At 40.6% G+C, this 72,089-nt stretch overlaps 1 protein-coding gene and 1 non-coding gene across 2 annotated transcripts; one reads left to right on the top strand and one right to left on the bottom strand.

Annotated features, from left to right (window-relative positions):
• Positions 1–13,030: 13,030 nt before the first annotated feature.
• Positions 13,031–13,107, top strand: trnag-ucc. The gene has a single exon. It is a non-coding gene; the product is annotated as a tRNA-Gly (tRNA).
• Positions 13,108–32,628: 19,521 nt separating this feature from the next.
• On the bottom strand, positions 32,629–68,816 carry LOC120030476 (asialoglycoprotein receptor 1-like). Its single transcript, XM_038975889.1, has 9 exons — positions 68,723–68,816; positions 65,160–65,246; positions 53,201–53,347; positions 52,570–52,638; positions 52,228–52,290; positions 38,498–38,581; positions 34,182–34,351; positions 33,760–33,887; positions 32,629–33,567 (listed from the first exon to the last, which is right to left on the bottom strand). Exons 1-9 carry the CDS (start codon positions 68,805–68,807, stop codon positions 33,375–33,377), a joined length of 1,026 nt encoding a protein of 341 aa, XP_038831817.1. The 5' UTR covers positions 68,808–68,816; the 3' UTR covers positions 32,629–33,374.
• Between the last annotated feature and the right edge of the window lie 3,273 nt (positions 68,817–72,089).

Below are 72,089 nucleotides of genomic sequence, written 5' to 3'. Positions count from 1 at the left end.
TCCTACTCTCACAGGAGGATATGTGTGTAGAGCTGGGAGAGGAGACCCAGTCTATGATACACTCTACAGTGAACCTCAGTTTCTCTGGTCAGGAGGTAACTAACTGCGTTGAAACTGTATTGAATCATATTTAAGTCACCCGCATGTGTCTATATAACTATAGTTTGACTCTGTCTCTCTTTGTTTCAGATCTGCAGCCTTCAGTGTCTCTTACAGTAAATCCCAACACAACTCAACACTTTAGATCGAAGTCTCTCTCACTGAGCTGTGAGCTGAAGGGGAACTCTACTGGATGGAGACTGATGAGATACACAGAGAGAGCATGGACATCAGAGTGTCCATCTACCTGGAGATCAATAACAGAATCCACCTGCACCATCAGATCATTGGACACATGGTACAGTGGAGTGTTCTAGTGTGAGTCTGGATCAGGAGAGTACAGTAATGCTGTCAACATCACAGTGAACGGTACGTCTATTGTACAACCTTCACTAACATTTTTATATTTCAATGCACAATGTTATAATTCATTCTGTAACTGAATGATTGCATGTCATAAAATAAAATACAAGCTCAAGATGTTGAAGTATTGTGAGTGATGATTCCAGAATTACAGTATTATTTATATTATGTTACACAGATGGTGATGTGATCCTGGAGGGTCCTGTCCATCCTGTGACTGAAGGAGACTCTGTGACTTTGACATGTACATTTAGATATCAGGAAACAAATCTTAAACCCAAGAGTGATTTCTACAAAGATGGAGTACTCATCAAGAATGAGACCACAGGAGAGATGACCATCCCTACAGTATCCAAGTCAGATGAAGGATTCTATAAGTGTAAATCTGGTCAAGGAGAATCACCAGAGAGCTGGGTGACAGTGAGAGGTGACAAAACATTGATCATCACAAGTTAGTTAACTTTTATTATCTGTGTGAAAAACATGTGATTTAAGTGTTGATGTTAATGTAGTTTGGGATTTCCACTCTCCTAGAAAATATGATCTCTCAACTAAATTGTCAAAAGACGGGCCAGCCTGCTTTCTTTTCATGCTCTATAATCTAAACCTATATAACCTCTCTATCTGTCCTGTTGTCTCTCCAGTCTCTCCAGTCGTAGCTCCTGGATCCTCTACATCAGTCCTAGTAGGAGTGGTTGTGGGTCTGGTTGTTGCTGGTGTTCTACTGGTCATTCTCCTGGTCCTGCTTGTTCGATATAAAAACAGCAAAGGTGAGACTTTTGTCATTTCTCATTTAATGGAAAATGTATCATTACGTTTGGAACAAGAATGTCTAAATAGAAATAGGTGAAGAAAGTTCAGTACATAACACAATGTGTTTGTCATTACAGGTTCCTGTTTCAACAGAACATTCTGGTGAGTACACCTGTCTCTCACCCATATTGATACGTACAGTACAAAATCTTCTCTGTGCTTCTCTCCCTGTAGACCCCTGTCACGTTCTGACCATAGTTCTTGTGTGTTTTTCTTGTTTTAGTGTTGGTCAGGACGTGAGCTGGGTGGGCATTCTATGTTGTGTCTAGTTTGTCCATTTCTATGTAATTCCTGATATGGTTCTTAATCAGAGGCAGGTGTTTGTCATTGTCTCTGATTGGGAACCATATTTAGGTGGCTTGTTTTGTGTTGGGGTTTGTGGGTGGTTGTTTCCTGTCTTTGTGTTCTGCACCAGATAGGACTGTTTTCGGTTTTCACATTTATTGTTTTGTAGTTTGTAGTGTTCACGTTATTCTCTTTATTAAACATGTTGAACACTAGCCGCGCTGCGTTTTGGTCCTCTCCTTCATCCCAGGAAGAAAACCGTTACAGCCCCCTCAGCCCCAGAGAACCAACCAGGACCCCCAACAGGAGCAAGGATCTACCCAGTGCCAGGCTCCTGATACTGGGTATGCATATCAGCAGCATGGTCAGTCTATCAGCCCAGACCTCTACCAGTCTCGACTCTGTACCCACATACACTGACTCATCAACATGCACTTTTTATAACAACCAAAATCATTTAAATTCCGGTCAATTCAGAAAGTAAACCAAATTCATTATACTTCCTGAATTGACTGGAATTTAAATTGAACTGACCCCAACCCTGATAACAACATGTTACCATATTCTCTGTTCGTAGACAAGCTGATGGATAACCAACCTAACTAACCTGTCTCTCTCTTCTTTGACCAACAGGTGATGCTAACATCTACGATACGCTCAATCCCTCAGACCACAAGATGAGATGTGACATACAGGGAGGAGGAGACACTGACTGGAACTACAGATGGTATAATAATAGTCAGTTATTCAGCCCCTTTAACACAAAACCTGAGTACAGAATCAGTCCTGTCTACACATCTAACAGTGGTTCATATACCTGTGTGGGTGTAAAGGGAAACATGCTCTCCAAGACCAGTGAGGCTGTAAAACTGACCGTGTCTGGTAAGTGGATCTAATCATGTATAAAATAAATTGGGTTCACTAGAATACTTTCTAAGACTGAAAGGTTGAAACCTGTCCTCTATCAAATCACAGATCAACCTCAACCTGTCCTGAGTATCTCTCCTCAGTGGCTGAACCCTGGAGACTCAGTGACTCTGAGCTGTGAAGTTGACAAGACGTCTACAGGCTGGAGGTTCTCCTGGTACAGGACTGTTCCCTACAGAGCTGGGTTACCCTCCCTATCAGACAAGTCTTACTCTCTACAGCCCCTATCTGACAATGGGACTAGTGAAGACTCCTACACTCTGATCCCTGCTGGTCCTACTCTCACAGGAGGATATGTGTGTAGAGCTGGGAGAGGAGACCCAGTCTATGATACACTCTACAGTAAACCTCAGTTTCTCTGGTCAGCAGGTAACTAACTGCATTGAAACGGTATTGAATCATATTTAAGTCACCCTCATGTGTCTATATAACTATAGGTTTTTCTCTGTTAAGTTAATGTTTTAAGTATCCCAATATTTATGTTATTACGGGGCTATCAATGAGTCAAGAGTGCGCATGCGCAGGAAGTCTTGTCGTTGATGGACCTAGCTTTGAGTGTAATGGCTACCTTTGAGGGTGTTCATACGTTATAGTAAACTTTGTTAACTTCTTCTTAATAGGGGGGCGCTGTTTTCACTTGGGAAAAAATCGTGCCCAAATTAAACGGCCTCGTACTCTGTTCTAGATCATACAATATGCATATTATTATTACTATTGGATAGAAAACACTCTGAAGTTTCTAAAACTGTTCGAATTATATCTGTGAGTAAAACAGAACTCATTTGGCAGCAAACTTCCATATAGGAAGTGAAAATTCTGAAAATGAGGCTCTGTGTCAGGGCCTGCCTATTCAACTGGCTTTTATTTATGGATCTGTATGCACTTCATACGCCTTCCACTAGATGTCAACAGGCAGTAGAAGGTTGAATGGGGTGTCTAGCTTGATGTGAGGCCGAATAAGAGCTTTTGGAGTGACAGGTCTGCTCTTTTGTCAGTTTTCATCTGCGCGCCGGGGAACCTCACATTGTCTTCTGAAAAGCGTTCGGTATACACGACGAATTGCTCCGGCTCTGATTTTATTTGATACATATGAGAAAAACATCATAAAGTAGGATTTTTCAACCGAGTTTGACCAGTTTATTCAACGTTTATTGGGACTTTTGGAATTTTTCATTCATGCGCAAACATTTCTTGGACACGTGAGCTCCGCATGGCTAGCCAAAGTTGCTAATTCGACAGAAGAAATTGACATTCTAAAACCAAACAACGATTTATTCTGGACCTGGGACTCCTTGCACAACATTCTGAGGGAAGATCAGCAAAAGTAAGAGAATATTTATGATGTTATTTCGTATTTCTGTGGAATATGTTGGCTCCAACACGGCGGAGAATAGGTGAGCGCTGTCTCACAATAATGCATGCTGTATGTTGTAGTAAAGTTATTTTTAAAAATCTAACACAGCGGTTGCATTAAGAACCAGTGTATCTTTCATTTGACATACAACAAGTATTTTTATGTAAAGTTTATGATGAGTTCTTTGGTTAGATTAGGTGACTGTCCAAAATATCTCCGAACATTTTGGTGAATTGTTGCTACGTATTCACAATGTATAACCACGATTTGCAGCTCTAAATATGCACATTTTCGAACAAAACATAAATGTATTGTATAACATGATGTTATAAGACTGTCATCTGATGAAGTTGTCCAAAGGTTAGTGATACATTTTATATATATTGTGAGTGATGACTCCAGATTTACAGTATTATTTATATTATGTTACACAGATGGTGATGTGATCCTGGAGAGTCCTGTCCATCCCGTGACTGAAGGAGACTCTGTGACTCTCAGCTGTAAATACCGGACAATCAGCTCAAACTTCAAAGCGGAAATCTACAAAGATGGAGTACTCATCAAGAATGAGACAACAGGAGAGATGACCATCCCTACAGTATCCAAGTCAGATGAAGGATTCTATAAGTGTAAATCTGGTCAAGGAGAATCACCAGAGAGCTGGGTGACAGTGAGAGGTGACAAAACATTTATGATCACAACTTAGTTAACTTTTATTATCTGTGTGAAAAACATGTGATTTAAGTGTTGATGTTGATGTTAATGTAGTTTGGGATTTCCACTCCCCTAGAAAATACACTGCTCAAAAAAAGAAAGGGAACACTTAAACAACACAATGTAACTCCAAGTCAATCACACTTCTGTGAAATCAAACTGTCCACTTAGGAAGCAACACTGATTGACAATAAATTTCACATGCTGTTGTGCAAATGGAATAGACAACAGGTGGAAATTATAGGCAATTAGCAAGACACCCCCAATAAAGGAGTGGTTCTGCAGGTGGTGACCACAGACCACTTGAGAACACCAAGAGTGGCAAATTCGCCACTGGCGCCCTGTGCTCTTCACAGATGAAAGCAGGTTCACACTGAGCACGTGACAGACGTGACAGAGTCTGGAGACGCCGTGGAGAACGTTCTGCTGCCTGCAACATCCTCCAGCATGACCGGTTTGGTGGTGGGTCAGTCATGGTGTGGGGTGGCATTTCTTTGGGGGGCCGCACAGCCCTCCATGTGCTCGCCAGAGGTAGCCTGACTGCCATTAGTTACCGAGATGAGATCCTCAGACCCCTTGTGAGACCATATGCTGGTGCGGTTGGCCCTGGGTTCCTCCTAATGCAAGACAATGCTAGACCTCATGTGGCTGGAGTGTGTCAGCAGTTCCTGCAAGAGGAAGGCTATGCTATGGACTGGCCCGCCCGTTCCCCAGACCTGAATCCAATTGAGCACATCTGGGACATCATGTCTCGCTCCATCCACCAACGCCACGTTGCACCACAGACTGTCCAGGAGTTGGCGGATGCTTTAGTCCAGGTCTGGGAGGAGATGCCTCAGGAGACCATCCGCCACCTTATCAGGAGCATGCCCAGGCGTTGTAGGGAGGTCATACAGGCACGTGGAGGCCACACACACTACTGAGCCTCATTTTGACTTGTTTTAAGGACATTACAGCAAAGTTGGATCAGCCTGTAGTGTGGTTTTCCACTTTAATTTTGAGTGTGACTCCAAATCCAGACCTCCATGGGTTGATAACTTTGATTTCCATTGATCATTTTTGTGTGATTTTGTTGTCAGCACATTCAACTATGTAAAGAAAAAAGTATTTAATAAGAATATTTCATTCATTCAGATCTAGTATGTGTTATTTTAGTGTTCCCTTAATTTTTTTGAGCAGTGTATATATATTTACAAATTCTCTACTGCTCTTCTTCCTCCTCAGAAAAGCTAAATTATCCAAAAGAAAATCCAGTCTACTCTGAGGTGAAGACAGGGAAAGCCACAGGTAAGACCCATTCTACAGGCAGTCATTAAAACCGTAATTGTCTCTGAGTTTGATTTTGTGGCAGAATAAAATATGCAATTAGCTAATTCCTTCATTTGTTTATTGGAAATGTCCATTGTCAGCAGCAGCTGGACCTGTTGATGTGACCTATGCTGATGTTGTCCTCCAAAAGAAGGTCAAAGCCAAGAAGAAGAGAGGTAAGATTGGAAATCACTCCCTCTATATTCACCCTATCAGAACCTCACTCCTCTTTGACCCATATTAAAAGCTGTATACTGTATGTAAGGGATCATCAGAACCTCACATCTCTTTGATCCATATTAAAAGCTGTATACAGTATGTAAAGGGATCATCAGAACCTCACATCTCTTTGATCCATATTAAAAACTGTATACAGTATGTAAAGGGATCATCAGAACCTCACTCCTCTTTGATCCATATTAAAAGCTGTATACAGTATGTAAGGGATCATCAGAACCTCACTCCTCTTTGATCCATATTAAAAGCTGTATACAGTATGTAAAGGGATCATCAGAACCTCACATCTCTTTGACCCATATTAAAAGCTGTATACTGTATGTAAGGGATCATCAGAACCTCACAACTCTAACTGTGTATTGTATAACTGTATATTATTCTGTATATCTGTAAAATGATGCTGATGTTTTGGCCTCACCCCCTATAGAAACAGCAACCCCATCTGAGACAGAATCTGTCTATTCTCTAGTGAAGCCATACACAGTCCCCGGTAAGACTACATCAACAATCTATAGAAAGGGTATGAAACTATATTTAAGTATGTCTTAACAAACAAACTGGTGAGAAAACGTTTCTGATCACGTTACCTTTTTATGATCCAAGTGATGAATTTGGGATTATAGTGTTGATGTTAACATACTTTTGGATTTGCAATCCCATAGCAAATTACAGTGCATTCGGAAAGTATTCAGACCCCTTGACCTTTTCCACATTTTGTTACATTACAGCCTTATTCTAAAATGTATTAAATATATTTTTCCCCCAGCAATCTACACACAAAACCACATAATGGCAAAGCAAAAACTGTTTTGTCAATTATTATTTTATTTTTTACAAATGTATAAAAAATACTTTATTTACATAAATATTCAGACCCTTTGTTATGAGACTCAAAATTGAGCTCAGGTGCATCCTGTTCCCATTGATCATCCATGACATGTTTCTACAACTTGATTGGAGTCCACCTGTAGTAAATTCAATTGATTGGACATGATTTGGAAAGGCACACACCTGTGTATATATATGGTCCCACATTTGACAGTGCGTGTCCGAACCAAAACCAAGCCATGAGGTCGAAGGAATTGTCTATAGAGCTCCAAGACAGGATTGTATTGAGGCACAGATCTGGGTAAGGGTACCAAAAAATGTCTGCAGCATTGAAGGCTTGAACTTTGTAGTTCTCCCTATAGATTTTGCGATGACGTAGTGTCCCCATGAGTGACAGAACACTGAGCCAATCACGGTGCAACTAGAGAAGATTACAAACCCCTATTCTCTGTATTTTTCCGCTGGCTGTCCCTCCACCACAGAAAGCACTGAGCTAGAATGAAACACCTGCATTTTTGAGCTGCCTTACTCAAGAAAGCAAAAAAGAGACCGTGTTTGTAGCCGGCTTTATTAACTCAACATTTGAGTACATTTTTTTTGTGCTGTTACATTGTTTGCAAACTGACATGTGACACGTATTAATGCCAAAATAACATGCAAAACATGTAACAGGTGGTGCTCTGTTTGTATTATCATTTATGGAGTTAGGGAAATCAAGTCTGAAAATATGAATTGGAAATTACAAACTTTAGAAGTCTTTTTTTAAACCTTTAAATGTCCTGCTCCAACAAGGTGATCAACGTAAGATGTTACATCTGCATGATGCTAATATGTAATTACATGTAAAGCTCATATATCAAAGTATACTGTATCTATTCAAAGTATATCTCTAAAAAGATCCTCTAGGGTGATGGAGGGATAAATACCTTTGTGTGGTGATATGTTACAGGTCCTTGAGGGAGATGGAGGGATAAATAACTTTGTGGTGATATGTTACAGGTCCTTGAGGGAGATGGAGGGATAAATAACTTTGTGTGGTGATATGTTACAGGTCCTTGAGGGAGTAGGAGGGATACACCATCAGAAGAGCAGGAGCAACCTGGGAACATGGATAATATGTACATGCTTGATGCATCATTCAAACAATTTTATAAACTCAGTTTTCTATCCAATAGTAATAATACTATGCATATATTAGTATCTGGGACAGAGTAGGAGGCAGTTCACTATGGGCACGCAATTCATCCAAAAGTGAAAATGCTGCCCCCTATATCAAAGAAGTTAATGATTAACATGTTTAAAAAGTCGTAAATCTATGCTTAATTTAACTTTTGGTATATTTGGCATTTTTATACATATTCTGCATGAAGAAAGCAATAATTAATCAACATACTGCTGTAAATAAATAGACACTACCTGATATAAAATTGGAAATGCAGAGTCTGTAGCCATTCTGCTATGGGTTTCACAGCCCTATAATAATGATACAAGTATTATCAGCTTACCAAACCAAACAGATTTGCAGGTCTTCTGTTTCTCACATTTATTGATGAATTAATTTCCCATCATGAAAATGTATCCCCATTCCCCAATCCAATACCTTCTTCAATACCACAAAAACAACGGACAAATACAGCTTTTTACGCCAATCTGGCACCCCTCATAAAATCTGACATAGCACCAGTATCCCAAAATATTAAGCGAAACCAAGCATAGAAAACAGCATTGCCATTAATAAAAAAAAAAAAAACATAAAGCTACTGTTATATTATACGTATTTCAGTGACAACCTAGTTGATTAACAATATTGGGTTGTAAATTAACACGTTTTTTTTTTTCTAAGTAAATGTGGGACACAAAAAAAGTCAAATGTATCGCTCCAATAACTTTCAAAAGATTGTTCTGAAGTTCGCCCCCCAACAATGTATTGTCCTATGAATGAAGTCGCACAAAAATGTGTGTCTTTTCCTACGAATCGAGTTGCACAAAAATGTGTCTTTCCTACGAATTAAGTCTCACAAACTTACGAAATCTGCTGAAATACTTGTTTTGTCAGACAGACAGACAGTAGTGAGGTCATTGTGTCACGTCTCCTAAGAAACAGAAGCAGGTTGCCACAGAGACCAATAGACACAGGAAGAGACATCACCACAAGATGTTACCTGAAACATAGAAGGGGGCCGTTGTCAGTAAGTTAGGACCCACTTCCTCCTGAAAACACACAAGTGGGAGGGTGTTTCATGTACCTCAGCCACACTGAGCAATGGGCATGGAAGATAACTCATGCAAACCCTTCTGCAGGCATGCAACACCTACATGAAAATACACACACACTGTTCTGATACCATCAGACTGATCAGCTCAGTAACAGACCCCAAACACACCCACGCCTGATGGTCTAACTCTCAAGCTGAGTGAAGGGGGATTTCAGAGAACGATTATAGATTGTGACTTCCTTTTCAACTAACATACAGGGATTCTATTCTAGAACAGCAGCCCTCATCAAAGGACGTCTCTTTCTCTCTTCTCTACTCTTCTCTGTGTGTCTTGGTGAGTCTAGCTAGCTACCAGTCAGTCACAGAGAGATAGGGAGGACCTACAGACAGAGGAAACAGACAACATACAACGCCTAACAGAGATGTCTGGTGGTCCCCTCTCCTCCTTCTCCAAACAGGGAATACTCCTACTCTCTATCCTCCACCATGGTTAGTATTGTATGGAATCTTTACTTTCTGCTGCTCATGTTTTGTATCTATTAAATGTGCTTGCTTGTATGTTAAATTTAATAATACAGTTAGCTTTCGCTAACTTCCTTGTTAGTGTTTTGTAGTTTCTCCTAAGGTACTATATTGATACAATTATTTTTTAATGAAACACATTCACATATATTTGATGCGAGTGTCATTGGTGTAGTTGGGTCAGCAGCTTTTTGTAATGCTTCCAGAAGCAAGATATCTTATGATCCTGTGCTAGACGCAGGTGATTAATTTAATTTAAGGTGATATCAGATTGTATCCAATTACTGTTTATAAGTCGTCCCTTAAAAAAGCCTCAACGCTAAACAATAAGACAAGGACAAGTATAGATATGTCCTCAATTGTAGTTATCTTTGTATTTTTTTCTTACTTCATGACAGAGTTATTTCTTTCGAAAGTTTAATAATATATGATTGTAAACTTCCCCCTGCAAGCCAATCAAAACTTCTGCATCTTATTGATAACCTATAATACAGTATATGGTTGTAGACTGCCATGTAACAATCACCGTTTCCCATGTGTGTATATACAGTGCATTCGGTATTCAGACCCCTTGACTTTTCCACATTTTGTTACATTACAGCCTTGTTACCTTGTTGAACTGAAAGAAAATGTGAAACAGTTGGGAAATGTTGTAGTAAACTTATGGATCTGCTGTTTAGGGAGCGTGTATGTAAAAAAGTAATTTCAGGGGTAGGTATGCCTGAGTATAAGTAAGAGCTGTGAACACTACGAGCGACAAGACACCTCAAGAAAGATACACCACAGAACACTCTAAAGAAGAAAGAAATAAAACATGGATTTGTTAACCTCTCTAGGGTATGTGGGACGTTAGCGTATTTTACACCATTTTAAAGCTACACTTGTTGTAAATCCAGCCAAAGTGTCCGATTTCAAAAAGGTTTTACGACGAAAGCACACCAACTGATTATGTAAGGTATGAGCCAAGTCACAGAAACAGACAGTCATTTTTCCAGCTAAAGAGAGCATTAACAAAAAGCAGAAATAGAGATAAAATTAATCACTAACCTTTGATAATCTTCATCAGATGACACTCATAGGAATTCATGTTACACAATACATGTATTTTATGTTTCGTAAAGTTCATATTTATATCCAAAAATCTGAGTTTAGGCAAGACGCTACTGTATCACTTGGCAAAAAGCCTGAGAAAATGTATAGCGCCACATTCAAATGAATGACTATGAAAATTACTATAAAATCAAACTTTCATTAAATCACACATGAAGATATCAAATTAAAGCTACACTGGTTGTGAATGCAGCCAACATGTCAGAATTCAAATAGGCTTTTCAGCGAAAGCATACGATGCTATTATCTGAGCATAGCACCATTGTAAACAAAAGAGAGAAAACATTTCGACCCTGCAGGAGCGACACAAAACGCAAAATAAAAATATAATTCATGCCTTACCTCTGACGAGCTTCTGTTGTTGGCACTCCAATATGCCCCATAAACATCACAAATGGTCCTTTTGTTCGATTAATTTTGTCTATATATGTCCAAAATGTCCATTTATTTGGCGCGTTTGATCCAGAAAAACACTGGTTCCAACTTGCTCAAACATGACGACAAAATATATCAAATGTTACCTGTAAACTTTGCCAAAAAATGTCAAACTACTTATGTAATACAACTTTAGGTATTTTTTAACGTTAATAATCGATATAATTGAAGACGGGATGATATGTGTTCAATACAGGATTAAAACGATATGTAGCATGCCTTCTGTTTGATTGAAACGCATGTCTAGGACACCAGGAGTGCCTCGACTTCAAGATGGCTGTATTTCTTCATTACACAAAGGAATAACCTCAACCTATTTCTCACGATTGTTGACATCCAGTGGAAGCCGTAGGAACTGCAAGCAAGTTTCTTAGAAATCTGGTTTCCCAATGAAAAATCATTGAAAAGACAGTGACCTAAAAAAAAAAAATCTGAATGGTTTGTCCTCGGGGTTTCGCCTGCTAAATAAGTTATGTTATACTAACAGACATGATTCAAACAGTTTTAGAAACTTCAGAGTGTTTTCTATCCAAATCTACTAATAATATGCATATCTTATCTCCTGGCGAGGAGTAACTGGCAGTTGAATTTGGGTATGTTTTTCATCCAAACGTGAAAATGCTGCCCCCTACCCTAGAGAAGTTAAGTACTGACACCCCCGTGACGACCTTAACATCGGAAGTAGGACCACGGCTAAACATAGAGAAAGGGATGAGTATAAATCAGCAATATATGATGCGCCAAAAAAATTGTATAGAACCCAAATTCCTCCCGTAACTGTACTGACAGATCAAGTGTTGATGTCTAATGGACAACTATGGGGGTATATGTTTGATTACCCTGCCTGTAGAGTGAAACTCTATACCTTAGCCAGAGAAGAAGAATATACAGAACAGACCTTAGGAGTGGACTACAGGATTGAAGACTGGCATGTGTTTCGCATGGTGGTGTGTCCTGAACTGAGAGCTAGCTCAAAGGGTTATAGCTTGTTCATGGGCTACGAGGCCCGTTGGGAAGGTGCCCCTGACTCCTCAGGAAGAATATTTCATAGGGTGAAAATACAAAGAATGAATGGACTTCCTTGTGGATGTGTGGAGCTCTATATCAGCAATGAGAAAATCTGCAACGGGAACCTCCGTGATGGTGGACTGACAGGGGATTTTAGGTTATGTATGCATATTCCTTTTAAAGGTTGGGATATAATGTAATTGAAATTGTTTGAGTTAGTGGATGCTCTCTTTGTATAGAGCCAACGCAGGCAGAGTATTGTTAAACTATGGAAGTGCATTATAAACTCAGCAAAAAAAGAAATGTTCTCTCACTGTCAACTGCGTTTATTTTCAGCAAACTTAACATGTGTAAATATTTGTATGAACATAACAAGATTCAACAACTGAGACATAAACTGAACAAGTTCCACAGACATGTGACTAACAGAAATGGAACAATGTGTTCCTGAACAAAGGGGGGGTAAAAATCTAAAGTTACAGTCAGTATCTGGTGTGTCCAACAGCTGCATTAAGTACTGCAGTGCATCTCCTCCTGATGGACTGCACCAGATTTGCCAGTTCTTGCTCTGAGATGTTACTTCACTCTTCCACCAAGGCACCTACAAGTTCCTGGACATTTCTGGGGAGAATGGCCCACCCTCCAATCCAACAGGTCCCAGACGTGCTCAATGGGATTGAGATCCGGGCTCTTCGCTGGCCATGGCAGAACACTGACATTCCTGTCCTGCAGGAAATCACGCACAGAATGAGCAGTATGGTTGGTGATACTGTCATGCTGGAGGATCATGTCAGGATGAGCCTGCAGGAAGGGTCCCGTGTGGCTCAGTTGGTAGAGCATGGCGCTTCCAATGCCAGGGTTGTGGGTTCATTCCCCACGGGGGGACCAGGATGAATATGTATGAACTTTCCAATTTGTAAGTCTCTCTGGATAAGAGCGTCTGCTAAATGACTTAAATGTAAATGTACCACATGAGGGAGAAGGATGTCTTCCCTGTAACGCACAGCATTGAGATTGCCTGCAAGCTCAGCCCGATGATGCTGTGACACACCGCCCCAGACCATGACACACCCTCTACCTCCAAATCAATCCCGCACCAGAGTACAGGCCTCGGTGTAACGCTCATTCCTTTGACGATAAACACGATTCTGACCATCACCCCTGGTGAGACAAACCTGTGAATTGTCAGAGAAGAGCACTTTTTCCAGTCCTGTCTGGTCTAGCGATGGTGGGTTTGTGCCCATAGGCGACGTTGTTGCCGGTCTGGTGAGGACCTGCCTTCCACAGGCCTACAAGCCCTCAGTCCAGCTTCTCTCAGCCTATTGCTGACAGTCTGAGCACTGATGCATTCCTGGTGTAACAAGGGCAGTTGTTGTTGCCATCCTGTACCTGTCCCGCAGGTGTGATGTTCGGATATACCGATCCTGTGCAGGTGTTGTTACACGTCGTCTGCCACTGCGAGGACGATCAGCAGTCCGTCCTGTCTCCCTGCAGCGCTGTCTTAGGCGTCTCAGAGTACAGATATTGCAATTTATTACCCTGGCCACATTTGCAGTCCTCATAGCTCCTTGCAGCATGCCTAAGGCACGTTCACGCAGATGAGCAGGGACCCTGAGCATCTTTCTTTTGGTGTTTTTCAGAGTCAGGCCTCATTTGTGTCCCAAGTTTTCATTACTGTGACCTTAACTGCCTACCGTCTGTAAGCTGTTAGTGTCTTAACAACCGGTCCACAGGTGCATGATCATTATTAATTGTTTATGGTTCATTGAACAAGCATGGGAAACAATGTTTAAACCCTTTACAATGAAGATCTGTGAAGTTATATGGATTTTTACGATATGTGGATATATTTCAAGATTTAGTAAATGGTTACAACTACAGCTACCACGAGTATCTGTATGAAACCACCTGAGGTCTCTTCTGAAAACTATTTTCAAACTCTTTCTTTTCTTTAAAAATCTGTATGGTTTGTTTCCCCATCGCCGTAAGCAAAAAATTGATTTTAAATTCATAGTGGGTGACTTGGTACATATATCTAAGTTGAGGGGTGTTTTCGACAAAAAATATGAGCAAGGTGACAGCGATGAGCTGTTCACCATTACTGAATGTTTACCACGTACACCTCCTGTCTATAAGTTAAAATATTACGATGGGGAGCTTATAGAGGGTTCCTTTTATGAGAAGGAACTCCAGATGGTAAAGATGGGTAAAGACAAAGTCTTTCACGTGGAGGAGATTCTGGATCAAAAGAGAGAAAAGGGTGTAACATGGGTGTTGGTCCGTTGGAAAAACTGGCCACAAAAGTTCAACAGTTGGGTATTAGAGGAGAGGTGGTGGAGGCCGTCGTTGTGAACTTAAACCCTCATGCATGATAAAAACACCTCCATTCGAGTGTACACTGTAGTGCATCATGGAGCGCAGTGGATTTTACCTGACTCTCCCCAGTAATGCGTCTGCAGATTTATACAGTGGGGCAAAAAAGTATTTAGTCAGCCACCAATTGTGCAAGTTCTCCCACTTAAAAAGATGAGAGAGGCCTGTAATTTTCATCATAGGTACACTTCAACTATGACAGACAAAATGAGAAAAAAAATTCCAGAAAATCACATTGTAGGATTTTTTATTAATTTATTTGCAAATTATGGTGGAAAATAAGTATTTGGTCACCTACAAACAAGCAAGATTTCTGGCTCTCACAGACCTCTTTAAGAGGCTCCTCTGTCCTCCACTCCTTACCTGTATTAATGGCACCTGTTTGAACTTGTTATCAGTATAAAAGACACCTGTGCACAACCTCAAACAGTCACACTCCAAACTCCACTATGGCCAAGACCAAAGAGCTGTCAAAGGACACCAGAAACAAAATTGTAGACCTGCACCAGGCTGGGAAGACTGAATCTGCAATAGGTAAGCAGCTTGGTTTGAAGAAATCAACTGTGGGAGCAATTATTAGGAAATGGAAGACATACAAGACCACTGATAATCTCCCTCGATCTGGGGCTCCACGCAAGATCTCACCCCGTGGGGTCAAAATGATCACAAGAACGGTGAGCAAAAATCCCAGAACCACACGGGGGGACCTAGTGAATGACCTGCAGAAAGCTGGGACCAAAGTAACAAAGCCTACCATCAGTAACACACTACGCCGCCAGGGACTCAAATCCTGCAGTGCCAGACGTGTCCCCCTGCTTAAGCCAGTACATGTCCAGGCCCGTCTGAAGTTTGCTAGAGAGCATTTGGATGATCCAGAAGAAGATTGGGAGAATGTCATATGGTCAGATGAAACCAAAATAGAACTTTTTGGTAAAAACTCAACTCGTCGTGTTTGGAGGACAAAGAATGCTGAGTTGCATCCAAAGAACACCATACCTACTGTGAAGCATGGGGGTGGAAACATCATGCTTTGGGGCTGTTTTTCTGCAAAGGGACCAGGACGACTGATCCGTGTAAAGGAAAGAATGAATGGGGCCATGTATCGTGAGATTTTGAGTGAAAACCTCCTTCCATCAGCAAGATGAAACGTGACTGGGTCTTTCAGCATGACAATGATCCCAAACACACCACCCGGGCAACGTAGGAGTGGCTTCGTAAGAAGCATTTCAAGGTCCTGGAGTGGCCTAGCCAGTCTCCAGATCTCAACCCCATAGAAAATCTTTGGAGGGAGTTGAAAGTCCGTGTTGCCCAGCAACAGCCCCAAAACATCACTGCTCTAGAGGAGATCTGCATGGAGGAATGGGCCAAAATACCAGCAACAGTGTGTGAAAACCTTGTGAAGACTTACAGGAAACGTTTGACCTCTGTCATTGCCAACAAAGGGTATATAACAAAGTATTGAGATAAACTTTTGTTATTGACCAAATACTTATTTTCCACCATAATTTGCAAATAAATTCATAAAAAATCCTACAATGTGATTTTCTGGATTTTTTTTTCTCATTTTGTCTGTCATAGTTGAAGTGTATCTATGATGAAAATTACAGGCCTCATCTTTTTTAAGTGAGAGAACTTGCACATTTGGTGGCTGACTAAATACTTTTTTGCCCCACTGTATAGGAATAACAAAAGTTTTAATTATGTAACCAATTTTCCAAAACCTATACAGTTATCAGAGGCCTGGGAAGTAGGTCTCAGAGAGATTACATACCCACAGAGTTGGTATAAAATCAAGGATAAGGATTGTGATTTTTATTTGAAAAGGATAACCCCCAAAACATATTAAGCTTAAAAAAGGATTCTATAGAACTGTAGAGAGGATCATCTTTGAGTTGAACGGCCTCCTAACCCTGAACCAACTGAAAATACTATTGAACTACAACCCTATTCAGAAACGTGTACAAATCACAGGGGATGATGAGGTAGCTATACAAACCAGTGGTAATTTAGCCTACATGTTGGGGATGAAGCCCAATAAATGGGTGTATGTGAAAGATAAATTATTCCCACTCCCTGCGGATATACATGCAGAGTTTTACAACATGTTTGTGTATACCAACATCATATCCTATCAAAGGGTAGGAGACAGTTATGTACCCCTCCTGAGAACAGTTCATATAGATGGAAAGGATGGTGATGTAGTCACTGTTAAATATGACAAGCCACACTATGTACCTGTAAGCAAGAAATATATTGAAAACATTCAGGTTGAGCTTCAAACGGATCAGCACGAAAATATAGATTTTACGGTAAAGTGATTGTAAAACTCAACTTTAGACCTGTCAAATCTTCTCTACATATCTAAAATATTATTATAATTATATATATTACATATATTTTTTATATAAACATATAAAAAATAAAAATACATTCAAATGGTTATGGTACACAACCACCATCTTGATCCTAAACGATATGTATCATACTATGTTGATCAAGTGGGTAATGGATTACCAAGTTATCATGGAACCCTTACCATGTATGGTTCGGGGATAGGTGGTATATTTGGTAAACTCTTTAGGATGGTTATACCATTTATGAAGAGAGGCATTAGCATAGCCAAACCTCATTTAAAATCAGTAGCCAAAAATATAGTAAGTGAGGTGGTGGCTAATGCTATGACCAGACGGGCGTCATCAGATCCTGAGCATCAAGAAGGCTCAGGTCTTATGCTGTTGTCACAGAGACCAAAAAAGAGATCTCCGGGTATAAGGCGTAGGCCGGCCCTTCAAAAGAGACCTTTGGGTATAAGGCGTAGGCCGGCCCTTCAAAAGAGACCTCTGGGTATAAGGAGTAGGCCGGCCCTTCAAAAGAGACCTCTGGGTATAAGGCGTAGGCCGGCCCTTCAAAAGAGACCTCTGGGTATAAGGCGTAGGGCGGCCCTTCAAAAGAGACCTCTGGGTATAAGGCGTAGGCCGGCCCTTCAAAAGAGACCTCTGGGTATAAGGCGTAGGCCGGCCCTTCAAAAGAGACCTCTGGGTATAAGGCGTAGGCCGGCCCTTCAAAAGAGACCTCTGGGTATAAGGCGTAGGGCGGCCCTTCAAAAGAGACCTCTGGGTATAAGGCGTAGGGCAGCCCTTCAAAAGAGACCTCTGGGTATAAGGCGTAGGGCGGCCCTTAAAAAGCGAAGGTTAAACGTTAGAAGAAAGTCAGTAAATCAAAGACGACATAAAGTGAGGAGGTCTGGATCAGAAACTACAAAAAGAATAGTCAGAAGCATTTTCTAAAAGAACAAGCAACATGTCTCTTTTACACCGCATGTCCTCTGAAGCTACAAAGACAGAACTCGATCTTTTCATGGTCACATTTTCAATAGATAGGTCCTGTTATGTGGAGATAGCCCCACTCTCTGCCATTACAGACAATGGACCTATAGAGTTTTTCATCCCAGGCCATGGCTACCTGGACCTCAACAACACCTTATTACGTTACGTCTCAAAGTGACCAGAAGAGATGGGACCAATATATCAAACGATGCCAAAGTGAGTCTCATTAATTACCCCTTGGTGACCATCTTCTCCCAAGTGGATGTGACTTTGGGTGAATGCCTTATCAGTCAAAGCAGTGCCACCTATCCTTATCGAGCTATCCTGGAATGTTTACTAAACTACTCTGAAGACACTCTGAAGACAGAATTCAGCGCTGGGCTGTTTAGCAGGAGCTTCTATGGAAGACATAGACCCCACAACTGGTGAAAACCAAGGACTGGAGGCTCATGCTTGCTACTGTGCAGCCTCTCTCGAGTTTCATCTGCTAGGTCCTTTACACTCTGACATTTTCCTTCAAGAACGTTTACTCTTAAATTCGGTTGATTTAACAATAAAATGAACAAGGGCCAAGGATGAGTTTTGTCTGATGTCTGCCCAAGACGGTGACTTTAGTTTAAAAGTGTTGGTGGCTACGCTTTTTATTTAAGTGTCTGTATCTCCAGCAGATCGTCTTGGTCATTCACAGGCTTTGATGAAAAGAAATGCCCTTTACCCTCTCCAAAGAATTACCATGAAAACATTCAGCATACCTGTGGGGAGTAGAATCTGCAGTCAAGAAAACCTGTTTTAGGCCCGTTACACCGCTACATCGTTATACGATTGGTTGATCACTCCTCTAATACAGGCAGCTTACATAAAAAACTTAAATTTTCAACACTTCAATGCAGAGTATGTAGCTCTCTGTCAGGACGGACGTCAGGTCCCTGCTAAGGCTTTCCAACCGCAATTTAATAACCAGATATCTGTGCGAGAATTTTATAGTCTATTCATGGCTACAGGGAGGCATCTAAAAGATCTCTCTTTACCTATTGACAGAAATGATTTTGCAGAGGGTTACACATTGTATGCTTTCAATTTATCACCTGATGATGACACCTCAGGAAATCTTTCTGTGTTGTCCCAAGGTAACCTCAGGCTGGAAATGCGTTTCCATACACCTTTAGATTGTTAGTATGATTATTTATGCATGCTCTGATTCAATCTTGGAAGTGAATGCCCGAAGACAGGTCTTCGTGGAGTATTATTAATTAACATATTAAGGATCATTGAGCAAAACATGAATACCTAAGATCTACATGGTCTCATGAGCCGCTTGATAGAAAAACAATTTTGCGGAGTATGGGCTTGTGATGAACTACCTATTGAGAAATGGAAGGATCGACCGGCCATGTTAATTGTCAATACCCATCCTAAACACATGCCTGGTTGTTAGTGGAATTAAATAATTCCTACAATATACTCATTAATTAAATTCAATCTGTCTATTTATAAGAATTTGTAAGATACTTATTAACATACAATAGACAGGATACAGTCTTATCAAAATTAGATAATAGAGTTTATTCTCGCAGCAAGCACCCATTTGATCATAAACACAGGTTTATATACAAGATATGACGTCATAGATTACAGAATTAAGTCTCATTGTCCTGACAAATAGAAAACAGGTTCAAAAGTTCATTCTAACCTCACAGGGCACTCACATGAAACACCATATAATCATTTATCCTGAAGGCTCACTATAATTGATTACCACTTTAGCAGACAACTCAAGATAATGGAAAACCTAAAAAGTTATCTAAACACCTCAGGGCTAAGTTGGGTCAGTTCAACCATAGTTTAACGACCCTTTCTGCTTGTTTTATGACCCACAACACAAATCTCTTTTCCCCAGGCATGCAGAGTTCAATTAGTTATAGTTTTATCTAAAGCTAGAATTTGTTTTAACTATTTATTAACAAAATTCCTAACAATCCACCCTAAATAACAAAACAATTCATAGCTACATATCAAAAATCATATAGAAACATAAATGTATATACAAGAATAAAACCAAATCAATATATGTATTTACACTCCATCAACATCAATGACTGTTCTAACTTATCTCAGAATTATAACACTTCTATTAGGATTTTCGTTACAATCTTCATTAAAGAAACAGTCTATACATTGAAACATGTAACCGTCTAAATTCTCTAAACATCAAATACAGTCTCGTCCAATCTCGGTTCCTCATAATTAAAAGATCCGGAGTCGTTTTCCACTAGATCCGGGCCCATACATTCATCATTCCACTGGTCAGAGCTTAGAATTGGTCCGTACTTTATCATCTGTTGTGTAATCGATTTCTCCAGAATCCTGGAAATGAGAACTTTCACACACGGAATCAAACCACATCCACACAAAACTAACACAGTCACACAGGTGAAGGTAGCCCATAACACAGTAATCATGACATTTTTCCATTTCCCAAACATACTGTCAAACCAATTAGTCAGAAAAGTATCCACCCCTGAGGTCACTGCCAACTCGTGAGCTAGGGTGGTTAAACCTCCAAGGCCTTAGTCACAGATCCATCTGGAGCTGTGTTACTTGGGATAAACGTACAGCACATCGACCCGAATAACACACAAACCCCACCCTTTTCTGCCAATAACATATCTATCTCGATTCTATTTTATTCTGCCAAGCCATTCATTACATCTCTGGTATAATTGATCTAGTCCACATTCTTATTGAGAGTGGACCACTAGAAAATACTTGACTCTAATCCTGCTAAGATCTAATTCCTCGCTTTGAATTGGATCTGAGTAAGGGTAAAGAGCATGCCTAACTGCACTAGTGCATAACTACCATTCCAATTGGTAGGCAGGTTAGGTCACAGCTTCATACCTCCACACTCTAAACCTTTTCATCTGCCAGTCAGGTCCCTCATTGTCTTCTCGGTTGTAACATACTCAGTCCTATTGCATGTACTGACTCCCCCTACTTCCCATCCGTGTGTTATGTAGCGATCCATAAAATCCTGTCACTGTGAAAGAGAAAATCTGGATGTAATCGGCACCTGGGGACACATATCACAGATCAATGCAACTGTCATAGTTCAGCTTCCTGCCCTCTTGAACCGCTTTATCATACAGGCCATTTCATGGGTGTAGCAATTCCATCAAATGGAAAGGAAATGGTTATGAACTGAGGTTTTGCTGAGGCATGCCTAACCATAGGTTAGAATCCCATAACAGTTTCCACCTCAATCACTTCCTTAAAATCTTTCATCTGAACCATCCACATCGGCCTTGGCTCTGGACAACTCTACGGTCAGTATCTGCTTTGTCTGGGGCTCTGCTTGTATTCTGGCTGACTATCATCTGCTCTAACTTCTTGTACTCGGAATGGTACTAGGTTGTCAACTGAAACCCTTACTTTCACTACTCTCCATCTTCCATACTGGGTATGTAGATTTATGTAGCCCTCTCTCATGATGTGAGCTATAACCTGTTTCCATGAGCTACACAGGGACTTGCATAAATGTCTTCCACAATGGCTGCTCTTAGTCCTAAACTGCCAAGGAGTCAGAGGCCCCATTTGGTCTACATAGAACTCCACTGAGACTTCCTTCCCAATCCCACTCTCACTTCCTGTTTATCCAGATCAAGTGATCTCTTATGCTTGGTTAATACAAAATCCTCTCTAACTATGGGTCAATATTACCCTCTGGCCTTCTTGGGGTTCATGGTGTATCAGGAATATGGCTCCCACAACCAGACAGCTCAGGATGGACCGCCCACCTATAAAGCCCCACCCTCTCCCAGAGAAAACATCATCAGCAAGAAGCCAGACACACCTTCACTTCTATGAACAAACACAGGAATGGAATGACGGGAAAAGGAAATCTTCATCCGAGAGATGGCCCCCGGAATTCTGTTAATTCCAGTTCTCCTCTCGGACACTGTGCTTGTTCGACAGTGTCAATGTGTCTTACCCTCCCGCAGTGTGATATGAATCCGGGTAGCTCTTTCAGCTAGCTGTTACCAGGAGTCTTGGTATGGTCCCCCCAACAGGCCTCAGGGACTGGATTGAGTGACTTCACCTGTAATTCACCTGTAGTGCATAAAATCTTGGACATACAGGGTTGGTTAAACAAACAACCTTTTCATGTAATTAACAATACTTCTTTCTATTTCTATATCTGCTTATTTAGCTAGATTTTTTTTAAATTAGTTTATCATCCAATAGGCCACATCCTATCCTAGACCACAACTTACCCATCCCCCCTTTGTTACCTGGCTCTGCCAGGTAACAACCTTGCCTAACCTAACCAATGACTTAGGTAAAATTAGTGTAAATTATCCTTATGTCTGACATTATCATGTAGGAACGCCCCTTTCATTCGCCGCATGTCCAATTCTCCCTTGGGCGTCCATTCATATCTATCCTTTTCCAATTCTCTGTCAAGTGACTTATCTACTTTAAAAAGTATCTGTGCTGCTTATATATGTTCTTAAAATATATATATATTTATTGATTTAAACCGTATCCCTCTTCTCACCTATCTTATTTCACAGCCTACCTTGCTCATGTCCTGGTCCCCCCTCTCCACTCTGCTCTCAAACCTTCAAGATCTCAACAGTGCGTGGCGGACCCCTCTGTATGCCTTTTTCTCATAATAGTCAATAACAACTATGTGTTCCATCCAAATATTAACTAAGTGTCTCACTGTTTTGGCTTTATCTAAAATCATGGATTTAAAAAAACAACATGTCTTATAGTGTCAATCTCTAAAATCCTTACATAACTTTAATCAACCTATCAATAATCCCAAATCATCACACATGTCATATACCCCTGTCAATTTTAATACTATTTAAATAAAAATCTTCTAATGGCCAAAACAAATGGTAACCATATCAAATCCTTTCTTTACTAATAAGCTCTCTCCCCCAGGAGTCCACTGTTTTTTATTAAATAATAATATTGGTTAAACTTAAACTCAGTCTCATAAATAATTAATATATGTTTTACAGTGTGGATACCTTATCCACAGTAAATTACCACTCCTAAGAACTAAAACTTATTTCTTCTCATAAATAATTTTAATGCTTATGTATTTTCCTGCCCTATTGGCTTAAAATATCTCCTGTCCCAACCTCAATGTATCATATCTTCCCTCATTTATTATTGATGACAAAGGGGATTTTTCCAGTTGTAATACCAAATCAATAATAGTCAATTAATTTACCTCAAAACTAGTATCCCAAATGACCACAAATGCATTATCTGCATGGCCCTCCCCCGAAGCTGATCAGACTTCAAGAGACAGCCATGATAAAAGTCAAAGGTTATACCACCCCTGTATAGTCATGTTCCTAGACATTTTAAAGAACCCTTTATCCTTAAAATCAAAAAATTCACTTGTGTAATTAAAACTCAGAAGATAAAAACTCATAAAACTCCATATGTGAGCATGCCCCTTTAAAATACCTTTGCACTAAAACGAATAGTCCTAACAAATGTTTTATGTGTGTATATTTGCAAACCTTAATGAAAAAACAAAAACCTTTCAGGCCCTTTCCAATTTGGTCGTTTATGGCCTCAATCTCACTCCTCAATCTCAAACTCAATTTCTCCCCAAGATAATAGTCCCTTTAAACATTCAAGAAGACAATAAAACTCGCACTCTCCCAGGAAAAACACAAAGCGCCTAACTAGCATTCACTGTGCTACATCGATTCAGAAACTCAAAAGTGAACCATTAACCAAACCTAATGATAATTTCCAATTTACCTCAAATCATTAATCATAAGTTTTAAACAACGTCCATGTATATGTCTACTTAAGTGAACATGCTAGCCTTAGATGCAATTAACCTGATATTTATCATCTAACCTTATTACTTTTTTCCTCTGTCGCAAATGTCGTACATTTCTCAGTGTAAGAAATCAGTAATTTAATCCCAGGTATTTAATAAAAATGTAAACGTATTTTCCCATGGCTCCTTCAACTTACATATTTTAGATAACTTCCATCCGTCCCGGAAGAAGGAATCCTACTTAAACATACCAGAATACAATGTTTATTATCAATAACCATCAGAATCCATTATTACTATGTTTTACGATTCAGACATTCAGATCTCCCTTCACACAGGTGAATATAGTCCAATAAACACCATATATCAATGATGCCCACCTAGCGAATCTGTTGCTAGTTTGTAGCATCTTTCCTAACTACCCTGACGATTTACAGCTACTTTTAAAAATGTATCTGGAAATGTTTATCAACTTCTGAAAAGTGACTCAAAACCATAATGGACGCATTTTCCTTCTAAATGACACAAACACTTTTCTCTGCCATACCCCAGTCACAACATCATTGCCGTGGCGACAAAAGTGCCTTGTGAGTGATGTCATCAACAGGCGCTCAACCCAGACCCAAGCAGCAACGACTTTCAATGAATTGTAAATAATTGTTGGCTGTCTGCAGCAACAGTAGTACGGGTTCGATAAACCAAACCTAATTTATCACATCTGTTGAATCAGAACTTACAACATCTCTCAATCAAAATTGTACTGCCAGAAGTACAGAAAAGAGTGTACCTGAACAACGGTCAAACCAATTTAAATAACGGTATTATTTATCAAACGTAATGATGCAGTTTTACGTTATTCCATAACGAACCTCTAACAACTTACTCTGAAAATTAGTAGCCTACACAGCAACTAACTCTTCCTTACTCACACCTAAATCACTGTCAACTTTACATATTCTATTCCTTTTTCCCAATGGGCAAAAATATATATAACCCCTCTCATTTCCACTTTTTTCCTTACCCCTATCGTAAGCTTAAAAACCAAACTTTATAACTTCCTCTTCTCTTTGCTCTTCACACTTATGAAATGTATCCTATTTCTTTAAAAATAACACACGCAGCGCCAAAATTATAACATATGTCAGTCAATCTATAAGAATGAAAACATTTCGGTAATCACTTTCTATCGCCATTATCTCTCCGCTATGGTTTAGAATTTCTTTAATTTAGGCAACTGTCTCTTCCTTGATTCAGCATTTTAATTACGACTATATTCCCAATACATTATTCAAACATATAATTTAGGCAACAGACATCGTCTTGCATCGAAATTCGCTTCGTTATTATTTTAAGTGGAACGAATTAGTCTATTAATTTAACCTATACAATCTATTAAAACGTTCAGTTTATATCTTATACAAACACTAGCAACTATAACTTTCTAGGCAAAACATACAAATAGTTTAATTAGAATCAAAAACTCTGATTCTAGTCAAAGCATTTACCGGGAACCGAACCCGAGACTCTCGCGTTCCAGGCGAGAATTCTACCACTGATCCACCAAAGCCATGTAAATAACAAAACATTATCCGTATTTAAATCCACTTTACATTTATCTGTATTCTTGGTGACAACACAGAGACTACAAAAATAGCCCTAATTTAAAAGCTACAAGCCTTATTCCGGCTATATTTCCCCCATGCCAAATTAATAGATTAGCAGTCAAACAATAAAATCAACATTTGTAGACTAGGAAACAGATCTCGTGCCTTTTAATAAATGTAGATTATGTTTACTCATGTAACATATTTCTTCCAGCACCGCCATCAAGAACTCAACTCTTTTTCTCCCGATAGTCGCGCTTTACCTTTCCCTTAGTTAAATTATAATCTCGGTGATTGTGTCCAATCCTGTCACAATGTTTGCAGGGAGTGTTACACTCCCGGGCGAAATGTCCAATTTCATTACAATTAAAACATTTTCTCTTTTTCTTTGGACTCGCATTTCCCACTTTTCTCGACTTATTTTCTTTCTCTACACCGACTATTCCTCCTTCGGCTTCAGCAGACTCCACAATTTTGGGTAGTGGTTGTACCGTTATCTCCTGCAGCCGTATTCTCACCACTACTATCTCATCAACAGTATTACCTCTGTATATCTGGTCTACTAGAGAAGGACATAGTATTTGACTCCCACCCCCGCCCATTCGGCTAACTTTTTCATCTGTGGGAGCGGAGTGTAGCGTATTTTGGCTCCCTTTAGATTTCTTTCTGTTATCACCCTCTACTCTTTTCCTAGCTTCCGAAAGCCAGACTCTAGATGTGTATAACCCCTGTTTATTCTGCTTCTTCTCATCCTCACCACACTTCTTATGTATCTGTTTGATAAGCAATTCTAGCTTTTCAACATTCAGCCTACCATCAAATCCATAATGCTTACTCCAATTTGGACAGAATTCTAAATTCCTTTTATCTTTCAGTTCCATAAAACGCTGGTCTCCCGTTAATACCGGGACCTCTTTGGAGGATTTACTACCCATGTTTGATAAATCCTTGCCTTTACTAGTAGTTATGGTATTATCACCTATCTATGTCTTTCTATTTATTTATTTATTTCTCTATGTGTGTGTTACCACTTACCTAGTTATAATCTATGTGTATGAATTTATATGATTCTCTTCCCTGGAAACTTTATCTATAGCGTTGTTATTGATCGGACATTAGATCTCACTTTAAACTATCAGTTATTAGCCAGGGGACTTACTTCCCTGGTCAACTCTGGTTGTATTTATCCAATCTCACTTCGCTATATTAAGTTTCCCTCCCACCCTTTTGGATATTACTTTCTTTCAGTATTAATAAATTCAGTTATTCCGTTCGCCTAGGATTACCCTGCCTTCTCACCAAACCGAATTTATATTTAGGTATGTCTTTTGAATTAATGGCTGTCCTATTTGTACAAAACGACCGTCCTAACAACACGTACTATACCCCACCCTCAATAATCCTCACAGCTTGCAAAACTCGGATTATTCAAGCTCATCATTATTTTTTTTTACGGTAATGCACCTACCAAGGTCTTTTCGGACCTTTTCATCCATCCATCTTGTATTTCGGTCATACAAGTAACCCACAATCTGTTTGGAATATCCGAAGCTACTATTATTGATAAATGCTAAACACGTTTAGAATTTAAAATCAAAGATAATTTACATCATACCCCCCACATTCGAGAATAAAGACTATTTACCTTCGTCTTGCAGACTGGGAAAAGCAATGCCGGTTTGTTTCCGTTACGGTCTCTGTCGACCTCAGATATATATATACCGGCCTGTTTCTTAACCTCAATTCAGAGGCCAGGACTTTAAAATAACGGGTCTAGACCCGCCCGTGCACGGTTTTCGGCTAATATCTTCGGATGACAGAGGCAAAGTTTGGAAATCCACTCGAAGGACCAATTGTTAGTGGAATTAAATAATTCCTACAATATACTCATTAATTAAATTCAATCTGTCTATTTATAAGAATTTGTAAGATACTTATTAACATAAAATAGACAGGATACAGTCTTATCAAAATTAGATAATAGAGTTTATTCTCGGAGCAAGCACCCATTTGATCATAAACACAGGTTTATATACAAGATATGACGTCATAGATTACAGAATTAAGTCTCATTGTCCTGACAAATAGAAAACAGGTTCAAAAGTTCATTCTAACCTCACAGGGCACTCACATGAAACACCATATAATCATTTATCCTGAAGGCTCACTATAATTGATTACCACTTTAGCAGACAACTCAAGATAATGGAAAACCTAAAAAGTTATCTAAACACCTCAGGGCTAAGTTGGGTCAGTTCAACCATAGTTTAACGACCCTTTCTGCTTATTTTATGACCCACAACACAAATCTCTTTTCCCCAGGCATGCAGAGTTCAATTAGTTATAGTTTTATCTAAAGCTAGAATTTGTTTTAACTATTTATTAACAAAATTCCTAACACTGGTGAACATTGGCTAGCTGTGACATTAGAAGATGATGATGGAGCTAGTAAAATCACAACCTTTTTTGATTCCTATGGCTTCCCCCCCGGATTTTCACATTTCCCCCCCATCTATTAATAAACAGTTTTTGAACAAAAATGGATCAAAGATCTGCTACAGCATCAAACAAGTACAGATAACCTTTCCACTACATGTGGTCAACACTGTGTTTTCTACCTATGCCAAAGAGCCCATGGAGTTTCTTCTGAAGATGTTATGTCTCTTTATAATGATGATTTAAGAAGTGATGATAGTACCGTAAATTGTTTTGTCAGAAAATATCTAAAGTGTTTAAGTATGTGTCCTTTATGACCCTATAATCAATGTGTATGCTCACGTCAAATGTTTAAAGAATGTGAGAAATGTTAAATTATATCATTTTTTAAAATTGAATTTATTGAATTTAATCAATAGTCATTCAAAAGTCTAACCACGCTGAGAGATCAGGATTAGGTAAAGGTCCGGAGGCGTCCTCACCCCTGAGTGTCTCTACTTTTCAAATGCCCTTTACATTTGAGGTGGCAGGTAGCCTAGTGGTTAGAGTGTTGGACTAGTAACCGGAAGGTTGCAAGATCAAATCACTGACAAGGTATAAATCTGTCCTTCTACCCCTGAACAAGGCAGTTAACCTACCATCATTGAAAGTAAGAATTTGTTCTTAACTGACTTGCCTAGTTAAACTAAGGTGTAGGATACCACATGTTGGGGATTGTCTATTTTAAAGTTTGGACATTTTGGAACATTTTTCGTAGCAGTAGGAGGAACGACATGTACGATGACAATCCTCACATGGTGTAACGGCTGCATCAGACATTTTTCATCCTGACACACTGAACAGTTATAACGACAAGAGTGTCCCTGTGGGGTGTAGCCTGAATGACATGATGGACACATATGGTGTTCCTAAGAAAGCTCTGATGTTGGTAATACCATAAAAATGGTTGTTTTGCACATAAAAGTACAGAATATGAGGTTTAGGGTTCTTCTGGAATTTCAAGAGAGCTGAATTAGCTCTACTATGGTACAAAACCACAATCTTGATGTTCAGCAAATTTTCAAGTTTGACTATGTCAGAGAAAGCAACTGGCTCATGTATACATAGATCTACAGCCTTTTGGAGGTCACTAGCCTTTTGTAAAGCATCTGGATCAGTACATACAGGATTAAGTAAATGTTATAGACCTTTTGCAAAACATAACTGATTACCAGGATTGTTACCGTTTATGAGATAGGACTGCTTATATTTTATCATTTCTGAATGCATGAGACCATCATGTTTCCTTCTCAGACCCCCTCCGCCTAGCGGTTGGCGAACTACTGGTACAACACGTTCTAAGGTCCTATCAGCTATGATGGATAAATTAGATTGAACAAGACGTTCCAACTGGGCTGTAAATTGTTCAAGATCTGCTTCACCATTAGGTAAAACAAGAGATACTGTGTGTTGCATACTATCACCACATATTTCAAGCTGTAAGACATCATGAGTTGTGGCAAAATCTGTAGCCCGTTCTAAAAGTTCTCCTAGAGTATCCAAAATCATCACATAAAAAGATGCATAATCATGGCTCTGATTCATACATGTGAAATTAATATAACTGACGAATCTCTGTATTGTTAAATATATTGCGGTACAAAACACAGACACTTCTATCAATACCTTCCCCCATCTTACTTATTACACAATTTTCCAATTCATCAAAATCATCATTTGGTTGCTCATTGTCTTCATAGTCTGCAGTTCTTGTAGGTGCCATGTGTTTATGTGTGGGGGGTGTTGTTGAAAGAGGGGTTAGCTCGTTAATTAGGTTAATTAAGGAGATCAGTTCTGGGGGTACCTGTGATAATGTGTGATTATGTGTAGGAGTTATAGTAGTTGTGAATGTATGTGTGGGGGTTGGGCCCCTCTCGTTAATTAGGTTAATTAAGGAGATCAGTTCTGGGGGTGCCTGTGATAATGTGTCATCATTTGCATGATTTAAAATAGGAGGTGAGTGTTGTTGTGTGGGGTGTGGTGTTGAAGGAGGGGTGATCTCATTCATTTGGTTAATTAAAGAGATCAGTTCTGGTGGTATTCTAGAAGTATCCATGTTACATACATATTTTATCGTTTGTTTGGGCGTTTTTTTATCAGATTGGTGCTTATCAAGCGTGGCATGGTTTTCTTCCAGAAGGATAGATCTTGGCTGTACTGCCGTCTTAGTAAAGCAACCATACGTGTGTGTATCTGGACTTCTCTGGCTTTTAGAGCCCTGTAAAAGGCTGTGAGAAACCTATCTTGAAGATCTATATCGTGATGCATGTTCTCACTGATGCTGTCTTCAATAAGTATAGGCTCTACCTCAGGATTGATTGTATCAAGCTGATTAGCCGCATCATACAACACATCATCCTCATCATAGCTCAACACTTCAGCATCAAAAATACAAATGAGAAGACAATCATATTAAAAGTAATGTGAGAATTGCATTGTGGAAAGCTTTTATACTGAACAAAAATAAAAATGCAACATGTAAAGTGTTGGTACTGAAATAAAAGACTGCAGAAATGTTCCATATGAACAAAACATTTATTTCTCTCAAATTCTGTGCACAAATTTGTTTACATCCCTGTTAGTGTGCATTTCTCCTTTGCCAAGATAATCCATCCACTTGACAGGTGTGGCATATCAAGAAGCTGATTAAACAGCATGATCATTACACAGGTGAATCTTGTGCTGGGGACAATAAAAGGCGACTCTAAAATGGGCAGTTTTGTCACACAACACAATGCAATAGATTACTTAAGTTTTGAGGGAGTAGGAATGTCCTGCAGGAATGTCCACCTGAGCTGTAGCCAGATAATGTAATGTTCATTTCTCTACCATAAACCACCTCCAACATTGTTTTAGATAATTTGGCTGCACGTCCAAACGGCCTCACAACCGCAGCCCAAGACCTCCACATCCGGTGCTGAGGATTATTTCTGTCTGTAATAAAATGTATTTCAATTGACTGTTTTCCTTAAATTAACTGTAACTCAGTAAAAACATGTATTTGTAGATTAAACACTTATTAAGATCATCCCTATCTGAATAAACAGGTGCAAACTCAGAGCCCAGTGAACCTCTTCCTCTCTCTTTAGGGACCTGGGCTGAAGACCCTCCAATAGACCAGTATAGCTTGAAGGGAGGTTCGGTATGTCTGACTGTTGCAGAAACCCCTGATCAACTCAAAGGAATTACATGGAAGTTACAAAAGGATGTAATAGTGGATGATAAAGACATCTCTCCTAAATACAAGGAGAAGGTAGATTATAACCCAGTGAACCACACTCTGTGCATTAAGAATCTGACGGACACAGACAGTGGAATTTACATTGCAAATGCAAAGAAAATAGATTGGACAGATTCAACGTCTTCATACAAACTTAAGGTGTTGGGTGAGATTAGTGATTTTTTTGTGTTATGGTACAGTAGTCTGCTATATATTTCTGCTTTGCTTGAAAAAGCTATTCTCCTTTAAAGTGTCTTCGACAGTCATGCATGTAAAATGTATATTTCTGAACTGTATTGGTTATTGTAGAAGCTGTCCCTGTTCCAGCCATGGACGTGACCAGACATGCACGTGACGGCAGGTAGCCTAGTGGTTAGAGTTTTAGGTCAGTAACTGAAAGGTTGCTAGATCGAATCCCCATGCTGACAAGGTAAAAATCTGTCGTTTTGCCCCTGAACAAGGCAGTTAACCCACTGTTCCTAGGCCGTCAATGTAAATAAGAATTTGTTCTTAACTGACTTGCCTAGTTAAATAAAGGTTAAATAAAAATACTACAAGTACAGGACTTTGTACCATCGCAGTGAATTGTTCAGGCTGGATGTTTTCTGTCTGTGATGGAGGTCAGTGCACACTGTATCAGGATTCTCTGTCAGCCAGCTATCCCCATTGAGACTGTGTCTGTGCCTCGATCTAGGTTGGGCAAAACTAAACATGGCGGTGTTCACCTTAGCGATCTCACTGGAATAAAGACCTCCTCCATTCCTGCCATTATTGAAAGAGATTGTCATATCTCACATCTCAAAATAGGGCTATTTAATGTTAGATCCCTCACTTCCAAGGCAGGAGGTGTTGCTAACAATTACAATAGCAAATTTCAATTTACAAAAAAACCCCGAAATGTTTGTCTTTTGATCTTCTAGTCATGAAATCTATGCAGCCTACTCAATCATTTTTTATAGCTACTGTTTACAGGCCTCCTGGGCCATATACAGCGTTCCTCACTGAGTTCCCTGAATTCCTATCGGACATTGTAGTCATAGCAGATAATATTCTAATTTTTGGTGATTTTAATATTCACATGGAAAAGTACACAGACCACTCTAAAAGGCTTTCGGAGCCATCATCGACTCAGTGGGTTTTGTCCAACATGTCTCCGGACCTACTCACTGCCACAGTCATACTCTGGACCTAGTTTTGTCCCGTGGAATAAATGTTGTGGATCTTAATGTTTTTCCTCATAATCCTGGACTATCGGAACACCATTTTATTACGTTTTCAATCGCAACAAATAATCTCCTCAGACCCCAACCAAGGATCATCAAAAGCCGTGCTATAAATTCTCGGACAACCAAAAGATTCCTAGATGCCCTTCCAGACTCCCTCCACCTACCCAAGGACATCAGAGTACAAAAATCAGTTAACCACCTAACCGAGGAACTCAATTTAACCTTGCGCAATACCCTAGATGCAGTCGCACCCCTAAAAACAAAAGACATTTGTCATAAGAATCTAGCTCCCTGGTATACAGAAAATGCCCGAGCTCTGAAGCAAGCTTCCAGGAAATTGGAACGGATATGGCGCTACACCAAACTGTAAGTCTTCCGACTAGCTTGGAAAGACAGTACCGTGCAGTATCGAAGAGCCCTCACTGCTGCTCGATCATCCAATTTTTCTAACTTAATTGAGGCAAATAAGAACAATCCGGAAAACAAAATGGATACTGTCGCAAAGCTAACTAAAAAGCAGCATTCCCCAAGAGAGGATGGCTTTCAATTCAGCAATAATAAATGCATGTACTTCTTTGAGGAAAAGATCATGATCAGTAGAAAGCAAATTACAGACTTCTGTTTAAATTTAAAATTAAGTTCAGTTGTCCTGAGTCTGCACAACTCTGCCAGGACCTGCTGTTTTTTTTCTTTTTTTTCTTGTGTGTATTAACAGTGGTGCACCACCCTAAGGACATCCAGCCAACTTGACACAACTTTGGGAAGCATTGTAGTCAACATTGGCCAGCATCCCTGTGGAACGCTTGCCATGACACATTTGAGGCTGTTCTGAGGGCAAAAGAGGGGTTTGGAGAGGGTGCAACTCTAATGTTTGGTGTACTCATTGTATAGGTAGTACTCTCTATTAATGCAAATTAGACATTATGGGTCGGTTTCCTGGACACATATTAATCGCTAGTCCTGGACTAAGAAACACTTTGAATGGAGAATCTCTATTGAATATGCTTCTTAGTCCAGGACTAGGTTTAATCTGTGTCTGGGAAACTGGCCCTTTATACTGTCCAACAATGCAGTACTTTGTGCTAGTTCTCATTCAATACAATCCATGTGGCAGTACTATCGAGTGGCTGCACGACTCTCACAGACTGCACGACTCTCACAGATTCTCTTACATGGTTTGTCACATGCAAAGTCAAACCAACATTTGACCTGAGTGGAACAGCTTTGACCCATTCGGGCACAGTCTTCACCTGGGGTCCAGTCATTTGGTTCTGGAGGATTCAATGATCCAGTGTTCTGGTCCCAGAACCTAGAACAGGGAGGAGGGAAACCATTACTCCATACTTTATGTCCCCAAAGAAGGAAACACATGGCTTGCAAAACCATATAGACTATTATTCTATGGTTCCGAAAATGTTTTTGTTATAGTGTTCTTGAGTATACAACTGTGTGTGTAGATGTGTGTGTGCGTGCGTGTGTTGTACATGTTGTATGTCCTTACTTGATCCTGTCATCAAGAGTTGCATTGTCCATCCAGACCCACACTCCCTCTTGCTTCTTGTCTGTCAGTCCAATCCAGGGGCTGTTATCAAAATCAGTGCTTCTCACAAATGTATCTATTATAAACTCCTATGAAGGAGACAATTTATGTTAGTCAAACAATACACTGAGATGATGCAGAGAGAGACACACTAGTGTCACCAGTAGTATTAGATCAGGATAACTAAAACTACAGCTGGATCTTTAACTCAAAACTTAAAGGGGAATGGAAACACTTTAGAACACCAGCTAAGTGTAAATCTCCATATTTGCAAGTCTGCTTAATCTGTAGGCTTATTTATCACACAAAACTATGTCCTAACCTGAAGTCTGCACTTTATTTGAGAGTCATGTAGCAATTCATTACTGCACCTCCAATCTTACCTGCTCCTGCTGACTCTCTATAATGACCAGGTGTCCTCCATCGTGGATGCAGGCATACTGACTCTGTTCCCAGGTCCGTTTGCCTTGAAAGAAGTAGTAGCATGATCCATTGTAAAACTCCCAGCCAGGAGAACATGGTTTTGTATCAGCATTACATTCCTTCGGATTCCCTAGAAGAGAAAAGAGATAACATAATTGAAATGTGATAACTTTCAGTTCTACTTCCTGTGATGTTCTTATTAAATGTGTGTGTGCCCCTTTAAGAGAGCACAAGAGTTGTGAGCTAAAGGGGGAGTTAACCAAAAGAGAAAGGAGATAACTGGAATGAGAATCAATGACATACTGCGTTTACACCGTCAGCCCAATTCTTATCTTTTGCCCAATTATTGGTATTTTGAGCAATCAGATCTTTTGACAGTAATTTAGCTAAATATCAGAATTGGGCTGCCTGTATAAACATGGCCTTAGAGACAGAATGTGAATAACTGAACCCAGAGTTCACATATTCCAATGGATCCCCTCATTCACCCAGGCTGTATTTACACAGGCATCACATTTCTGATCTTCTGCCCAATTATCAGCAAAAGAGCTGATCTGGTTGGTCAAAAGCAGTGGTAGCTGTTGAGGGGAGGATGGCTCATAATAATGGCTTGCAAGGAGTAAATAGAATGGCATCAAACACGTGGTCCATGTGTTTGATGCCATTCCATTCCATTCCATTCATTCTTTCTCTTTCTGATGAAATATCAGTATACTGTTGCTGGTATGCATAGACACTGCTTCACAATGCTAGCTAAATCAATATCTAGGTACACAAACAGTAGTGTATAATGTATGTAATAATATACATCCTATCCTATCATGTAATCGTGCTTCCCACATTCTGGTAGAGATACTGTAGGAAATAAACTACATTATACAACGGGTGGGTCTAATCCTGAATGCTGATTGGTTAAAACCACATTCCAGCCGGTGTCTTTTCAACAAGTTAAAACTGGCTAAATCCATGACGTTAAAATGGTTATTTACTCTGTTCCATCTGACTGCGCAATCCACTGTCTCATCAGCCCAGCCAACCAATTGATAAACTTGATCTCCACTATCTAAATCATCTAGACATTGTCTCACATTTCCTTTAGAATGAAATGTTGTTTTCAACAGCTGAGATTTGTATAAACCTTGCTGTCTGTCTCTCCAACATTTGCAACATTGTTTCAATAAAAAAAAATGTATCTCCAGCTGTCCCATAGTAATGAAAGTGTCAGAAGTAGGGACAAGACAGACAGGCAGGCAGGCAACGTTTCTCAGCCTGTCGAAATCATGAATCCGCTGGCATAATTTTTATGGATATATACAAAGAAATGTCAATTGAAAAAAGGTAAAACAAAACAAAGTGCAGTCTATCCAGCTTCAGTTGGAAATTGTGTTAGCTGTGATTGTGTTAGCTGTGTTGTTGGCTAGCTCCTCTGAACAACACACTAGTGAGCACATTTTCTATGCCACGTGAAATCACGCCTCATTATTTAATTGTTATGGATGTATCCAAATGCATGTCTCTAGAAAACATCTTAAACATATACAAATGCATCTACTTTGCTGTTATTCTGGCAGCACTTTTTGACGTGACTGTACGTTAGCCATAATTGGTTGCTAGCAAGCAAGGGATAAGAACGTTGCCAGCCAGTGTGGCAATGGAACATTTAGAACGAACGACTGACTGGCTGGGTAGTATCTATGGAAACACTGGGTAGTGTTTCCATAGATACAGAAACAAAAGACTGAACGACCAAATGACTGGGTAGTGTCTCTAGCAACTGAACCAATATAACGAACAGCCAGCCGACTTGGGTAGCAACCCTAGGTTTGTGTCGAGACTATATCTTGTGGAAGGATGAAATGGTATGAATAATAGTTAAAATAATGTTTTTTATGAAAATCTGTCAATCATTATTTGAATATGTTGGTAACCCGTTGTATAAAAGTGATAATGCCCTCAAAGTCAATGATTGGAGGATATATTGGCAAAGTTTGCTAGCCCTCGAATTCGTCTCAGGCCTCACAACACCAGTGCCAATATATCTTCTTGACACTAGGGGGGCGCCATTTCGACTTTGTAAAAATTCGTTCCCAAATTAAACTGCCTCGTACTCAATTCTTGCTCGTACAATATGCATATTATTATTACTATTGGATAGATAACACTCTCTAGTTTCTAAAACCGTTTGAATTATTTCTCTGAGTGAAACTCATTCTGCAGCACATTTCCTGTCAGGGAGTGAGATTTCAGAAATCGAGGTCCCTGTTCTGAGGTCAGTTTATAAGTCCCCTGTAAGCCATCGGACTACATGCACTGCATACGCCTTCCTCTAGATGTCAGTAAGCGGGGAGAATTTGAATGGAGTGGATTGCGCAATCTGGGGCCCTATATAAGACCGTGGAACGGAAGTACCGTTCTTTTCAACGGGGCGCCTGGCGCATCAGGGACATCACAATGGCCTCCGGCAAAGCTTTCGTTTTAGCAGTTCTGTATCTCCGGTCATGTTTTTATTCGTTATAGTTGTTAAAGACATCATAAGGTAGTTAATTTAAACCGACTTATAGCAGTTTATATCAGTTTATTGCGATTTTCCTGGATTTCTTTGTGATGCGCTTTCACGAGTTGGACACCTCTCCAGTGGGTGGCTATCGTTAGCTGCTTTTTCCACATGAGAAGAGGACATCTTTCAACCAAAAGACGATTGTTCTGGAGAAAGGACACCTTGCCCAAGATTCTGATGGAAGCTCGGCAAATAGTAAGCAATCTTTATGTTGTTAATTCGTATTTATGTTGACAAATGTCAAATAATAATTCCGCCATGAATTTCGGTGCGGTCTCGCTTTAGCGCACACTGTATGCTGAAGTAACGTTAATTTTAAAAATGTAACACAGCGATTGCATTAAGAACTAATTTGTCTTTCATTTGCTGTCCAACTTGTATTTTTTAGTCAAGTTTATGAATAGTTTTCGATTAGAATAGGTGCCTCTCCAAGATGGCGCCGGACAGATTGCTTGAAGTTTTGGCCACTAATCACATTGTATAACCACGATTTGTGCCGCTAAATATGCACATTTTCGAACAAACTCTATATGCATTGTGTAATATGATGTTATAGCACTGTCATCTGAAGAATTCTGAGAAGGTTAGTGAAAAAATTTATATATTTTGGTGGTTTATACGTTATCGCTATATTTGGCTTGAATCAATGCTGTTGTGATGTTTGCTATTGTGGTAAGCTAATATAACGCTATATTGTGTTTTCGCTGTAAAACACTTAGAAAATCTGAAATATTGGCTGGATTCACAAGATCTGTGTCTTTCATTTGCTGTACGCTGTGTATTTTTAAGAAATGTTTTATGATGAGTAATTAGGTAATACACGATGGTCTCTGTAGTTATTCTAGTTGCTTTGGTGAGAGTTGTGATGGTGGCTGCAATGGTAAACTATGATTTATACCTGAAATATGCACATTTTTCTAACAAAACATATGCTATACAATAAATATGTTATCAGACTGTCATCTGATGAAGTTGTTTCTTGGTTAGTGGCTATTTATATCTTTATTTGGTCAAATTTGTGATAGCTACTGATGGAGTAAAAAAATGGTGGAGTAAAAAAGTGGTGTCTTTTGCTAACGTGGTTAGCTAATAGATTTACATATTGTATCTTCCCTGTAAAACATTTTAAAAATCAGAAATGATGGCTGGATTCACAAGATGTGTATCTTTCATTTGGTGTCTTGGACTTGTGATTTCATGAACATTTTATCATATGATATCCCTGTGGCTTTAGGCTAGGCTATGCTAGTCAGCTTTTTTGATGGGGGGGATCCCGGATCCGGGTTTGTGAGGCGTTAGAGGATATCCTCCAAACACCGGCTTCCCGGACATTAGCACTTAAATGTATAAAATTAATTGCCAGAGCACAGATACAACAAAACCAAGCCAATTTGTCACGCTAAATGCCAATGCATCCAAAATGTGGTCTTTTCCAATTAAAACTCTGTACCTATTGACCACCCGCTATCGGCACATTGCTTTCCTACCGCTAGCTAGCCTCTAGCTAGCCATCACATAGCAACAAAAAGTTAGGTCTGAATCTGAGTCACATCTGGCTTCAAAACCTAAGTCGAAACTCTTGCAGTAGTTCAATGGTATTCCATGAATCCATGATTCATTCTATTCTACAATTACATTCTTATTTTTTATGGGTAAATCTCATTGGTAGCTGTAATCCATCTAGTCACAACCACAGTACATGGGAATGATTGAACTGACCTTGGATGGTTGCCAGGAGATCTTTGACCCTAGTCAGGTTGGCCTCACAGTCTCGAAGACCTGAGGAGAACAGCTCTTCCTGGACTAAGAACAGAAGAGATTTACATCAAATTAGAAGACAGTGTATTACTGTTGAATTAAGGCCATATTACAAAGGAATGAAATGGCAAACAAAACATTTGAAGTACAAAATTACTTTCCAAGGCACTTCACCAAACTCATATGACAAATTTTCCATTAGGGCCAGGACTTTTTCCTGGTCAAGAAAAGGCCCTGTCCTTCCTCATATACAGTACAATGATAGCATATACAATATTCAAACAACATGTTTTGGGGAACAATACTACTGCAGTGTGAATCCTAATCTTGATAACATGGAAGTTTATATTGAAATGAGAAGTTTGAGTTAAAACTTCCCATTTAACACTTCACATTAGTTTGTCAAATGAAATCAAATGTTATGTGTCACATGTGCCGAATACAACTGGTGAAGACTTTACCATGAAATGCTTGCTTAGGAGCCCTTCCCTGAAATGCAGAGTTTAAATAGTAGCACAAGAGGAATAAAATAAAATACACAAGAATGGAGCTATATACAAGGAGTACCAGTACCAGATCAATGTGAGGCTATATACAAGGAGTGCCAGTACCAGATCAATGTGAGGCTATATACAAGGAGTACCAGTACCAGATCAATGTGAGGCTATATACAAGGAGTAACAGTACCAGATCAATGTGAGGCTATATACAAGGAGTACCAGTTCCAGATCAATGTGAGGCTATATACAGGGAGTACCAGTACCAGATCAATGTGAGGCTATATACAGGGACTACCAGTACCAGATCAATGTGAGGCTGTATACAGGGAGTACCAGTACCAGATCACTGTGGAGCTATATACAGGGAGTACCAGTACCAGATCAATGTGCAGAGGTATTTTAGGTAGATAGGAAGGCAGGGTAAAGTGACTAGGCATCGGGATAGATCATAATAAGATTTAAATAAAGGACAGAGTAACAGTAGCAAATTATGAGAATAAAAGTGTGTGTGTGTGTGTGTGTGTGTGTGTGTGTGTGTGTGTGTGTGTGTGTGTGTGTGTGTGTGTGTGTGTGTGTGTGTGTGTGTGTGTGTGTGTGTGTGTGTGTGTGTGTGTGTATGTAGCGTATGTGAATGTGTGTGGGTTTTGTGTAGGAGTGTCAATGTAGTATGTGTGAGTGAGTGTGTGTATATGATTTGTATATATAGTCTGGTGAGTGTGCGTAGGGTCAGTGCAAGATATAGTCAGTGCAGATAGCTTTGGGTACCATTAAGTGACTATTTAGCAGTCTTATGGCCGATGCTCCGGTACCGTTTGCCAGATTGTAGAGGAGAGAACATGGCTTGGGTGGCTGGAGTCTTTGGCATTTTTCGGGGCCATTCTCTGACCGCCTGATATAAAGGTCCTGGATGGCAGGGAGCTCTGCCCCAATGATGTACTGGGCTGTCCGCAACACCCTCTGTAGCGCTTTGCGGTCAAGGGTGGTGCATTTGCCATGCCAAGTGGTGATCCAGTAAGTCAAGATGCTCTCTGGTGCAGCTGTAGAACTTTTCGAGGATCCGAGGAACCATGAAAAATCTTTTCAAGCTCACGAGGGGGAAGAGGCGCTGCCTTGCCATCCTCACAACTGTACTGAGGTGTGTGGACCATGTTAAATCCTTAGTGATGTGGACGCCAAGGAACTTGGAGCTCTCAACCAACTCCACAACAGCCCTGTCGATGTTGATGGGGGCGTGCTCTCCCCTCTCTCTCCTATAGCCCACGATCAGCTCACTGGTCTTACGGATGTTAAGGGAGAGGTTGTTGTCCTGGCACCACACGGCTATGTCTCTGACTTCCTCCCTGCTGACTTCCTCCCTCCCTGAGGCCTAGCACCATCGTTTCATCAGCAAACTTGATGATGGTGTTGGAGTCGTGCATGGCCACGCAGTCGTGGATGAACAGGGAGTACATGAGGGGACTAAGCACACACCCCTCAGGGGCCTACGTGTTGAATGTCAGCGCTGTGAATGTGCTGTTGCCTACCCTCACAACCTGGGGCCGGCCTGTAAAGGATCCAGTTGCAGAGAGAGGTGTTCAGACCCAGGGTCCTTAGCTTGGTGATGATCTTGGAGGGGACTATGGTGTTGAACGCTGAGCTGTAGTCTATGTATAGCAATTTCACCTAGTTATTTCACCTCTTGTCAAAGTGGGAGAGGGCAGTATGAAATGCATTTGAGATTGTGTCATCTGTGGATCTACAGTTTATGTGAATAGGAGAGGGTCTAGGCTGTCTGGGATGATGGTGTTGATGTGTGTCATGACCAGCCTTTCAAAACACTTCAATAATTACAGACATGTTATGACCTTATTCTGATATGAATAGGAGTACAGCAGCCAGTCAGTCCCAGTTCAGTTGAGTCCTGTTCTAGACTACCTACCTGTTATGATGAGGGTCTCATTCTGTAGTCTCTTATAGCTGTCTTGTAGTTCAGTTGAGTCCTGTTCTAGACTACCTACCTGTTATGATGAGGGTCTCATTCTGTAGTCTCTTATAGCTGTCTTGTAGTTCAGTTGAGTCCTGTTCTAGACTACCTACCTGTTATGATGAGGGTCTCATTCTGTAGTCTCTTATAGCTGTCTTGTAGTTCAGTTGAGTCCTGTTCTAGACTACCTACCTGTTATGATGAGGGTCTCATTCTGTAGTCTCTTATAGCTGTCTTGTAGTTCAGTTGAGTCCTGTTCTAGACTACCTACCTGTTATGATGAGGGTCTTATTCTGTAGTCTCTTATAGCTGTCTTGTAGTTCAGTTGAGTCCTGTTCTAGACTACCTACCTGTTATGATGAGGGTCTCATTCTGTAGTCTCTTATAGCTGTCTTGTAGTTCAGTTGAGTCCTGTTCTAGACTACCTACCTGTTATGATGAGGGTCTCATTCTGTAGTCTCTTATAGCTGTCTTGTAGTTCAGTTGAGTCCTGTTCTAGACTACCTACCTGTTATGATGTGGGTCTCATTCTGTAGTCTCTTATAGCTGTCTTGTAGTTCAGTTGAGTCCTGTTCTAGACTACCTACCTGTTATGATGTGGGTCTCATTCTGTAGTCTCTTATAGCTGTCTTGTAGTTCAGTTGAGTCCTGTTCTAGACTACCTACCTGTTATGATGAGGGTCTCATTCTGTAGTCTCCTATAGCTGTCTTGTAGTTCAGTTGAGTCCTGTTCTAGACTACCTACCTGTTATGATGTGGGTCTCATTCTGTAGTCTCTTATAGCTGTCTTGTAGTTCAGTTGAGTCCTGTTCTAGACTACCTACCTGTTATGATGTGGGTCTCATTCTGTAGTCTCTTATAGCTGTCTTGTAGTTCAGTTGAGTCCTGTTCTAGACTACCTACCTGTTATGATGAGGGTCTCATTCTGTAGTCTCTTATAGCTGTCTTGTAGTTCAGTTGAGTCCTGTTCTAGACTACCTACCTGTTATGATGAGGGTCTCATTCTGTAGTCTCTTATAGCTGTCTTGTAGTTCAGTTGAGTCCTGTTCTAGACTACCTACCTGTTATGATGAGGGTCTCATTCTGTAGTCTCTTATAGCTGTCTTGTAGTTCAGTTGAGTCCTGTTCTAGACTACCTACCTGTTATGATGAGGGTCTTATTCTGTAGTCTCTTATAGCTGTCTTGTAGTTCAGTTGAGTCCTGTTCTAGACTACCTACCTGTTATAATGTGGGTCTCATTCTGTAGTCTCTTATAGCTGTCTTGTAGTTCAGTTGAGTCCTGTTCTAGACTACCTACCTGTTATGATGAGGGTCTCATTCTGTAGTCTCTTATAGCTGTCTTGTAGTTCAGTTGAGTCCTGTTCTAGACTACCTACCTGTTATGATGAGGGTCTCATTCTGTAGTCTCTTATAGCTGTCTTGTAGTTCAGTTGAGTCCTGTTCTAGACTACCTACCTGTTATGATGAGGGTCTCATTCTGTAGTCTCTTATAGCTGTCTTGTAGTTCAGTTGAGTCCTGATCTATACTACCTACCTGTTATAATGTGGGTCTCATTCTGTAGTCTCTTATAGCTGTCTTGTAGTTCAGTTGAGTCCTGTTCTAGACTACCTACCTGTTATGATGAGGGTCTCATTCTGTAGTCTCTTATAGCTGTCTTGTAGTTCAGTTGAGTCCTGTTCTAGACTACCTACCTGTTATGATGAGGGTCTCATTCTGTAGTCTCTTATAGCTGTCTTGTAGTTCAGTTGAGTCCTGTTCTAGACTACCTACCTGTTATGATGAGGGTCTCATTCTGTAGTCTCTTATAGCTGTCTTGTAGTTCAGTTGAGTCCTGATCTATACTACCTACCTGTTATAATGTGGGTCTCATTCTGTAGTCTCTTATAGCTGTCTTGTAGTTCAGTTGAGTCCTGTTCTAGACTACCTACCTGTTATGATGAGGGTCTCATTCTGTAGTCTCTTATAGCTGTCTTGTAGTTCAGTTGAGTCCTGTTCTAGACTACCTACCTGTTATGATGAGGGTCTCATTCTGTAGTCTCTTATAGCTGTCTTGTAGTTCAGTTGAGTCCTGTTCTAGACTACCTACCTGTTATGATGTGGGTCTCATTCTGTAGTCTCTTATAGCTGTCTTGTAGTTCAGTTGAGTCCTGTTCTAGACTACCTACCTGTTATGATGAGGGTCTCATTCTGTAGTCTCTTATAGCTGTCTTGTAGTTCAGTTGAGTCCTGTTCTAGACTACCTACCTGTTATGATGAGGGTCTCATTCTGTAGTCTCTTATAGCTGTCTTGTAGTTCAGTTGAGTCCTGATCTATACTACCTACCTGTTATAATGTGGGTCTCATTCTGTAGTCTCTTATAGCTGTCTTGTAGTTCAGTTGAGTCCTGTTCTAGACTACCTACCTGTTATGATGAGGGTCTCATTCTGTAGTCTCTTATAGCTGTCTTGTAGTTCAGTTGAGTCCTGTTCTAGACTACCTACCTGTTATGATGAGGGTCTCATTCTGTAGTCTCTTATAGCTGTCTTGTAGTTCAGTTGAGTCCTGTTCTAGACTACCTACCTGTTATGATGTGGGTCTCATTCTGTAGTCTCTTATAGCTGTCTTGTAGTTCAGTTGAGTCCTGTTCTAGACTACCTACCTGTTATGATGAGGGTCTCATTCTGTAGTCTCTTATAGCTGTCTTGTAGTTCAGTTGAGTCCTGTTCTAGACTACCTACCTGTTATGATGAGGGTCTCATTCTGTAGTCTCTTATAGCTGTCTTGTAGTTCAGTTGAGTCCTGTTCTAGACTACCTACCTGTTATGATGAGGGTCTCATTCTGTAGTCTCTTATAGCTGTCTTGTAGTTCAGTTGAGTCCTGTTCTAGACTACCTACCTGTTATGATGTGGGTCTCATTCTGTAGTCTCTTATAGCTGTCTTGTAGTTCAGTTGAGTCCTGTTCTAGACTACCTACCTGTTATGATGAGGGTCTCATTCTGTAGTCTCTTATAGCTGTCTTGTAGTTCAGTTGAGTCCTGTTCTAGACTACCTACCTGTTATGATGAGGGTCTCATTCTGTAGTCTCTTATAGCTGTCTTGTAGTTCAGTTGAGTCCTGTTCTAGACTACCTACCTGTTATGATGTGGGTCTCATTCTGTAGTCTCTTATAGCTGTCTTGTAGTTCAGTTGAGTCCTGTTCTAGACTACCTACCTGTTATGATGTGGGTCTCATTCTGTAGTCTCTTATAGCTGTCTTGTAGTTCAGTTGAGTCCTGTTCTAGACTACCTACCTGTTATGATGAGGGTCTCATTCTGTAGTCTCCTATAGCTGTCTTGTAGTTCAGTTGAGTCCTGTTCTAGACTACCTACCTGTTATGATGTGGGTCTCATTCTGTAGTCTCTTATAGCTGTCTTGTAGTTCAGTTGAGTCCTGTTCTAGACTACCTACCTGTTATGATGTGGGTCTCATTCTGTAGTCTCTTATAGCTGTCTTGTAGTTCAGTTGAGTCCTGTTCTAGACTACCTACCTGTTATGATGAGGGTCTCATTCTGTAGTCTCTTATAGCTGTCTTGTAGTTCAGTTGAGTCCTGTTCTAGACTACCTACCTGTTATGATGAGGGTCTCATTCTGTAGTCTCTTATAGCTGTCTTGTAGTTCAGTTGAGTCCTGTTCTAGACTACCTACCTGTTATGATGAGGGTCTCATTCTGTAGTCTCTTATAGCTGTCTTGTAGTTCAGTTGAGTCCTGTTCTAGACTACCTACCTGTTATGATGAGGGTCTTATTCTGTAGTCTCTTATAGCTGTCTTGTAGTTCAGTTGAGTCCTGTTCTAGACTACCTACCTGTTATAATGTGGGTCTCATTCTGTAGTCTCTTATAGCTGTCTTGTAGTTCAGTTGAGTCCTGTTCTAGACTACCTACCTGTTATAATGTGGGTCTCATTCTGTAGTCTCTTATAGCTGTCTTGTAGTTCAGTTGAGTCCTGTTCTAGACTACCTACCTGTTATGATGAGGGTCTCATTCTGTAGTCTCTTATAGCTGTCTTGTAGTTCAGTTGAGTCCTGTTCTAGACTACCTACCTGTTATGATGAGGGTCTCATTCTGTAGTCTCTTATAGCTGTCTTGTAGTTCAGTTGAGTCCTGTTCTAGACTACCTACCTGTTATAATGTGGGTCTCATTCTGTAGTCTCTTATAGCTGTCTTGTAGTTCAGTTGAGTCCTGTTCTAGACTACCTACCTGTTATGATGAGGGTCTCATTCTGTAGTCTCTTATAGCTGTCTTGTAGTTCAGTTGAGTCCTGATCTATACTACCTACCTGTTATAATGTGGGTCTCATTCTGTAGTCTCTTATAGCTGTCTTGTAGTTCAGTTGAGTCCTGTTCTAGACTACCTACCTGTTATGATGAGGGTCTCATTCTGTAGTCTCTTATAGCTGTCTTGTAGTTCAGTTGAGTCCTGTTCTAGACTACCTACCTGTTATGATGAGGGTCTCATTCTGTAGTCTCTTATAGCTGTCTTGTAGTTCAGTTGAGTCCTGTTCTAGACTACCTACCTGTTATGATGTGGGTCTCATTCTGTAGTCTCTTATAGCTGTCTTGTAGTTCAGTTGAGTCCTGTTCTAGACTACCTACCTGTTATGATGAGGGTCTCATTCTGTAGTCTCTTATAGCTGTCTTGTAGTTCAGTTGAGTCCTGTTCTAGACTACCTACCTGTTATGATGAGGGTCTCATTCTGTAGTCTCTTATAGCTGTCTTGTAGTTCAGTTGAGTCCTGTTCTAGACTACCTACCTGTTATGATGAGGGTCTCATTCTGTAGTCTCTTATAGCTGTCTTGTAGTTCAGTTGAGTCCTGTTCTAGACTACCTACCTGTTATGATGTGGGTCTCATTCTGTAGTCTCTTATAGCTGTCTTGTAGTTCAGTTGAGTCCTGTTCTAGACTACCTACCTGTTATGATGAGGGTCTCATTCTGTAGTCTCTTATAGCTGTCTTGTAGTTCAGTTGAGTCCTGTTCTAGACTACCTACCTGTTATGATGAGGGTCTCATTCTGTAGTCTCTTATAGCTGTCTTGTAGTTCAGTTGAGTCCTGTTCTAGACTACCTACCTGTTATGATGAGGGTCTCATTCTGTAGTCTCTTATAGCTGTCTTGTAGTTCAGTTGAGTCCTGTTCTAGACTACCTACCTGTTATGATGAGGGTCTCATTCTGTAGTCTCTTATAGCTGTCTTGTAGTTCAGTTGAGTCCTGTTCTATACCTACCTGTTATGATGAAGGTCTCATTCTGTAGTCTCTTATAGCTGTCTTGTAGTTCAGTTGAGTCCTGTTCTAGACTACCTACCTGTTATGATGAGGGTCTCATTCTGTAGTCTCTTATAGCTGTCTTGTAGTTCAGTTGAGTCCTGTTCTAGACTACCTACCTGTTATGATGAGGGTCTCATTCTGTAGTCTCTTATAGTTGTCTTGTAGTTCAGTTGAGTCCTGTTCTATACTACCTACCTGTTATGATGAGGGTCTCATTCTGTAGTCTCTTATAGCTGTCTTGTAGTTCAGTTGAGTCCTGTTCTAGACTACCTACCTGTTATGATGAGGGTCTTATTCTGTAGTCTCTTATAGCTGTCTTGTAGTTCAGTTGAGTCCTGTTCTAGACTACCTACCTGTTATGATGAGGGTCTCATTCTGTAGTCTCTTATAGCTGTCTTGTAGTTCAGTTGAGTCCTGTTCTAGACTACCTACCTGTTATGATGAGGGTCTCATTCTGTAGTCTCTTATAGCTGTCTTGTAGTTCAGTTGAGTCCTGTTCTAGACTACCTACCTGTTATGATGTGGGTCTCATTCTGTAGTCTCATATAGCTGTCTTGTAGTTCAGTTGAGTCCTGTTCTAGACTACCTACCTGTTATGATGTGGGTCTCATTCTGTAGTCTCTTATAGCTGTCTTGTAGTTCAGTTGAGTCCTGTTCTAGACTACCTACATGTTATGATGAGGGTCTCATTCTGTAGTCTCCTATAGCTGTCTTGTAGTTCAGTTGAGTCCTGTTCTAGACTACCTACCTGTTATGATGTGGGTCTCATTCTGTAGTCTCTTATAGCTGTCTTGTAGTTCAGTTGAGTCCTGTTCTAGACTACCTACCTGTTATGATGTGGGTCTCATTCTGTAGTCTCTTATAGCTGTCTTGTAGTTCAGTTGAGTCCTGATCTATACTACCTACCTGTTATAATGTGGGTCTCATTCTGTAGTCTCTTATAGCTGTCTTGTAGTTCAGTTGAGTCCTGTTCTAGACTACCTACCTGTTATGATGAGGGTCTCATTCTGTAGTCTCTTATAGCTGTCTTGTAGTTCAGTTGAGTCCTGTTCTAGACTACCTACCTGATATGATGAGGGTCTCATTCTGTAGTCTCTTATAGCTGTCTTGTAGTTCAGTTGAGTCCTGTTCTAGACTACCTACCTGTTATGATGTGGGTCTCATTCTGTAGTCTCTTATAGCTGTCTTGTAGTTCAGTTGAGTCCTGTTCTAGACTACCTACCTGTTATGATGAGGGTCTCATTCTGTAGTCTCTTATAGCTGTCTTGTAGTTCAGTTGAGTCCTGTTCTAGACTACCTACCTGTTATGATGAGGGTCTCATTCTGTAGTCTCTTATAGCTGTCTTGTAGTTCAGTTGAGTCCTGTTCTAGACTACCTACCTGTTATGATGAGGGTCTCATTCTGTAGTCTCTTATAGCTGTCTTGTAGTTCAGTTGAGTCCTGTTCTAGACTACCTACCTGTTATGATGTGGGTCTCATTCTGTAGTCTCTTATAGCTGTCTTGTAGTTCAGTTGAGTCCTGTTCTAGACTACCTACCTGTTATGATGAGGGTCTCATTCTGTAGTCTCTTATAGCTGTCTTGTAGTTCAGTTGAGTCCTGTTCTAGACTACCTACCTGTTATGATGAGGGTCTCATTCTGTAGTCTCTTATAGCTGTCTTGTAGTTCAGTTGAGTCCTGTTCTAGACTACCTACCTGTTATGATGAGGGTCTCATTCTGTAGTCTCTTATAGCTGTCTTGTAGTTCAGTTGAGTCCTGTTCTAGACTACCTACCTGTTATGATGAGGGTCTCATTCTGTAGTCTCTTATAGCTGTCTTGTAGTTCAGTTGAGTCCTGTTCTATACGACCTACCTGTTATGATGAGGGTCTCATTCTGTAGTCTCTTATAGCTGTCTTGTAGTTCAGTTGAGTCCTGTTCTAGACTACCTACCTGTTATGATGAGGGTCTCATTCTGTAGTCTCTTATAGCTGTCTTGTAGTTCAGTTGAGTCCTGTTCTAGACTACCTACCTGTTATGATGAGGGTCTCATTCTGTAGTCTCTTATAGCTGTCTTGTAGTTCAGTTGAGTCCTGTTCTATACTACCTACCTGTTATGATGAGGGTCTCATTCTGTAGTCTCTTATAGCTGTCTTGTAGTTCAGTTGAGTCCTGTTCTAGACTACCTACCTGTTATGATGAGGGTCTCATTCTGTAGTCTCTTATAGCTGTCTTGTAGTTCAGTTGAGTCCTGTTCTAGACTACCTACCTGTTATGATGAGGGTCTCATTCTGTAGTCTCTTATAGCTGTCTTGTAGTTCAGTTGAGTCCTGTTCTAGACTACCTACCTGTTATGATGTGGGTCTCATTCTGTAGTCTCTTATAGCTGTCTTGTAGTTCAGTTGAGTCCTGTTCTAGACTACCTACCTGTTATGATGAGGGTCTCATTCTGTAGTCTCTTATAGCTGTCTTGTAGTTCAGTTGAGTCCTGTTCTAGACTACCTACCTGTTATGATGAGGGTCTCATTCTGTAGTCTCTTATAGCTGTCTTGTAGTTCAGTTGAGTCCTGATCTATACTACCTACCTGTTATAATGTGGGTCTCATTCTGTAGTCTCTTATAGCTGTCTTGTAGTTCAGTTGAGTCCTGTTCTAGACTACCTACCTGTTATGATGAGGGTCTCATTCTGTAGTCTCTTATAGCTGTCTTGTAGTTCAGTTGAGTCCTGTTCTAGACTACCTACCTGTTATGATGTGGGTCTCATTCTGTAGTCTCTTATAGCTGTCTTGTAGTTCAGTTGAGTCCTGTTCTAGACTACCTAGCTGTTATGATGTGGGTCTCTTTCTGTAGTCTCTTATAGCTGTCTTGTAGTTCAGTTGAGTCCTGTTCTAGACTACCTACCTGTTATGATGAGGGTCTCATTCTGTAGTCTCTTATAGCTGTCTTGTAGTTCAGTTGAGTCCTGTTCTATACCTACCTGTTATGATGTGGGTCTCATTCTGTAGTCTCTTATAGCTGTCTTGTAGTTCAGTTGAGTCCTGTTCTAGACTACCTACCTGTTATGATGAGGGTCTCATTCTGTAGTCTCTTATAGCTGTCTTGTAGTTCAGTTGAGTCCTGTTCTATACTACCTACCTGTTATGATGTGGGTCTCATTCTGTAGTCTCTTATAGCTGTCTTGCAGTTCAGTTGAGTCCTGTTCTAGACTACCTACCTGTTATGATGAGGGTCTCATTCTGTAGTCTCTTATAGCTGTCTTGCAGTTCAATTGAGTCCTGTTCTAGACTACCTACCTGTTATGATGAGGGTCTCATTCTGTAGTCTCTTATAGCTGTCTTGTAGTTCAGTTGAGTCCTGTTCTATACTACCTACCTGTTATGATGTGGGTCTCATTCTGTAGTCTCTTATAGCTGTCTTGCAGTTCAGTTGAGTCCTGTTCTAGACTACCTACCTGTTATGATGTGGGTCTCATTCTGTAGTCTCTTATAGCTGTCTTGTAGTTCAGTTGAGTTCTGTTCTAGACTACCTACCTGTTATGATGAGGGTCTCATTCTGTAGTCTCTTATAGCTGTCTTGCAGTTCAGTTGAGTCCTGTTCTAGACTACCTACCTGTTATGATGAGGGTCTCATTCTGTAGTCTCTTATAGCTGTCCTGTAGTTCAGTTGAGTCCTGTTCTAGACTACCTACCTGTTATGATGAGGGTCTCATTCTGTAGTCTCTTATAGCTGTCTTGTAGTTCAGTTGAGTTCTGTTCTAGACTACCTACCTGTTATGATGAGGGTCTCATTCTGTAGTCTCTTATAGCTGTCTTGTAGTTCAGTTGAGTTCTGTTCTAGACTACCTACCTGTTATGATGAGGGTCTCATTCTGTAGTCTCTTATAGCTGTCTTGTAGTTCAGTTGAGTCCTGTTCTATACTACCTACCTGTTATGATGAGGGTCTCATTCTGTAGTCTCTTATAGCTGTCTTGTAGTTCAGTTGAGTCCTGTTCTATACCTACCTGTTATGATGAGGGTCTCATTCTGTAGTCTCTTATAGCTGTCTTGTAGTTCAGTTGAGTCCTGCTCTAGACTACCTACCTGTTATGATGAGGGTCTCATTCTGTAGTCTCTTATAGCTGTCTTGTAGTTCAGTTGAGTCCTGTTCTATACCTACCTGTTATGATGAGGGTCTCATTCTGTAGTCTCTTATAGCTGTCTTGTAGTTCAGTTGAGTCCTGTTCTATACCTACCTGTTATGATGTGGGTCTCATTCTGTAGTCTCTTATAGCTGTCTTGTAGTTCAGTTGAGTCCTGTTCTAGACTACCTACCTGTTATGATGTGGGTCTCATTCTGTAGTCTCTTATAGCTGTCTTGTAGTTCAGTTGAGTCCTGTTCTAGACTACCTACCTGTTATGATGAGGGTCTCATTCTGTAGTCTCTTATAGCTGTCTTGTAGTTCAGTTGAGTCCTGTTCTATACCTACCTGTTATGATGTGGGTCTCATTCTGTAGTCTCTTATAGCTGTCTTGTAGTTCAGTTGAGTCCTGTTCTAGACTACCTACCTGTTATGATGAGGGTCTCATTCTGTAGTCTCTTATAGCTGTCTTGTAGTTCAGTTGAGTCCTGTTCTATACTACCTACCTGTTATGATGTGGGTCTCATTCTGTAGTCTCTTATAGCTGTCTTGCAGTTCAGTTGAGTCCTGTTCTAGACTACCTACCTGTTATGATGAGGGTCTCATTCTGTAGTCTCTTATAGCTGTCTTGCAGTTCAATTGAGTCCTGTTCTAGACTACCTACCTGTTATGATGAGGGTCTCATTCTGTAGTCTCTTATAGCTGTCTTGTAGTTCAGTTGAGTCCTGTTCTAGACTACCTACCTGTTATGATGAGGGTCTCATTCTGTAGTCTCTTATAGCTGTCTTGTAGTTCAGTTGAGTCCTGTTCTAGACTACCTACCTGTTATGATGTGGGTCTCATTCTGTAGTCTCTTATAGCTGTCTTGTAGTTCAGTTGAGTCCTGTTCTAGACTACCTACCTGTTATGATGTGGGTCTCATTCTGTAGTCTCTTATAGCTGTCTTGTAGTTCAGTTGAGTCCTGTTCTAGACTACCTACCTGTTATGATGAGGGTCTCATTCTGTAGTCTCTTATAGCTGTCTTGTAGTTCAGTTGAGTCCTGTTATAGACTACCTACCTGTTATGATGAGGGTCTCATTCTGTAGTCTCTTATAGCTGTCTTGTAGTTCAGTTGAGTCCTGTTCTATACTACCTACCTGTTATGATGTGGGTCTCATTCTGTAGTCTCTTATAGCTGTCTTGCAGTTCAGTTGAGTCCTGTTCTAGACTACCTACCTGTTATGATGAGGGTCTCATTCTGTAGTCTCTTATAGCTGTCTTGCAGTTCAATTGAGTCCTGTTCTAGACTACCTACCTGTTATGATGAGGGTCTCATTCTGTAGTCTCTTATAGCTGTCTTGTAGTTCAGTTGAGTCCTGTTCTAGACTACCTACCTGTTATGATGAGGGTCTCATTCTGTAGTCTCTTATAGCTGTCTTGTAGTTCAGTTGAGTCCTGTTCTAGACTACCTACCTGTTATGATGAGGGTCTCATTCTGTAGTCTCTTATAGCTGTCTTGTAGTTCAGTTGAGTCCTGTTCTAGACTACCTACCTGTTATGATGAGGGTCTTATTCTGTAGTCTCTTATAGCTGTCTTGTAGTTCAGTTGAGTCCTGTTCTATACCTACCTGTTATGATGAGGGTCTAATTCTGTAGTCTCTTATAGCTGTCTTGTAGTTCAGTTGAGTCCTGTTCTAGACTACCTACCTGTTATGATGAGGGTCTCATTCTGTAGTCTCTTATAGCTGTCTTGTAGTTCAGTTGAGTCCTGTTCTATACCTACCTGTTATGATGTGGGTCTCATTCTGTAGTCTCTTATAGCTGTCTTGTAGTTCAGTTGAGTCCTGTTCTAGACTACCTACCTGTTATGATGAGGGTCTCATTCTGTAGTCTCTTATAGCTGTCTTGCAGGTCATGCAGTTTCCCTGTTATGAAAGAGCAAATAACATGAATTTATTTACATATATAACCATAAAGTAAGAAAGTAAACCTTGTCCAAGCTAGAATGACCTATTATCTAACCATAGTCCTATTAAAATGAAACAATATTTTATTTATCTATTACAGTGAAACTGCAGTATTTTAATCTGAGCCAGTCCCCCATAGGCAAACTGCATCTTAATGATTTATATGAAGGATTCTCTGCAATATTTTTTATAATGGGTTGATCATGGTAAAGACGTCTGGATCATTGATATTCTCACCTGTTAGATTCCCTTTCATCTGGGCAAAGCAAGCCCCTTCAGCTTGAAGACTAGTCATGTTGGAAGCATCTGGAACAGAGACAGGGAGACAAGATGGAGGGTTGTTTTTCATTTTCAGCAGAGTTCCAGGCCAGCAACTATGGTGGATGCATAACCAGTCCAGCTCAGTTCAGTAGTGTAAAAGGGTTCAGTAGTGTAAAAGGGTTCAGTAATGTAAAAGGGTTCAATAATGTAAAAGGGTTCAGTAATGTAAAAGGGTTCAGTAGTGTAAAAGGGTTCAGTAGTGTAAAAGGGTTCAGTAGTGTAAAAGGGTTCAGTAGTGTAAAAGGGTTCAGTAGTGTAAAAGGGTTCAGTAGTATAAAATGGTTCAGTAGTGTAAAAGGGTTCAGTAATGTAAAAGGGTTCAGTAGTGTAAAAGGGTTCAGTAGTGTAAAAGGGTTCAGTAGTGTATAAGGGTTCAGTAGTGTAAAAGGGTTCAGTAGTGTAAAATGGTTCAGTAGTGTAAAAGGGTTCAGTAGTGTAAAAGGGTTCAGTAGTGTAAAAGGGTTCAGTAGTGTAAAAGGGTTCAGTAGTGTAAAAGGGTTCAGTAGTGTAAAAGGGTCAGGGTTCAGTAAAATGTTTCTATACTCACAGAGGACTCCCAGAGTGATAGCCAAGCCCAGCAGTAGAACACAGAGACACACCAGGATCACCACGGGAACTCTCCCAGACCCTCCCTCAGGGATTGTAGCCTTTGACCCCACTGGGGGAGTGGGGTCACTATTGCAAGGGTCCCTTCCTGTAAATGGAGTTGGTGTCAGAGGTTAAAAAGTCATAAGGTTTGTTATATTCGGGGTAAACTTTGAACATTGAGATATTAAAGACGTGATAGATCAGACGCATAGTGAATACGAAATCGAAGAGAATGGGTTTAATGTCAGGAGGTAGTGGGTCTCCGTAGAAAGACAGATGGCTTTGGAATGTGTTGGGTGGACGGGAGGAGATCACAGGATTGCTATAGGGGAAGCAGATGGACATCTGTGGATTAGGCAAAGTAGGGGTTGAGGTCAGGTCAGGTCAGATCCCCTGAAGTGAGAAATAAGGGTTTATTATCCTAGTACCCTCTTCCTGTGGAATCATAAGATGTAAGTATTTTTTTTCTTTATTTTCCAAGGGGTGGATCAGCTTAATATTGTGGAAAGATTGTTGCTTCCATCAATGTAATTGTCTGCATCATTTCCAATCCCAAATATATATTTTTTAGTAAATATACCCATATACATACACATATGCATAAATATACACATACAGTGGGGAGAACAAGTATTTGATACACTGCCGATTTTGAAGGTTTTCCTACTTACAAAGCATGTAGAGGTCTGTAATTTTTATCAGAGGTACACTTCAACTGTGAGAGACGGAATCTAAAACAAAAATTCAATAAAATGCAAATTAATTACTTAAAAATCATACAATGTGATTTTCTGGATTTTTGTTTTAGATTCCGCCTCTCACAGTTGAAGTGTACCTATGATAAAAATGACAGACCTCTACATGCTTTGTAAGAAGGAAAACCTGAAAAATCAGCAGTGTATCAAATACTTGTTCTCCCCACTGTATATACATACACATACCTATACAGTATAAACATACCTACTTTTTTTTTTTAAATACCTTTATTATTCCCCGCAAACCCTACCACCCTTCCCCCAATTGGAGTAAACTAAATAATAACACTTAGGCTTCTACCTTCAGTTTTTACATCTTATACACATTTTACAGACACAATCTATTTTACAATAGGTACATTTGGTTTGTTTTTAGTCCTTCCTCTATTTCTGATGTCCATCCAGTTGGATTTCTATTTGTAACTGTGCTATTTCACAAAATTTCTGAACCTATATACATTTTACAGACCCTGTATGTTTTACATTGGTTATCTTGTTATTAGTCCCACCCTTCAGCTCCATTCAACCCCTCCCATCTATCTCTCAACATCATCCATTTTGGATTTCTATTTGCCATATATTTTTCAACTGTGCTGTGATGCTTGACAAAAGTACTGAACCTTTCTATTCTCATAGCTTCTACAGATTGTAAATTAAAAATAAACATTTTTGCTAAAATAATCATTATATTATTGATTGATTGACTATAGCTTTTCAAATCACGCCAGTATTGCTATCTGCAGCATTAGTTCTAGGCAAATGTTGCAATTCTTCAGCCATTCCTGGACCTGTGACCAAAAACGAGCTACATATGGACAATACCAAAATAAATGATCTAATGACTCTGCCTCCTCACAGCAGAATCTGCAGAGCTGGGAATATTGTATCCCCCATATATATCACATTCTATTGGTTGCAAGAATTTTGTATAGTAATTTAAATTGAAAAATGTGAAGTTTTGAATCCGGCGTTGTTTTGCGTATCAATTCATAAATCATGTGCCATGGAATGGGTACATCGAAAATCTCTTCCCAACTATTTTGCAATTTATATGGCACAGCTGTCAGTTTTTTGGTTCTTAAATCAAATTGGTATATGTTTTTATTTATCACACTTTTCTTTAATCATTTATGTTCTTTAATATAAGTTCCTTACTTTTTTCCCCTTCTACTTGCCTCTTCCATTTTTGTGGTAATGCTGCAAATAGTTGGTTGTAATTTTGGGTAGAGTAGACATTTCCATATGTCTGTGTTAGCTGCATGTGTGACGTAACTCCACCAGTCCTATTTATGACAACATTCACTAAAATTATACCTTTTTAAAAAATGTCTTCGAAAAATACGTTTTTTTTTATCAATTAGTATATTTGAGTTTAACCACAATATTTGTTGGATAGAAAACACTCTGAAGTTTCTAAAATTGTTTGAATCATGTCTGTGAGCATAACATAACTTATTTGGCTTCCCCGAGGACAAACCATTAGGATTTTTTTCTCTTTCAATGGATTTCATTGGGAATCCAGATTTCTAAGGGACCTTCTTGCAGTTCCTATCGCTTTCACTGGATGTCAACAGTCTTTAGAAATTGGTTGAGGTTTTTCCTTTGAGAAATGAAGAAGTAGCACTGTTCAGAATGAGGGTAGAGAGAAGTGTACTCTTTGTTAGAGGCGCGTGACCTGAAAGCTCGCTACACTTTGTTTTCCTCCGGTATTGAACACAGATTATCCCGTTTTAAATTTGATCTATTATTTACGTAAAAAAATACCTAAAGTTGTATTACGAAGTAGTTTGAAATGTTTGGACAAAGCTTACAGGTAACTTATGAGATATTTTGTAGTCACGTTGCGCGAGTTGGAACCGGTGTTTTTCTGGATTAAACGCGCCAAACAAATGGACATTTTGGATGTATATCGACGGAATTAATCGAACAAAAGGACCATTTGTGATGTTTATGGGACATATTGGAGTGCCAACAGAAGAAGCTTGTCAAAGGTAAGGCATGAATTATATCTTTATTTCTGCGTTTTGTGTCGTGCCTGGAGGGTTGAAATAGGATTGTCTGTGTTTATTTGCTGGGGTGCTATCCTCAGATAATAGCATCATTTGCTTTCGCCGTAAAGCCTTTTTGAAATCTGACACATTGGCTGGATTCACAACAAGTGTAGCTTTAATTTGGTGTATTGCATGTGTGATTTCATGAAAGTTACATTTTATAGTAATTTATTTGAATTTGGCGCTCTGCATTTTCACTGGATGTTGGCCGGTATGACGCTAGTCCCACATATCCCAGATAGGTTAATATTTAATAATTTTTGCCCTCCGAATTCATATTCGTCATATAAATAGGCCTTTTTAATTTTGTCTGGCTTGTCATTCCAAATGAAATGGAATATTTTTTGTTCATATAATTTAAAAAGCAAGTCACTAGGTTTAGGCAAAACCATAAGCAAATAGGTAAACTGTGATATGACTAAATTGTTAATCAGGGTGGTTTTTCCACAAATAGACAGGTATTTTCCTTTCTATGGTAGCAAGATCTTATCTATTTTTGCTAACTTTCTATAAAAATTTATTGAAGTGAGATCATTTCTTTCTTTTGGGATTTGTATACCGAATATGTCCACATCTCCGTCAGACCATTTAATTGGTAAACTACACAGTAATGTAAAATGTGCTTTTTTTTGTGATCCAATACGTAATATGGTACACTTATCATAATTTGGTTTTAACTCAGTGAGGATACCAAAAGTATCTAGATCCTCTATAAGGCCGTGGAGAGATTCTAATTGTGGTTTTAAAAGAAAACATGAATCATCAGCGTACAATGACACCTTAGTTTTTAAGGCACGGATTTCTAATCCCTTAATATTATTGTTTGATCTAGTTTTAACAGCTAACATTTCAATGGCAATAAAAATAGATATGCAGATAGTGGACAACCTTGTTTTACTCCTCTAGATAGTTTAAAACTTTCTGAGATGTAGCCATTATTTACTTTTTAACACTTAGGGTTACTATACATAACTTTAACCCATTTTATAAGAGATTCCCCAAAATGGAAATATTCTAGGCATTTGTATATAAACTCCAGTCGTACTTTATCAAAAGCATTTTCAAAATCAGCTATGAAAACCAGGCCTGGTGTCCCCGATATTTCATAGTATTCTATTGTTTCCAGTACTTGTCTTATATTATCTCCAATGTATCGTCAATGTAAAAAACCTGCCTGATGAGGATGAATAATATCTGACAATAATTTTTTTATTCTACGCACTAAGCATTTTGCTACGATTTTTGCATCACAATACTGAAGTGTAAGAGGTCTCCCATTTTTTAAATGGACTGGATCTTTATATATACCACTTGGGTCCTGTTTCAGTAATATTGATATCAGACCTTCGTGTTGCGTGTCTGATAATCTACCATTTATATAGGAGTGGTAAAAAATTGCTAATAATGGTCCACTGAGTAAATCAAAAAAAGTTTTGTATACTTCCACTGGTATGCCATCCAACCCTGGAGTTTTCCCAGCCTTAAAGGCTTTAATTGCATCACAAAATTCCTCCTCTGAAAGTTCCTGAAAGTTCCTCCCCTTCACATGAGTCTTTCTGTACAGATGTTAATTTTACATTATTATTAGGAAAAAAATCCATACAATTAGTTTCAGTTAGTGGAGATGGAGGAGACTGAAGAGAAAACATATTCTTAAAGTACTTTACTTCCTCTTTCAAAATATCATTCGGTGAATCATGCGTGACTCCATCATTTGTAACAAGTTTCAATAAAACCTTTTTTGTAGCATTTCTATGTTGAAGATTGAAAAATAATTTGGTGCATTTTTCCCCATATTCCATTCAGTTTGCTTTATTTTTATAATATGTTACACTGCATCTTTCTTGAATAAGTTCCTCCATTTCTTTTTGTTTTTCCTCTAACTTATTATGTGCCTCTATGGTACAGTTTTATTTGCTGTCTAACTGTACGGTTAGTCCTTCAATTTCCTTTGTTAATATGGACTCTTGATCTAAATTGCTTTTGTTTTATAGAAGAAAACTGATTTGCATGGCCTCTAAAGGCACATTTAAAGTGTCCCATACAATAAGGGGATCTGCTGTACCTATGTTATGTCCGAAAAGTCAGTTATAAATTATTCTTTCCTAGTTCTAAACAATTTATCATCTAGTAGGCTTTGATAAAATGTCCAATATCCTCGCCCATGTGGAAATTCTGTAAGAGTAATATATATGCCAATTATGTGATGATCCGACCGCATTCTGTCCCCTATCAACACTTTTTAAACTATTGGTGCCAGAGAGAATGGCGTAAGAAAGCATTCAAGACGACTAGCTTGATTAAGCCTCCGCCATGTATATCTCACTAGGTCAGGGTATTTGAGTCTCCATATATTCACTAATTCCAATATATCCATGACATTCATGATTTCCTTAAGTGCCTGAGAGTGATAGTTGTAGTGTGATTTCCTTTCAGGTCCATAGAGGTATTTAAGACCGTATTGAAATCTCCCACCATAATAATAGAGTCTAGTGTTGCTTGTAGAGATGATAAATTCTTATATATATTTTCAAAGAAGCTTTGATCACATATTTAAAATAATCCATCTACCTTGATGATCTGTTTGGACAATTTGCACATTTGGATCAAAATGACTTTTAATTAAAACCATCACCCCTTTTGAATTTCTTTTCCCATGGGAGAAATATATTTCGCCCCCAGTCCCTTTTCCACAAACTTCATCTAAAATTGTTGAATGAGTTTCCTGTAAACAATAGATATTATATTCCTTCTCTTTTAGCCAGGCAAATACTGATCGGCTTTTCTTATTATCTGCTAAGCCATTACAGTTGTAACTGGCTATACTTATTTCACCACATACCATGATACACAACTTTCAATTCTATTTATCAAAATATATGTTTGTAAATGTACCATTAAAAAGTATCATGATGATTGAGTGTCTATATAGCTGTACCATGATATTTGCATTGCTACTAAGTAAACCTCTGTCACGACTTCCGGCCGAAGTCGGCTCCTCTCCTTGTCCGGGCGCGTTCGGCGATCAACGTCACCGGCTTTCTAGCCATCGCCGTTTCATATGTCCATTTGTTTTGTCTTGTTCCATACACACCTGGTTTTCATTCCTCAATCAATCTACATGTATTTAGTCCTCTGTTCCCCGTCATGTCTTTGTGTGTAATTGTTCATTGCAAATGGTGTATGTTCACGCGTGATACTTGTATAGTTTATGTTCCGTGTTTTGGGGCACTTATGTCATTTTTTGTGCCTATTGTTGAATGGAATAAAAGTGCTCTCCTGCACCTGACTTCGCCTCCCGTACACAGCTTTTACAGAATTACACACCCAATGATGGAGTCAGCAGGAGCAGGTACCCCGGTTAGAGGAGTTGAGGAGCGCGTCCAGGAACATTCAGCTATGTTAAATCATCTTGGTGCCATGATGGAGACAGGAGGTCTCCCCAGTGCCTCGACCAGCGCAACCGGGGTTCCCTCTACCCGGGGATACGCCTCTCACTTCCCAGGGAGTATGATGGGACGGCAGCACAGTGCCAGGGATTCCTATTACAACTGGACCTCTACCTGGCCACTGTGCACCCAGCTCCCACGGGAAGGGAGAAAGTTTCTGCCCTCGTCTCATGCCTCTCAGGAAGAGCTCTGGAGTGGGCAAACGCCGTGTGGGGAGAAGGAGACCCGGTGTTGGACCACTTCGAGGAGTTCACCCGTCGCTTCCGGGCCTTCTTCGACCATCCGCACCGAGGGTAGAGCGGCGGGGGAACGGCTCTTCCATTTAAGGCAGGGGACGAGGAGCGCCCAAGATTTTGCCCTGGAATTTCAGACCTTGGCCGCCGGAGCAGGCTGGTATGACAGTGCCCTCATCGACTACTATCGGTGCAGCCTGTGTGAGGACGTCCGACGTGAGCTGGCCTGCAGGGATGCCACCATCTCTTTTGATCAACTGGTGGATTTGTCCATCCGGTTGGATAACCTGCTGGTCACCCGCGGACGTCCAGAGGGGGCTCTGTCGGTGCCATCTTCCAGCACCCCCACTCCGGTGGCCATGGAGTTGGGAGGGGCTACTCGTAGGGAGACTGGAGGAGCCATCACGTGCACCATCTGTGGCCGCAGAGGGCACACTGCCGGTCAGTGCCCTGTTGATTCCTCTGGGAGTCGAGGCAACAGGCAGGGCACTCTGGCGTCACCCCAGGTGAGTTCGCACCACACTCATCCAGAGTCCTCTGTTGATCATCTGTTTGTATCTGTTTGTTTCCCTGATTTTCCCCCGCATTCCCAGCATATTGCGCTCGTCGATTCAGGCACAGTTGGGAATTTTATCGACAGAGCGTTAGCCCTTAGTTTAGGGATCCCCATTATTCCTGTAGTTAGACCTTTCCTGGTTCACGCTCTGGATAGTCGACCATTCGGATCCGGTCTAATCAGGGAAGCCACCATCTCCCTGACCATGGAGACGCAGGGGGGTCACGAGGAGAAATTCAGTCTCTTTCTCATTGACTGTCCTACATTTCCCGTGGTACTAGGCCTTCCCTGGTTAGCTCCTCATAACCCCACTATTTCCTGGCAACAGAGGGCTCTCACGGGGTGGTCGCGAGAGTGCTCGGGGAGGTGTGTAGGGGTTTCCGTTGGTGCTACCACGGTGGAAAGTCCAGACCAGGTCTCCACCATGCGCATCCCCCCAGAATATGCCGATTTGGCTCTCGCCTTCTGTAAAAAGAAGGCGACTCAATTACCACCTCATCGACGTGGGGATTGTGCGATAAATCTCCTGGCAGACGCTGTGCTTCCCAGGAGTCATGTGTACCCCCTGTCGCAAGCGGAGATGGTGGCTATGGAGACATATGTTTCTGAATCCCTGCGTCAGGGGTACATTCGGTCCTCCACTTCACCCGCCTCCTCAAGTTTCTTTTTTGTGAAGAAGAAGGATGGAGGTCTACGCTCGTGCATTGACTATGGAGGTCTCAATCAAATCACGGTGAGGTACAGTTACCCACTACTTCTTATCGCCACGGCGATTGAGTCAATGCATGTGGCGCGCTTCTTCACAAAACTGGATCTCAGGAGTGCGTAATACCTGGTTCGTATCCGGGAGGGAGACGAGTGGAAGACAGCGTTTAGTACCACCTCAGGGCATTATGAGTACTTAGTCATGCCGTATGGGTTGATGAATGCTCCATCAGTTTTCCAATCCTTTGTAGACGATATTTTCAGGGACATGCACGGGCAGGGTGTAGTGGTGTATATCGGTGACATTCTGATATACTCCGCTACACGTGCCGAGCATGTGTCCTTGGTACGCAGGGTACCTGGACGACTGTTGGAGCATGACCTCTATGTCAAGGCTGAGAAATGCCTGTTCTTTCAGCAGGCCATCTCCTTCCTAGGGTATCGCATTTCCACATCAGGGGTGAAGATGGAGAGTGACCGCATTGCAGCCATGCGTAATTGGCCGACTCCCACCACGGTAAAGGAGGTGCAGTGATTTTTAGGGTTTGCCAATTACTACCGGAGATTTATCCAGGGTTTTGGCCAGGTGGCTGCTCCCATTACCTCACTGCTGAAGGGGGGTCCCGTACGGTTGCAGTGGTCGGCTGAGGCGGACAGGGCTTTTGGGCAGCTAAGAGCTCTGCTTACTTCAAAACTCCGCCCCTGTGCTTTCTTCTCGAAGAAGCTCAGCCCAGCGGAGCGCAACTATGATGTGGGGGACCGGTAGCTGTTGGCTGTGGTTAAAGCGTTGAAGGCGTGGAGACATTGGCTTGAGGGGGCTAAACACCCTTTCCTCATCTGGACTGACCACCGCAACCTGGAGTACATCCGGGCAGCGAGGAGACTGAATCCTCGTCAGGCAAGGTGGGCAATGTTCTTTACCCGTTTTGTGTTTACCTTGTCCTATAGACCAGGTTCCCAGAATACGAAGGCAGACACACTGTCCCGGCTGTATGAAACAGAGGAGCGGCCCATGGATCAGACTCCCATACTCCCGGCTTCTTGCCTGGTAGCGCCGGTCGTGTGGGAGTTGGATGTGGACATTGAGCAGGTGTTGCATACAGAACCTGCTCCCCTTCAGTGTCCGGTAGGGCGTATGTACGTTCCGTCTGCTGTCCGTGACCAGTTGATCTATTGGGCCCACACGTCACCCTCCTCTGGTTATCCGGGGATCGGTCGGATGGTGCGCTGTCTAACTGGGAAGTACTGGTGGCCCACCTTGGCTAAGGACGTCAGAATCTATGTTTCCTCCTGCTCGGTGTGTGCCCAGTGTAAGGCTCCGAGACACCTGCCCAGAGGTAAGCTACACCCCTTACCCATTCCACAACGACCTTGGTCACACCTGTCTGTGGATTTTTTAACTGATCTACCGCTTTCACAGGGAAACACTACGATCCTGGTCGTTGTGGATCGTTTCTCTAAGTCCTATCGTCTCCTTCCTATGCCCGGTCTTCCTACTGCCCTACAGACTGCGGAAGCCCTGTTCACTCACGTCTTTCGGCATTAACGGGTGCTTGAGGATATAGTGTCTGATCGGGGTGCCCAGTTCACGTCTAGAGTCTGGAAGGCGTTCATGGAACGTCTGGGTTTTCACCCCGAGAGTAACGGGCAGGTAGAGAGAGTCAACCAGGATGTGGACAGGTTTCTGCGGTCCTATTGCCAGGACCGGCCGGGGGAGTTGCCGGCGTTCGTGCCTTGGGCCGATATGGCACAGAACTCGCTTCGCCACTCCTCCACTAACCTCTCCCCCTTTCAGTGTGTATTGGGGTACCAGCCGGTTCTGGCGCCGTGGCATCAGGGTCAGACCGAGGCTCCTGCGGTGGACGACTGGTTCAGGCGCGAGGAGGAGACATGGGAGGCCGCCCGTGTATACCTCCAGCGAGCCGCGCTTCGCCAGAAAACCAGCGCGAACCGTCACCGCAGTGAGACCCCAGTGTTCGCACCGGGGGACTGGGTCTGGCTCTCGATCCGAAACCTGATGGAGGTCAAATGTACACCTTTTCCCTGAAACACCCACAACATGGTCCCCTGTATTGACCATTTTCCCAAGCATCTCCATGCAGTCAGACTTTTGATTTTGTGCCACCAGGGCCACAATAATATACCCCCTCTCTGAATGTCCGAGTGTGACCCTCTCCCCATGGGTTACTGCAGCTAGTGTTTCAAGCACTGCTACTGCCTGGGTGGGGGCGCCCCACCGGAATCCCCAAGGTCATCAATGTTCTCATTAGCTGCTTTGAGAATTTCCTTGTGTAGTATGCTCTCCCTTTAGGGGGCTTTGGCTTTGCAGGATCAACCCTGCCAAGCAGGCTCAGAATCTTGAGGGGGCAGTGCTGCTCTAAGTCTCTGACCGCATTTTGGCTGCATACTGACTGCTTACAGCAGGCCCATAAAACAGTTTGGAACTACTCCTTAGTATCTGGGTCATTCAGGTGGGTGTCTAGGGTATAGGGTTGTTGACAGTTCCATCAATATAGGACAATAAATAAATTAAATGTATAATTTATTTTAAACACTGTTCCACCATGATAGGACAAGAAATAAAAAAAAATAAAAAGACGTATAATTCATTATAAAAAGTATATCCATCATCTGAACAACATTGAAAGCTCTCTCACACCCCCGCTCACAGCAATACATTGGTTCTGGGATATGCAACCATTTCCTTTCTCACTCAACGCCACTTTCCCAAACATAAAAAACACACACCACACCATCCACACATACTGTGCCTTCTGTTTACTGAGTTTTTTTCTTCACCATGTTGAATTAGTGCTTTTGTGTTCCAATTAGTTATATTTGAAGATATATAGAAAAGCTATATTTTTTATTGTATTATTACAATCCATAACCAGGCTAGAAATGTGTTTCATTATTTTCCTCGTCTATAAGAACTTTGTAATTTTTAAAATAGCCATGGAGTAGTCTGTGACTCTGAACAAGTGGTTATCAATATATAGTTTATCGACGACGAGAGCCACTCGTTTCCCTTTTAATCTGTTTTCCTTGAAAATTGGATACAGAACTTTACGCTGTTCTGCAATTTCCTTCGGGAACTGGTCATTCATGCCAATTTTAGTCACAGCAAGTCTTTTACCCAGGCTTTTAACCATTATTTTATCTTTAAATGAAGCAAATTTGGCAACGATTGGGCGTTCATACCTCTGCCCTCTCTGTCCAAAGCGGTGTACACATTCGAGTTGGATTTTGTAGATAGCTTCGCGTGAAATCTTCGCGTGGTACTCTCTAACTACAGATTCAGGAACTTCTCCTTCTTTCTTTTGGATACCTGTAAGTACCAGATTCTCTCTCATGGATCTAGTCTGATGTCCAGTAAGGCTTCCCTCAGAACGGTGTTCTCCTTTTTAAGTTCATTCACTTCGGTTTCAATCTAATTGACTGTCACTTTTAGCTTGTTTGTTTCCTTCTCCAATGTCACAGCTTTTTCATCACTCATCTCGAGGCTTGCCTTCAACTCTTTTATATCCTTACTGACTAATTCAAGTATACCCAGTTTGTCATTTATTGATTTTAACAGATCGGTTTCGACCTTTACCATTGGTAAAAATGTGGTGAAAATATTAAATTGTCTGTGTCTGTAGAGGAGTCACATTTTCGTTTTGAAATCGGTTCCCTTGTCTTACGCTCCGTCATGTTTGGGTGTTAATTGTTTTCGTGATATTTGTCGATAAATTTCTCTAGTCTTAAGATTTGTTTTGTGTTATTATCCAGATTGAAGGTTATCATCACCAGATTGTGTAGTGCTAATAATTAGTCTAACTTGCCGATATTGAATATTACGTTTTTATCTTAAGGTGCTCCACATAACTACGTTCAGTCCGCCATCACCTGTCTCAGTGCCGCCCTCAGGAGGATTCTCAGGAGAACAAATTTCCTGATGTAAGGATTGGAGAGAAGGAGGAGTGTCCAAAGTGGAGTATATCTACTTGGGATGGTGAGAACATGTTTTTTGTCTGAACTACAGCTGTAACGACCCTTTGGGAAGAATTTAACTTGGTTAAAGCTTCTCTAGTGTCCGTGAGTTATTTACTCTGAACAATTAGAACCTAACAGGTTAAATACGGGGTACTTAATGTAACCCTTAGCTAACTGTAACACACACACCTCACCTTTCCCAGGATCCTCCTGCTCACTAGCTCTACCTCCTGGTCTTCTAACCTCAGAGTATGTGACATCTTCTTCACGTTCGGCTACTCCTATGGTTACAGAGAGATGAAGAAAGAGATGGTTCCTTTTTTTCACATATTTTATACATATTGCACCCCATGTGTGATTATATTGTTTCCTTAAAACCAACCTCATGGTGATTACCTCCTATTAGAATTGTACCATTCTAGTTCCTCTCTAAGAATCCACTATCTCAACATTCTGTTAGAATTGTACCATTCTAGTTTCTCTCTAAGAATCCACTATCTCAACATTCTGTTAGAATTGTACCATTCTAGTTTCTCTCTCACAATCCACGATCTCAACATTCTGTTTGAATTGTACCATTCTAGTTTCTCTCACAATCCACGATCTCAACATTCTGTTAGAATTGTACCATTCTAGTTTCTCTCACAATCCACGATCTCAACATTCTGTTAGAATTGTACCATTCTAGTTCCTCTCTAAGAATCCACTATCTCAACATTCTGTTAGAATTGTACCATTCTAGTTCCTCTCTCACAATGTACGATCTCAACATTCTGTTAGAATTGTACCATTCTAGTTCCTCTCTAAGAATCCACTATTTCAACATTCTGTTAGAATTGTACCATTCTAGTTTCTCTCACAATCCACTATCTCCACATTCTGTTAGAATTGTACCATTCTAGTTTCTCTCACAATCCACTATCTCAACATTCTGTTAGAATTGTACCATTCTAGTTTCTCTCACAATCCACTATCTCCACATTCTGTTAGAATTGTACCATTCTAGTTCCTCTCTCACAATCCACTATCTCAACATTCTGTTAGAATTATACCATTCTAGTCCTCTCTCACAATCCACTATCTCAACATTCTGTTAGAATTGTACCATTCTAGATTCTCTCACAATCCACTATCTCAACATTCTGTTAGAATTGTACCATTCTAGTTTCTCTCTCACAATCCACTATCTCAACATTCTGTTAGAATTGTACCATTCTAGTTTCTCTCTCACAATCCACTATCTCAACATTCTGTTAGAATTGTACCATTCTAGTTCCTCTCTCACAATCCACTATCAACGTTCTGTTAGAATTATACCATTCTAGTTCCTCTCTCACAATCCTCTATCTCAACATTCTGTTAGAATTGTACCATTCTAGTTTCTCTCTCACAATCCACTATCTCAACATTCTGTTAGAATTATACCATTCTAGTTCCTCTCTCACAATCCACTATCTCAACATTCTGTTAGAATTGTACCATTCTAGTTTCTCTCTCACAATCCACTATCTCAACATTCTGTTAGAATTGTACCATTCTAGTTCCTCTCTAAGAATCCACTATCTCAACATTATTTTAGAAATGTATCGGTCTACACAGAACAAAAATATAAATTCAACATGTAAAGTGTTGGTCCCATGTTTCATGAGCTGAAATAAAAGATCCCACATATGTTCCATACACACAAAAAGCTTATTGATATCAAATGTTGTGCAAAAAATTACATCGCTGTTAGTGAGCATTTCTACTTTGCAAAGATAATCCATCCACCTGACAGGTGTGGCATATCAAGAAGCAGATTAAAAAGCATGATGATTACACAAGTGCAGGGGACAATAAAAGGCCACTCTAAAATGTGCAGTTTTGTCACCCATCACAATGCCACAGATGTATTGTGGGAGCATGCAATTGGAATTCTGACTGCAGGAATGACACCAGAGCTGTTGCCAGAGAATTCAATGTTTTAGAGAATTTTGCAACTGGACTCACAACCGCAGATGTATGGCGTTGTGTGGGCAAGCAGTTGGGCAAGCAGTGGGGCAAGCAGTTTGCTGATGTCAACATTGTGAACAGAGTGCCCCATGTTGGTGGAGGAGTTATGGTATGAGCAGGAATAAGCTACGGACAATGAACACAATTATATTTTATCGATTAGCCATTTGAATGTACAAAAATACCGTAACGAGATCCTGAGGCCCATTGTGAGAGACATTTTTTTTTAGGTATCTGTGACAAACAGATGCATATCTGCATTCCCAGTCATGTGAAATCCATAGATTCGAGCCTAATGAATTTATTTACATTGACTGATTTCCTCATATTAACTGTAACTCAGTAAACTCTTTTAAAGTGTTGCATGTTGCATTTATATGTTTGTTCAGTATACTTCCTCTCTCACAATCAACTATATCAACATTCTTTTAGAAATATACCAGTATACTTCCTCTCTCACAATCCACTATCTCAACATTCTATTAGAATTGCACCATTCTAGTTCCTCTTTCACAATCCGCTATCTCAACATTCTATTAGAAAGATACCGTTCTAATTCCTCTCTCACAATCCGCTATCTCAATATTATTTGAGAAATATACCATTCTAGTACCTCTCTTACAATCCACTATATCAACATTCTGTTAGAATTGTACCATTCTAGTACCTCTCTCACAATCCACTATCTCAACATTCTGTTAGAATTGTACCATTCTAGTTCCTCTCTCACAATCAACTATCTCAATATTATTTTAGAAATATACCATTCTAGTACCTCTCTTACAATCCACTATATCAACATTCTTTCCATTGAGCTCTACTAGGTTACAGTCCCTTGACTGGAAGGTCCAACATGCAAATCACTTTATTAGCTGTTAGGGTAACTAACCAAATAATACAATGTCTAATATACTAATTCAACATATCTGAAGAAAAGCGGACATTGTTTTGAGAAATGAGGAAACACTATCGGCCATAAACCAAATGTTACAGGTTGATGCTCTGTCTGTCTGTCTGTCTGTCTGTCTGTCTGTCTGTCTGTCTGTCTGTCTGTCTGTCTGTCTGTCTGTCTGTCTGTCTGTCTGTCTGTCTGTCTGTCTGTCTGTCTGTCTGTCTGTCTGTCTGTCTGTCTGTCTGTCTGTCTGTCTGTCTGTCTGTCTGGAAGTTGGTTGACAGTGTAAAATCCAACAGATACGTCCAGAGTGTGACGAGTAACAATTCATTTAGATGGAACTGTCATATTCTCATGCCCTTTATATTGCACTAATACTGTACATATCCTTCAAATAGGATTCTATATGGAGAATCATTGTTGAGGCCGTGTGGAATGTATTCAAAAGGAAATGAACATGTCTGAAAGTCATAAATAAAACACAAACATTGCACAATACAACATTTTGCTATAGTACATTCTAAAAGAGATGCCCAGTGTCTCATACAATACCACATGTTAAACATATAGTACTAATTCATATTAATAAGTACAGTTACAAATACACTTCAGAAAAGCTCATATTGATCCCAACCAAGATACTGTCTTCTTTTCCCTATAGCCCCTGGGTTTACACAGTGTTCGTGACACAACCACACAGTAAATCATCATCACTATAATTATAACCAGTTGATAGTCTATACAGCCTTCTTCTGTTACTAAGTCCTTGTTGAATTATGACATCTCCACCCTCGCCCCACAAAGTGATGAAATGTTGTGTTGTAAACTTATGCTTGAAAACTAATAAAGCAATATAAATGAGCGGGAACTCACCATTAGAAACTTCACTTTCTGCTCCAGTATCTTGGTTCTGATGCCGAGTGAATGTAACATCGGAGTAGATGATTTCACCAGACATTATTACTGCTCTAAGTTCTCTTTCAGAGTGGAGACCAGAAGAGGAAGAAGGCCCTCAACACACACACTCACTCATTTAAATCCCATAAACACTCACACACTCACACACTCAACTACACACACACTAGCAGTACACAAACACAACTGTTACGGAATGTTATGCAAATAACATTCAGACACACACACACAAACATGTACGCATGAATGCCCGCACACACACTCACCCGTCCCAGGAGAATGATGAGGAACTGCAGTGGGGTAGGGAGGTGCAATAAAAAAATCATATTCAGTTCCTATTTACCGCTGGGCTTCATTTGAATATGTTGTAAACTAGCAACCCTGTCATTGATCTGTATTACTGATATCATTTTTAAAGGCAGTACCAAGACAGTTGACTTGTCATCGTCATTCAAACATGGCCTGTAGAATTTACTGTAGGTAGGATTCTAGCTAGCTGTAATTATATAGCGATATAAAATATTATCTTTCAGATAAGTTTCATTCATGATAGATCGTTAAAGAAAGACAGCAGATAATACATTATTTCTATAATCCTAATATATTATACAACATCAGATATCATCAAATTATGTGTTATAATAATCATTTCATAATGACAGCTCCTGTCAATTTGACTCTTTTTGAGGGCTCTCTTGGAGATCCATACTGACAGCTGTGGAAACAACTGTTGTTTTCTGTGAATCTATTTATATAACCGGTGACAGTGACACTATTCTCATAATTACATACTATATCTGCAGCCTGTTGTCCAAGGCAGGTAAATGATGTGGTGAGGTGTATTCAGATGATGTATTATGTCATTTGATCCTCTTTCAAGGTTATAAAATTACCAAGTATGAACCTATGTGTCTGAAACTAAATTACTGCTACTACTACTACTGCTACTACTACCACTACTACTACTGCTACTACTACTACTGCTACTACTACCACTACTACTACTGCTACTACTACTACTGCTACTACTACCACTACTACTACTGCTACTACTACTACTGCTACTACTACCACTACTACTACTGCTACTACTACCACCACCACCACCACTACTGCTGCCGCCGCCGCCACCACCACTAATACTACTACTACTACTACTACTACTACCACCATGTCCTACAATACATTTGACAAATATCCTTATATCCCACTGTGTAATTCTAGCATGACTCAACAAAAAGAGAGATGTCAATGTCATGGTATTGTTGTCAGATACTGTAACAGATCTCTGTAATGTGTTGCATGGAGAAGACATGTTGAGCTCTAGAACCTTCTTACTGAATAGTGTTTTTTTATCAGAGAGATGAATGGCAATGTTCTTTTAGCATACCGTATACTGTAGTTCACTTGTCATATTAATATCTCCTTTACATTTAATCTATCACTCTGATCACTACTTTCCCAGGTTATTCACTTGAACAGTTGACAGACCTACTTTGTTTGTGCTGTAATGCAAGAACATTCACACACAGTTAACATCCAAATAGCTCCTAAACCAAATGATAAATGTCACATGTGCCATGAAGTCAAACCGTTGACACCTTTCCACCTCTCCTAGTGAAACTACAGATTCTACTGAAAATGTAAACATGACCGGGTATCATAAATTAAATATGTTTTTATCCATGAAACGCCTTCCTCAGATCTTTCCTTTAGTTTCATTAGTTCTCTTTTCCACCCACAGAGATATGACATGGTTGCTGTGTCCACTCCTTTTACAGAAATAGGAAGTGGACTAGAGATCAACAGGACATCAGATGCTAATTTAGTCTGTTTCTCTTTTAAGCATCTGTAGCTTTCTTATTCTGACAAAAAGCCCCAGTTGTGTCACAGCCACAGGAACTGTAGGGGACACTGGACACTATCTTTGGAACGCTATGTCCGAGTTGCAACTCTCAACTTGACAGAGTGTTATGTAGTAGGTAGTTCAGTGTAAGGCCACACACTAAGACACAGGCCGAGGGCATGAGACTTGAAACAAACTACCCCAGCTCGCAGTCGGCTCTGTAGGCAAACAGTCTAGAGAAGCTGCTGACAGTGTTTGCGAGATGCCAGACAACATGCATTTTTTAAACCGTCCCTCGACTCCTGCCATGTCTACAGACATCCCCCAAACAAAGAAAACAGATTCTCAGAGAATGATCGAGTGCACAACTGGTAAATAGTCGCTTATAGACATGTCAGTCATGTGGCTAGCTGCCGGTTGAGACATCTATTGCAGTAAAGTTGAATGGGCTCTGGCTAGTATTACGTAGAACAATATAGAAGGATGAATCAAGAAGCTAACGTTAAACGAAGTCTACCTTAGCAGAAGCAAAAAATAAACAAAGTTCTCATGATAACTTTTTTTCACAGACTGGCGACTGAGAAAGACAGTGCTGTGACGCTCAGTGGTGAGGCTGAGGCAGGCTGCAATGCATGCAGGAAGAAGCAGAGGAGAGAGAGAGACCGCAGCAAGCAGAGAGATAGATTAGAATAATGGTTCGCAAACTTGTGGTCGATGCCCAATGTTGGGTCCCCTGAGCTCTGCTATCGACCCCCCTCTGCTCCCAGCTGTGCCCTGGACACCATTTGTGAATTGATCGCCCCTCCATCTAGCTTCAGAGTTCGTTCTGTTAGGTGACCTAAACTGGGATATGCTTAACACCCCGGCAGTCCAACAATCTAAGCTAGATGCCCTCAATCTCATACAAATCATCAAGGAACCCACCAGGTACAACCCTAAATCTGTAAACATGGGCACCCTGATAGACATTATCCTGACCAACTTGCCCTCCAAATACACCTCCGCTGTTTTCAATCAGGATCTCAGCGATCACTGCCTCATTGCCTGTATCCGCTATGGGTCCGCGGTCAAACGACCACCCCTCATCACTGTCAAACGCTCCCTAAAACACTTCTGCGAGCAGGCCTTTCTAATCGACCTGGCCCGGGTATCCTGGAAGGATATCGACCTCATCCCGTCAGTCGAGGATGCCTGGTCATTCTTTAAAAGTAATTTCCTCACCATCTTAGATAAGCATGCCCCGTTCATAAAATGCAGAACTAAGAACAGATATAGCCCTTGGTTCACTGACTGCCCTTGACCAGCACAAAAACATCCTGTGGCGGACTGCAACAGCATCGAATAGTCCCCACGATATGCAACTGTTCAGGAAAGTCAGGAACCAATACACGCAGTCAGTCAGGAAAGCAAAGGCTAGCTTTTTCAAGCAGAAATTCGCATCCTGTAGCTCTAACTCCAAAACGTTTTGGGACACTGTAA

The sequence above is a fragment of the Salvelinus namaycush genome, chromosome 36, assembly GCF_016432855.1.
Source record: "Salvelinus namaycush isolate Seneca chromosome 36, SaNama_1.0, whole genome shotgun sequence".
Classification (NCBI taxonomy): Eukaryota; Metazoa; Chordata; class Actinopteri; order Salmoniformes; family Salmonidae; genus Salvelinus; species Salvelinus namaycush.
Note: the sequence above shows the minus strand (reverse complement) of the source record. Positions and strands in the feature narration are given on the sequence as shown.

What these genes read in the sequence shown, in the direction of transcription:
- LOC120030476 (XM_038975889.1), bottom strand. Translation starts at nt 68,807, where the DNA reads ATGTCTGGTGAAATCATCTACTCCGATGTTACATTCACTCGGCATCAG. An exon ending in GCAGGAGGATCCTGGGAAAG is followed by an intron (nt 53,348 to 65,159) that starts GTGAGGTGTGTG and finishes CTCCATTTACAG; the next exon opens with GAAGGGACCCTTGCAATAGT. An exon ending in TATCACTCTGGGAGTCCTCT is followed by an intron (nt 52,639 to 53,200) that starts GTGAGTATAGAA and finishes TCTCTGTTCCAG; the next exon opens with ATGCTTCCAACATGACTAGT.